This window comes from Epinephelus lanceolatus, chromosome 3, assembly GCF_041903045.1.
Source record: "Epinephelus lanceolatus isolate andai-2023 chromosome 3, ASM4190304v1, whole genome shotgun sequence".
Taxonomy (NCBI): Eukaryota; Metazoa; Chordata; class Actinopteri; order Perciformes; family Serranidae; genus Epinephelus; species Epinephelus lanceolatus.
The window spans coordinates 18,568,228-18,638,863 of record NC_135736.1 but is presented as its reverse complement, the minus strand read 5'-3'; the positions used below and the strand labels follow the sequence as shown (position 1 = coordinate 18,638,863).

The 70,636-nt window shown below is 40.6% G+C and overlaps 6 protein-coding genes across 9 annotated transcripts in view; 5 read left to right on the top strand and 1 right to left on the bottom strand.

The window, feature by feature from the left end:
* Positions 1-13,997, bottom strand: part of tecrb (trans-2,3-enoyl-CoA reductase b) — a 16,781-nt gene extending 2,784 nt beyond the window's left edge. Inside the window, exons 1-8 of one of the 2 annotated variants that reach the window (XM_033624217.2) lie at positions 13,913-13,997; positions 10,124-10,174; positions 3,083-3,134; positions 2,894-2,938; positions 2,681-2,784; positions 2,230-2,345; positions 319-424; positions 71-143 (exon numbers count right to left, since the gene is read on the bottom strand). In XM_033624217.2, the coding sequence (XP_033480108.2) occupies positions 71-143; positions 319-424; positions 2,230-2,345; positions 2,681-2,784; positions 2,894-2,938; positions 3,083-3,134; positions 10,124-10,174; positions 13,913-13,927 (562 nt within the window). In that variant the 5' untranslated portion in view covers positions 13,928-13,997. Of the gene's footprint in view, positions 1-70; positions 144-318; positions 425-2,229; positions 2,346-2,680; positions 2,785-2,893; positions 2,939-3,082; positions 3,135-10,123; positions 10,402-13,912 lie in introns of those variants that run through there. The other variant, XM_033624216.2, reaches the window with a different exon arrangement.
* Positions 13,998-17,905: 3,908 nt separating this feature from the next.
* dnajb1b (DnaJ heat shock protein family (Hsp40) member B1b) lies at positions 17,906-21,968 on the top strand. The gene is made up of 3 exons (XM_033622922.2): positions 17,906-18,296; positions 20,436-21,031; positions 21,147-21,968. Exons 1-3 carry the CDS (start codon positions 18,077-18,079, stop codon positions 21,378-21,380), a joined length of 1,050 nt encoding a protein of 349 aa, XP_033478813.1. The 5' UTR covers positions 17,906-18,076; the 3' UTR covers positions 21,381-21,968.
* Positions 21,969-26,092: 4,124 nt separating this feature from the next.
* LOC144462448 (uncharacterized) lies at positions 26,093-31,486 on the top strand. Of its 2 annotated transcripts, none has more exons than XM_078166068.1 (5): positions 26,093-26,815; positions 27,781-27,966; positions 30,583-30,678; positions 30,809-30,828; positions 30,935-31,486. In XM_078166068.1, exons 1-5 carry the CDS (start codon positions 26,776-26,778, stop codon positions 31,085-31,087), a joined length of 495 nt encoding a protein of 164 aa, XP_078022194.1. In that variant the 5' UTR covers positions 26,093-26,775; the 3' UTR covers positions 31,088-31,486. The 2 variants fall into 2 exon arrangements, with proteins under 2 accessions (XP_078022194.1, XP_078022195.1); XM_078166069.1 differs by having other exon boundaries at positions 26,094-26,815; positions 30,812-30,828.
* A 4,008-nt stretch (positions 31,487-35,494) lies between these two features.
* LOC144462447 (CMRF35-like molecule 8) lies at positions 35,495-40,387 on the top strand. 2 transcript variants are annotated; one of them, XM_078166067.1, is made up of 6 exons: positions 35,495-35,720; positions 35,808-36,128; positions 38,124-38,288; positions 38,370-38,411; positions 38,516-38,655; positions 39,460-40,387. In XM_078166067.1, the coding sequence occupies exons 1-6, from the start codon at positions 35,684-35,686 to the stop codon at positions 39,871-39,873; spliced, it is 1,119 nt and encodes a 372-aa protein (XP_078022193.1). In that variant the 5' UTR covers positions 35,495-35,683; the 3' UTR covers positions 39,874-40,387. The 2 variants fall into 2 exon arrangements, with proteins under 2 accessions (XP_078022193.1, XP_078022192.1); XM_078166066.1 differs by having other exon boundaries at positions 35,805-36,128.
* A 4,669-nt stretch (positions 40,388-45,056) lies between these two features.
* On the top strand, positions 45,057-54,411 carry LOC117254702 (uncharacterized). Its single transcript, XM_078166592.1, has 11 exons — positions 45,057-45,210; positions 45,327-45,668; positions 45,984-46,013; positions 46,119-46,157; positions 46,276-46,403; positions 47,732-48,052; positions 48,673-48,760; positions 50,026-50,337; positions 50,586-50,630; positions 50,727-50,834; positions 53,694-54,411. Exons 1-11 carry the CDS (start codon positions 45,144-45,146, stop codon positions 54,002-54,004), a joined length of 1,791 nt encoding a protein of 596 aa, XP_078022718.1. The 5' UTR covers positions 45,057-45,143; the 3' UTR covers positions 54,005-54,411.
* An 862-nt stretch (positions 54,412-55,273) lies between these two features.
* Positions 55,274-68,542, top strand: LOC144462446 (uncharacterized). Its single transcript, XM_078166065.1, has 9 exons — positions 55,274-55,482; positions 56,171-56,272; positions 56,379-56,438; positions 59,200-59,334; positions 59,485-61,754; positions 65,656-65,727; positions 65,884-65,976; positions 66,247-66,305; positions 66,388-68,542. The coding sequence occupies exons 1-5, from the start codon at positions 55,437-55,439 to the stop codon at positions 59,694-59,696; spliced, it is 555 nt and encodes a 184-aa protein (XP_078022191.1). The 5' UTR covers positions 55,274-55,436; the 3' UTR covers positions 59,697-61,754; positions 65,656-65,727; positions 65,884-65,976; positions 66,247-66,305; positions 66,388-68,542.
* Positions 68,543-70,636: the final 2,094 nt, after the last annotated feature.

Below are 70,636 nucleotides of genomic sequence, written 5' to 3'. Positions count from 1 at the left end.
AATGATGAAAGCAGTTACAATTACACACTTGTGTATGTGAGTGTGGAGTGTACGCTGCGTGCATACTTACTGGGTGGTGTGTACAGCGGATGGTTGATATAATAAGCCATCCATGCTGCAAAGCCCCAGTAGTAGGTACAGTTCTGAAATGGAGAACATAAGAGAACATTGTTCTATGTGGTAAGAGATACACCTTTTCTATCACAAACTGAACAGTTATTTATCCACCTTTTACTCCATAAGACTCTACATCACACCTTCGCACATATTAATGTAAAGCGGGATATGACAGAGTTTAAGTGGGAGAAAGCGTCGCACCTTGAAGATGTTGCGTAACGGCATTGTTCCATGAGAGAAGCGATGCACAAATAGCGTCTCCAGCAGCCTCTTCACGAAGTGGAAAGAGTGACACATACAGGCGAGACTGAAAAAAGCAGACGCTTGTGTTAGCTCTGCTACAGTTATTAAAAAGATGCAGGTACATTGCATCTCCTCCAAATGACAACACTGCCAGTCTATTCATCTCATCTAAAAGCTCTGTCCAGGCAGGTATTTGACACATACATTGATACAGAAAGAACATGGGTTAAAGGAATAGTTTGGGTAAGGCGAAAATGTTTATTTACTTTCTTGCTTTGAGTTAGACAAGTCGACAATACCTTTCTTGGGTCTGTACAGGAAACATGCAGGTACAGCCAGCAGCAGAGTAGCCTAGGGTCCTCTTCACACAGAAAGCGTAGAAGCAGCTGGAGGCAGCTTTTTGTAATTGTTTTAAATGAGAATGAAGCTTTTTGCTTGCAGTTTTTGTGTTGCGAAGCCCCTCGTTTTTCTGCGCTCCAGGCACCTGGCGTTTTTGCTGGAGGAGTGCTCTGAACTCAAGTTTAAAAAACTTCAAGTCAGAGCAGAAAATCATCTTTTTTACCATTGTCCAATCAGATGTTTTGAGAGGCGGGCCTTCTGTGGTGGTCACAACAAGTTCACAGTTGGAAAATAATGGAGCAGAAACTGGTGGTAGCGGTTGCTGGATACCCAGAGCTATACGGCCCGATGATAGACAGCAGGTTGTCAAACTGTCCCGTCATCCTAAAATATGTGTGGAAACGGCCATCATCGAGGAGAAGCTCCTGGACCAACTGGTGGTACTCTCCATGATCCACCCTCTTTTTTAGGGTCTCATGTACCCACACAGATCTCCGTTTCCTGTGCCCAACAAACTATTTACTGACAGCCTCTCACCTTCAACCAGAGCTACAGCAAGTACCCTCTGCCTCAACATTTTAGGAACTAGATACTAATTACTGTGAAATTAATAAAATTAATTAATTCAAGGTCGATCAATAACATAGAAAGGTTAGGATAAGGAAGTGATGGCGTGGTTGCCTGGCAACAAAAAAACCTGCAGCAAGCATTTTTTTTTTTTTTTACTAGCCGCATTCAATTTAAAAAAAAGGCAGTGTGCTGCGCGTCTTGAAACCTGCACAACGCTTTCTGTGTGATCCACCCCTCGCTCCTCCATAGTTCCACCCTCTTGTCCAAATATGGTCACTTCAGGTTCCAAAAAATTCAAAATGGCAACAGCAAAAAAAAAAACAAAAAAAACACCTGACTCGAGGCTTCAAAACAGGGGCCTACAAAACAACTGGTGATGTAACAGCTGCTGCGTTATTTATTTTTATACAGTCTATGCTTTGAATCCAAGTGTCTGAAGCACTGCAAATAAAATCCCACAAGTTAATTATGAAATGTTTTTTCCACAGTGTCTAATTTTATATTGGCTTACAGCTGCATTTAGTTTAAATTAGTTTGCATGTGTTGATGAATGAATGCCTTTCCTTAATAAATTGGTCTGGTCTGGATGAATAGTAGCTGAAGCCTTGCTAATATTTTAACGGCTGTTGATTGGTGACAGGGAATGGTAACTAGATCGATCGGTGGGGAATCCACTGGGTTTTTACAGACAACAAGTTCAGAAGTGAGAGTGAATTTGGCTTTCCTTGTATTGAACAGCGGTGATATGGTTGACCAGAAGTGCTTTAAGAACTCAGCAGGAGAAAACATGCCATTCAGGAGCCTGGCTGATTGCTAAGTAGCTGGAGCTCCATGTTTAACCTACAGACACAAGAGTGGTATCCATCTTCTCATCTAACTCAAGGCAAGAAAGCCCTCTTTGGGACAAGACGCCTCTACTGAACTCTATAAAGTCGGTGAAGGCACGTTGGAGACACTCACTGTACGACCCAGTGTTTACTGGTGGTAAAGTCATATTTGGGTGCGTAGATGAAGGGAACTCTGAAGTAGAACATCAGATAGATGACCAGAGGACCTGTGTACTCAGTCAGAAAGACCTGAAAAAAGAAAGTAGTAGGACAGGATAAGACAGAGCCCTGGAGACTCGGTTAAACTGTAGCCATAGTGTCATATTACTGATATATTAGTTTGTTGCTGTGTTAGAAGACAAAGATATCATCTCCCCTCTCCTTGTTCTTCTTTCTCTCCTCAGTCTGCCTCTTTTGGCAGAGCCAGTAACCCCCCAACACACACACACACACACACACACTCCCTTTGTACCCAGTGGGAAATCTCAATATAGCTCCACTTGATCCCACTTGCAGTCTGATATATATGTGGGTTTGTCAGGACAGTTGGACCTGACTGCGACAGCACAATGTGTTGTACTCACTGTGACCCAGCTGATCTGCGCTCCCAGGTCTCTGAAGTAAAAGGTTGCCGTGGTCCCCACAGGGAGATGCTGCAGAACGTCCTCATCCTTCAGAGACTTTCCCTCTGAAACACACAGGTTTGCTTAATGAGTTGTACAGTACATTATGAGTGGATCAGAGAAGTAGTACTACATGTACTATAAGTATACTGATAGACGATCATGCTGACTTACTGGGGTCGAGGCGAATGGACTGTCTGGCTGGGTACCACTGAGGATCTAAAACAGATAGATAAATATGTCACGGACATCTTAAGACAGGACATGACGTGAGTATTTTTATGTATGTGCAGCTTAAATATTTGCTTGACGTTAAACCAGATTTATGAGGCTTCAGTCAGCCTGCAAAGAGATGGCACTCACGGCTCTTGTGGAACATAGACTTGATCTCTCCGATGGTGGCATTTGGCTCGACCTACAAATAAGACCACAATAAATAAGTGGGGGGCACACACAAAGGGACAGCTAATAACCCATGTTTTCCATTCACGATAGCGATTAGTGGTAAATTTAGCTCTGGCTGTGCCTACACACCCTGTGGACGTGGTTTATTTAACAGCTGGTATTAGGGTTTCAAAGAGCCAAGGCACACACGCGCACACACACACACACACACACACACACACACACACACACAAATACAAAACCACAGCCAAAGTACACGACCTTGTGCCAGGCTGCCAGCAACAGCCTGGCTAGCCCAAATATAAACACAATGACCACAAAACAGAAACATGAAGAGCACACAGTGGCAAATGTGGACACACAGTTGTTACAGGTGGGATGACAGAGCAGTGATCCCACTGATCTGAGGCGGAGTCAGGTAACTTAAAGCCATCACCACATTCCCAAAATCTGATCAAATGGCTTTATCTGTTTGAGTTGAGGCAGCTCATACTGTACATACCTCCATCAAACCCTTCTAATATGGACTATCAAAACCGCAGTTTAAAAACATGAGGATGTCTACCTTTGATTGATTCATCTGAGATGTAAATCTGAGCCCTGAGACCTGGCCTGTAGACTGACAGTGGTGATCTCTGTCAGTCTACAGGCAGCAGCATGTTCTTCTACATGCTAACAACAGCCATTTATGTTGATTGTGACATGATCTATGTGGAATACTGCATTTTCATAAAATAGGCACATTTATTGAGGTGGAAAAGAGCCCGTTCTGTGTTCTTCCGGAAGGCTGGAACAACTCCCACTGTGAGATAAAATGTCTTTTAGTTTACCTCCTGAAGGATTCAGCTCTGTGACTCACTCAGTGACTATGATAAGGTCTCGGGCTGCATATATAAGGGGAGCCTACTGACCTTATATGTGCGTCAGCCATGATGTGACTGATTCACATTAAAGAAGTATTTTACCACTGGAAAGATGGTCTTTTCATAAAACCAGGTTGCTTGCTCAAGAGGTAGAAAATCTACAACTACCAGAATGCACTACTCCCGCATGGGACCAATAAATGTTCCTGCTGTTGGGCCACGTAATTCAAGTTTGTGTCTTTTGACACAGGAGGCAATATGGTGACCAGTTGGTAACGAACAATCTCAAATCACAGTTACAGTAAGCTGTTTCTGAAAACATTTTAGATGAGAAATAGGCAATGCAGTATCAAAATCATAGTTCATATTTGATCGGAGCTGCTTGGATTTACCTTTTGATCTGAATTTGGTCTGAATCTAAGAGAGACAAATGTAGATATTGGAACAGGTATGGGTGCATCCCTAAATAGGTCCAGTTACTGAGGTACTCTGCCTGGAAAAATGTAGTTTAACAAGAACCTGAGTTATCAAATCTATGCGTCATTCGGTGGCATGGTGCTGCAGTGGTTAGCATTGTCGCCTCACAGCAAGACAGTTCCCAGTTCGAACTTAAGTGGGGGGTTCGAACCCCGGGGTAAGGGAGTTTTCTGCGTGGGTTTTCTCCGGGTACTCCAGCTTCCTCCCACAGTCCAAAGACATAAAGGTTAGGTTAACTGGTGACTCTAAATTATCCGTAGGTGTGAATGTGAGCGTGAATGGACGTCTGTCTCTATGTGTCAGCCCTGTGATGGTCTGGCGACCTGTCCAGGGTGTAACCCGTCTCTTGCCCAATGCCAGCATGTCAGCTGTGATAGGTTATAAACAGATGTCTGCATATGAACACAGACAAATTAGAAAAAACTCTCCAAAAAGCTAAGTCATTGTCAGATGATAGCCGACAGGTTCCAAGACTGCATTTCGGCTACGGCCACTTCTTTCCACCTCTTTTACTCTCCACATGTACTGTTTAACTGCAGGCAACCAAACCCGCTCAAACACGATTGGTCAATACTACACAGGCTGGAAATAGACTACAAACTGACTACAAACAATAGCTAGACTACTTTCGATAACAAAACCTTGTCCTGTTGCTTACAGATTCTGCATACATGCGCAGATACAACATCTATTTATAGAGATTAGACACTGCCTGTCTCTATGCTTTCACTGTCTGTTTGAAATTAGTTTTAGTATTGTGCTGTTTCACCTGTTATGTTTGTATTAATGTCACTAAAGCATGTTGGACTTCCCTAACCTGTATGAAATGTGCCCAATAAATAAAGACTGACTAATCAGTTTCTAAAGCATTGATGTTCTGATTTGTGAATGTCTTTAACCAACTTTTGAAGCAACCACTGACATCCTTTCATTTCAGAAGGTTACAAAAATAAACTTACAGAGACTTAAACATGCTCGAGAGAGGTAATTATCATTTTATCCTTAATTATATTGTAAGTGACAGAGTGTCATATAAGTTTCACGGTCCCTGCGATTTATTAAACTGAAATAAATGGAAACAAAAAAAATGAGACAATTCCCCGATTAGTATTAAAATAAACTCTGCTATACTATCTGCACATTACATAATTATAGCATCTCAGGCATCCGCATCAAATTTCTCTCCGGCCTCTGACTTTTATGACTTTGGCGACAGGTTTCTCAAAACATTTTAACAGTAAGCCTATATACCTCCGATGGCCTGGACCAGGAAAGCTAATATGCTTTCGTGAAATGTATACCTATATGCAATAGAGCTGCGACAGCTGATTAGTCGGTTGACAGAAAATAATCGCCACTTATTGTGACATTCAATTAATCATTAAAGTAATTTTTCTTCCAAAAATGGCAAAAGAGGCTGGTGTTTTCCTGCTTTTCTCCGTTTTAAACAATTAAATGAAATGTCGTTGGGTTTTGAACTGACAAAGCAAGACACTTAAAGACATCACCTTGGTTTCTAAGGAACTGTGATGGACATTTTTCACCATTTCTTGACATTTCGTAGACCAAACAATTAACTGATTATTCTAGAAAATAATCATTAGTTGCATCCCCAATATTTAATCACATTATCTAAGCAAAGATGTGACAAAATAAAACAAATATTGCTTCTAATACTGCACTGTATGAATGTTCAGCAAATTCAAATCTAAAACCTGCAATTGCAAATCAAACTTTGAACTGTTGAACTTGTTAGAGAGCATTGAGTTTGACAGTACTTACAATCAAAGGCCTGGATGTATAATTAATTACTGAGGCCAGTGCTGTTCAGTATAAATAGTATGCTAGATTATCTTAGCACTGGTGTTCAAACCTTTTCCTTTCCATGGGGTTTCCTGGAACTTAAAGAATATAAGGAACAGTCCCTCAGAGATCGTGTGACACATCTGAGGCAGGCTGAGGAGGTGTCTGCTGCTGTAATAGACTTGGCTTCTGTTCATGTCGTCTAGAGGGCCATTTTAAGCAGGATGACATCATCGAGAGACCACCTCTCTGTGACCCCTTCCGATCCTTCTACAGGCTTCATTCAGTGTTAAGATCTCGGAGTCTGTCCCGGTAACCCCGACCCAGACACGATACAGTACTTGAGTTTTATTTCTAACTCAGTCTGTTAGTTTAGCTGTTAGACAACTTTAAGACACCATTCCCCCAAAGGGCCCTCTGTCCAGATCCAGATCTATATCTGTCAAACCTGTGACACGTCCTCTCCAAAATGTGTTAAGATTGCGCACACTATCACCATGGAAACTCTGCTAAGCTGACAACAGGGTATAATCCAACAAGGATAGCACTTTATAGTTGGTGGTCTTGAGGAGCAGCCGCTGATAAGCCGAGTCTGGCCTGACTGACAGACTAACACCACTGTAAACTTGGCTAATGCGGCTCTATACACCAACAGGCCTCACACCAACAATACACTAAACCCTCCTAATGCAGCCGCACTGACTTTCAGACCTGTCAATAACAAATGAAAGCTGTCTAACACAACAATAACAGAGCACAGGCCAAGTACAAATTGCTGGAAATATACCTGATAAAACAATGAGCTCCAAAGTCCTTTCAAAATAAAAGGTGGCTAATACAACAGTGATACTCTAAAAGCCAGACTGTAAACACAGCTGGAGTCCATCAGTCAGTATCACACTGTCCTTTTCAGACTGTACTGCAAAACTAATTGTATTACATCTTGTAACTTGTTGTAATAGGGCTGGGCGATATGAAGAAAATCAAATATTGCAATATTTTTAACCAAATACCTCAATATCGGTATTGATTTTTGATAAATAAATTATCATCAGTTATGTGGATGTAATGACTAAATGGGCAAAATTAAAATCGTAGCAGAGCGGGAAGGTCACTAAATTATGTCACTTTAATGTAATGCAGCCTTAAAACCAGGAAAGACAACACTGATATCACAATATCCAAAATTTGAGACAATATGTAGTCCCATATCGTGATATGATACGATACAATAGAATAGCTGACAATATATCTGCTTTTGTCCTGACCCTGTACCCAACTGAGGTTGAGTCTTTGTTCAAAATCCCAAATCTGCTCATGCTGTGAGGAGGAACTCCACAAAAAGCAGTTATAACTTTTTCATAGGAACCCCCCTTTCTGTTGTTTCCATACCTAAAGAACTATGAACAATTGTAGTTCTTAGATCACCGTTTTAAGGGGCTTTTAGCTCCTATTTCAGAGTAGTACTCTCCCAGCACAAGCGGAACCTTGAATGTCTATGGTGTACGGTGATTGGTCAAACAAAGCCAATGCAGCACCGGCAACCACCATTTTTAAAAAGCTGTTAACCATGTAAACAGACAATACAAAACACCTCGTATGGAAGAAATGGAAGAAAACCCAGACAAATTGATCGACAGTGAATTCCAGGCTTTACTGAGCATATATGCGACACCTATATTTTCTCTAAACTTTTTCCTTGCCTCGGGTCAACAGCTTTTCTTGCCGTTTTGGACAATTCTGTAAACACTCTCCTCTGTGATCCAATTGAGAGCTGTTTTCTAGCTGTGTTGCTGGCAACTGGCTAACAACGTAGAGAGGTTGATATTCTGGGACTCATACCTATTCTGCACCACACCTTGTTCATGATTAATGGACTTGTATTTATATAGCGCCTTTCTAGTCTTACGACCACTTAAAGCCCTTCACACTACATGTCACATTCACCCATTCACACACACATTCATACACTGATGGATGAGGCCATACAAGGTGCCACCTGCTCATCAGATGAGCATTAAGGCGCGTTCACACACTGATGGCAGAGCCACTGGAAGCAATTTGAGGTTCAGTATGTTGCCCAAGGACATTTCACATGCGGACTTGAGGAGCCAGGGATTAGGGCTGGGTATCATTTAAAAATTCAATATACCATTTCCAATACCAGTACACTTTAAAGTGATACTGATACTAATAGAGTACTTCAATTTGATACCCATAATGTGAATGGCATGGCATGTAGTACAGCCAAACTTTCCAACATTTTGGTGGCATCTCAGCACGCTGAACTCCAGCAAATGTAACACACCTGACTTCATTACACCACAGACTGTATGTGTTGTAGCTGCTACTGCAGGAGTGTGACCTTGGTGCTGCAGACAGCTGTAAGAGTCTGCCCAGCCGCAAACACACAGTGATGAGGCAAACTATTAGCATTACACGGCTAACATTACCGGTTATTAACAGGTTTAATGACAGAGCTTAGCCATTTCTTTGTCAGTGTAATACTGTTCAGACTGTTTAACGGCTTAGTGTTGGATGCTGCGTTAACTCATGCTAACCAGGCAGAGGGTGAACTGACCGTCAGTGCGGAGGCAGCAACAGAAAGTTTGCTGATCTGGCGGGTAGTCAGGATGCTCCAGGATCAGACCCATGGTGCAAAAAGAATTACATGCAGGTATCGTTTGACTGGAGACATATGATACTACTTCATACTGCTTTATTTTGGTCAATACATTAAAAAGGTATCAATTACCAAAACCCAGCCCTAATGGTGATCTAACCACTGATCTCCTGATTACTGTACGACCCTCTCTACCTCCTCAGCTTCCGTTCAACCATCTGAATTGAAACAGTTGGTGAAGTTAGTCAACCAACTTCTGAAGGCCATAATGAAAAAAGGAATCTTGCACAAAGTGATGTGTGTTGCATTTTATGCATGAATTGTGCTTTATAAATAAAGTTTATCATTATTATGGTTATTATTATCATGTATCTTCAACCTTTTATTATTTCACGTAGAGGAGTGAGGTTCCTTGGGACATTTTCTGAAGTGAAAAGTGCACCATAAGTTTGTTTTTAAATTGTATACAATATTTCCTGCATTACTTCAAAATGTATATCATAAATATCATGGATGATACAAAACCACTAATGATAAAGAGTATCTTGAACATTATGTCAGACTTTTCTCTCCAGGAGATGTTTAGGGTGTAGTCACTGCTCAAACACATGTGCAGTTTTGAGGCCATAGGTTGTGGTGGTGTAATATCTTATGTAAGGTGTACTGTACCTAGCATAATATCTGCCTATACAACCGACCACAGTTGACGACAGAGTTAAATAAGCAGCTCTCCAATAGAGTCCCAACAAAAAGTCGTCTTTGTAAAATTCCAAAAGGTTGGATGTGTGTGAGGGCTCCTGTAGCAGCTGTACAGTCGTTTGTATTGTTGTGTTTACCCCCTGTAGGTGTGCATGCCGGACGCCCCTTCCTTACACAGATATCTGGTCACAGCAGTGTTGTGTCGCATGCATAAAACAGGCTCCAGTGTGTGCGTCTCATTTTCACACCCACTGTCTGACAGCAAGGGCTACAGCAGCTCGACAATGTTCTAGAAAACGTCTGACTCACTCATACACACAGACTTATTGCTGTGATAGAGAACCAGACATACTGCACCTGTTGCATTTAGTAAACATACAGACACTCAACACAGGCACACAGATGATTGAATGTGTCCATACGTTATACGAAAAGATGTTTTGCAGACTTCAGTACTTCAGAAAAAAAACAGTACTTAAATTGAAATTAAGATGAAAACTGTTAAAAATATGAAGAAAAGAAATGCGTTCTCACCTTGTCCAGGAAGCAGAGCTTGTCCTTGGTCTTGGCATCCAGTATCTCCACCTCAAAGAAAACAACAGCCTTTTTAGCTTTTTTAGCAGGTTTACGTTTGACCGGTGCTGGGACCGGCAACGGGGCAAGCACCGCCCCGTTAACCGGCTTTTTAGTGCTGGTGGCCTCTAGTGCTAGGGCATCCATGTCCACAGTCCTCCTCCTGCGCTCGGTTTATTCCCTACTTCCCCTCACTCTTCCTCTCGGTTTTCTTGTCACTCCTCACCTCTCAACTGTCTATCTGAGATATACGCCAAACCATAGAGGAGAGGGGCGGCACTCAGCTGTGGAAATAAATCTCCACAGCTCCTCTACCCCTCCTTCCTCTTCCTCACTGTCATTCTCTCGCGCTCCCTCCCTCTCTGCCCCTCGCTCATTCCTTCACTTCTGGTGCGTTGCTTTATTTAACTGCCAGTCGACCCCTGGAGCGTGGACATACGCCACATGTGTGTGCACAGTTGCATACACAAGAATGCCCAGTATCACCGAGGCAAACTGTCTGCCGTAGATCATCTGTATATATCTCACAAAGGAAACTTCTACAGCACAGAGTAATGCCTATATTTCAGCACTGCAGTGGTTTTGAAACATAATTCCCTCCTAAAAAAGGATACCTGATGACCTTTGACACCTCTCAACCCCCTGCTAAGTGGGAAGATGGAGGAGAGGTATTATGCCAAACAGCAACCCCCCTTTCCAAGTCTGTCCCCCTCCCTTTCTCTCCCCAGCTAAATATAAACATCTACTGCTAACTGCATGACCAGCAGTCCTCTCCCTAAAGACCCCCACCAGTCTGCGCCTATATGATGATGTCATCACTACTGTCCATATCCATCTACAGCAATGATATACTGTACATCACATTTGATCAGAAACCCAAAACCACAACTTTTACAGCGTGTGGTACCTTTAAACCAAACCGAGCAGCATGATCGCTGATTTGCTCACATGGGGAGTCGCCTTTTCCTGCCACCAAGGGGTGATAATAATCCAGACTGTGAGGGCTTAGTCGGGGCATTCCCTTGGTGGAGCCCCCACTCTCTAATGACGAGCAGTCAGATACAGTTTCAATAATGAATGAAAGACATAAAGTCACAAGTGGCAACATGAATGTTTATGCCAGACATGTATCTTTAAAACAGTCACCCTCGCATCCATCAACTTTGCTCCAACATCAGATTTAGACAGTGGCCTGGACCATGTCTATCTAATGTACCTGCCACAAATTTGTTTGTTTTTTTGAGTAAACACACTGCGCATCAGTTACATAGTATCATCTGAGACTAATAGTGAAACAGGGCTCTCTGGTGATTTAGTTTTATGGCCTCAGATGTTGACAAATTTTGCGTATTGCTTTATTTTGTTTGTTTCACGTGGCACATATTTGATTTTTTTTTTATCTCATTCACACAAGGCAACATACCTTTCTGAAACTTTTACATGTTTTTTAAATGAATGAACTGAGCCGCTTAATAACTGTACAAATGCAACATTCACGCCTGCTCAAATCAAGCAGGACACATGATACTGTAGTTGAGACTTCAGGGAAATAACCCCATCTCTACTCTGTGCCAGGCATACCCACTGCCGCTGTACCTCCCACATCTCATCTATATAAAGCTTCTCTCTGGCAGTGACAGTCTGTCCTGGTGAGGGTGAAGCAGGACACAATTTAATTGAGATGGTGGACTTAAGCTGTTCTTTGCAGGTTTTGCCTGTAATTCCTGTCCCAAGGTAAGACACTTTTTTTTATCTTAAGGGATGGCCTGTTTAGACAGATGAGCAGACAATCTGGAAATGCTCCTTACGTGTTTTTGTACACACTTCCACATACCGATTAGCAAGACAGATCACTGAGAAAATGTTGCAGCTCTCTGGTGCTACCTGGTGACTAATGGCAATCTATCTAATGACTAAAACTGAAACATTTACAGTTGGATTTATGTCCCAGGATACTGTTAACACTGCAACTAAAAAAAAATAAGTACAAAGTAGGCTACTTCTGTTTAGCTTATATATTGCGCAATTTACAAAAAGGAAAACTATTACAGTTGAATCCATAAACTTGAGCTCTTAAATTTTAACTTTATTTGATGAAATCATTGAGGAATACACAGAAAAAATGAACTCATGGAGCATGTGCCTGCACTGGTGAGAACATTTAACTTTTAATATGTGTACTGGTTATGGTGTCAGTCAAACTCCACACCCTGCAATGACCACATTTTTGTGACTTCAAGTAAGCAAACCTGCTGTAGCTGTTGCTGTAACAATGCCTATTTACTAGCTAATCATACAGTTTCATTGGCCACTTGCACAAAAACCTCTGCACACACATGGTTGCACACTGGTGTAACACCATATTCTGTGACCTGTCGGACCCTCTGACCGGAGCAGCATACCTTAGGTGTATTGTAACTGCAAAACTTTGTACCTTGTGTCATATTTTGATAACTGCTAATCAAAATTGTGACTTCATAGTATTTTATAGTCACAAATTTTGATTGTTGTAAAGAATGGTGGCTAGTGGTGTCGGTTTGTCTGGAGAGCCACATTTGCCAAAACGTGGTCACCCTGTCAGTTTTTCTTCCACACTTGACCTTCACAGAGTCTTAGGAGCCACATAAGTGTAATACTGCATACACTAGTTACAATGTGGGTTCACACATATTTGTGGTACTCACATGCAGCCAAGGTCATGGCAGACAGTGATAACTGAAGATACCTGCTGTAGCTATTGCTGTAACAAAGTGTATTTACTGGCTTATCTTTCAGTTTCAAAGGCCATGACCAGGAAAAGGTGAGGCAGGCTAATCGATTAGGGGTTGCGAGAGTGTCCTATTACTGACACATTGTCCAGTGCAAATGAACTCTGACACCAGTGCAGCCATGAGAGATGTCATAAAGAAAAAAATCTTTTATGATTTAAGTGTTGTTTTGCTTCTCGCAGGTTGCAACATCTGTCAACAGAAAGAAGGGGAACCGGAGCAGCCACTGGTTGTTTCTGTCAGACTTCTTTAAAGCCTGTCTGATGGGTTTTGCCCATGAAACTCTTATTTGTTAACATTTAGAGAAGCTTTCAGTGATTGCAGGAGCACAGTGGTTTAGTGGCAGAGGAAACCTTTCACATTAATGATGAAGAGTCACGCCTGGATGTTTCTGGAACAGTTAGCCTAAACCTAAACATTAGTTCTCTGTTTTTGTTTTCTAAGTAGGTTTCTGTCATCAGTTTAGGGTCTGACTGATGCTATGTTAAATCATATATCACATCCTGGGCACTTGAGTTAATTCAGCAGGGCTCACGCACTTGACTGTTCACCTGCAGTATTGGGCAACAACAAGATAAGAAGCGCCATGAGCCATACCAGCCAGAGATGGCGATAATGACAAGCATTATCCCGCACAGAGGGCTCTGTGTTTAGCTAACAGAGGCGTCCAGCGTCTACCAACAACCTAACAAATACACAACACGAGTACAATTCGTCGTAACTGAGGGTGCAGCTCGTATTTCCGGTACGATATTAGCCGATACAACCGTTAATTTCCGTGCACGAGGAGCCACAAATCTCCGGTCATAGCAACCTGACCATGACAGGCAGCGTTGCTCTCGTGTTTAAAGCTCTAAATTTGACTGTTCCGGAGTTTACCTCTACAGGAATCACAAGGACATTCCTAATTGATTTAATAAATTATATTCTGGCTCCACAAAGCGCCCCATTCACGGTTTAGAGTTTCATAGACACTACTTACCTCGTAGTGCTTCATCTTAGCAGTTTGCACCCCCTTCCTTAATATCCCGGATGAGTGACAGGGCCGCTTCCAATCAGCGGAGTAATGTATGACTGGTGAGGTCACGGTGGGCGGGCACTACGGCCCTGCCGCAGCCAATCAGAACCGGCGGCATTCAGGCAATCACTTCCACACCAGTAAAGCTACTGGTTTTCACTGGTCCTCGCTATCAGCGGCGAAGCCAATTAGATTTAAGCAAACGGGGAGGTCGCGGCTACGCTAATATAATTGGATTTATACATAAAGTTGAGTGCTCTCTGTGTAGCAGCCCTGACCGTCTGTGTGCAGGCTTATCTACTGATCCAACTGGTGACGACAGACTGTGCACCACCTCTCATGCTGTATAGGAAATACTTTATGGCTTTTCCCAACTTTATTTCCAGGCTAATTTGTTTTGGCAGCCCCTTTTTCTATATTATGCTATTACATCATTCATTTTTGCCCACAACTGCACATTGTGTAATCTCTTTAATTGCATTTCTTTGTACACTGTGTTTTCCATGTGCATAAACTGTCCTGTATGAATAAAGTTTTCCATTTGCCTGGTATGTTGTCAGTTTATAATCTTAAACCAAAGGCAACAGTCATTCTGAGGGAAACTGTCAGGGTATGAATTGCTTATAGTCAGGTGCATTTACCCAAAATAATGTTATTGCAAAAAACACTATGATGACAAAATGAGAACACATGAATGTGAAATATACCAACACATTTTAAGGGTAAACATAAAATAAGTTCTGTAGCCTAGATAAGCCTGACCTGCAGGCCTTGTATCTCCAAAGGCACCATAATTATGTTACCTAATACACTCAGTACATACACAGGGTTACATGTGTGTGTTGACACTTCTACTTTGGATGACCTTTGAATTGAATTATGGCTTTTCTAAAAGAATATTGTTCTGAGCTCCACCTTTAAAAATCCTAGTTTGGGTGGGTCTGTGGTTAAAACCTGCAGTGATCTTAAAATTTAGCCTGCCAAGGCCAAGGCACTCTCACCCTGAAAAACAGGTTTTGCTGCAATTGACAAAGGCAAATATCTCACACAAGTGGCATGTAGTCACCATTTTAACAGATAACTTTGACTTTTTACTGCAATCTACTGGTTATTTTTACCAGAAGTGTTGTGAAATGAAAAATGGGACGACTGAGGAGAGCCCGCTGAGGTTCTTTTCTTGAGTAAATGTGTATGACCATGTTTGTGAGTGTGTATTACAGCACTTTTATGAGGCAAATGTTGTGTGACTGATTCAGTCCTGTATTTGCACTATTTTTGATGTTATATGCTCCAACAAATCACTTACAGACACTGGTGTCTAAGAGCTAGAGCTTACTAAATCTTGTGAATCAAATCTGAAATGCTGCCTTCAGGTACTACTCGTACACTTGAGCAGTTTCACTGAACATGAATCAAACTTAATGGGAATCTTGTCCATAACATCTGGCAGTGGCACAGCATTGTGCCCTACATGTCCCTGCTGTGCACCACACCACCAGCGAGTACGCAGGGGATTTAGTAATCTTGAATCTGAGCCCCACCCAAGCATAACAAAAGCTGCTGCCAGAAATCTATTTGCAGTTTCATTTTGGTGTGGTTGGGTTCAGTGAGGGGAGTCTGTTGTCTTTTTTTTTCTTTTTTTTAGTATTTCTAGGCTATTGTTTATTTTTGGCTTATTCATTGTTTATGACATAATCTGGGACCGCTTATTATGGTCCATAGGGGCATGTAAATTTAAGCATTCAATTGTTGATTGTTTACTTGAGTAGTTCCACGTTTACAAGGCTGTGCCACATTTCAGAGAGAATTATCATACTTTTTATTCTTTTACTTATTTAAGTGATCAGATGGATACTCTTTACTTTACAGATTTAGATTTTACTTAAAACATATGATCAGTTTATAAAATACAAAACATTTTTACAGATTGAAACAGTAGTCTCCAGCCTTTTTTGCTTGTGAATCCTTACAGTAAAACAGTATCTAGTTGGGGTAGAAAGTTGTTAGCAGTTTCACCACAGAGGGATTTTAACTCTAAGTGTCTTACAAGGTTAAACTGCAAAACTGAAAAAAAAAATCTCCAACAGTGGGCTTATCACACATCGGTGCATCAGTATTAACAATCTAATAATATCCTATATAATAGTAACATGTCATTCACAGGGGCAAAATAAATACCTTTATTTACTACTTCAGGTAGTTACAGTTTGCTGATAATACTCTTACTACAGTAACATTTTGAATGAAGGACTTGAATGGAGTATTTTCACACTACAAGATAGGCTACTTTTACATAAGTAAAAAATCTTCAGAGGTTTAAGAGAGTGGAATGTAATTCCAATTCATACCAGAGAACTAAACACTTATAGATCTCTCAGTAACCAATAAAAACTATGGATGATTCATACATACGCACGTAAGCACTAAACTCTTTTCTGCTGCTGATTATAATATGTCCTGCTGGTGTTGCAATTCTGTTCTATTTCGAAATATGGCACTACTGCCTCTAACTGAAAAAATGTTATGTCCTTTTATATTATATTGGTTTTGCCTCAAGTTTTAGCACTGAATCACAGATTTCATGATCATTACATTCTTGTTACTAAAAAAATCCTGTTAAAGTAATTTATTGTTGATGTATTCAAAACTTTTATATTGTATGCACTTTTTTCTTTTTCTTTTTTTGTGTCTTTTTAGGGTGGGATGTAACAGTAGCCTTGTGTAACGTCTTGGCCAAGGGACTACGGATGAAATATAGCCTTTTTGGCTAATTCTGGCATTTTTATACCATGTGTATATATATATATGAATTTACACTGTCCCTTCTTAAATAAACTAAACTAAACTAAATCTGAATGCGTCTTCCCAGTGATGGAATATAACACAGCCTACGTTCACTAAAGTAATGTACTTAAATACACATCTGTGGGACTTAGAACCGTGTCAGAGGAAAATATAGTACTTCCCCCCCCACTTAATTTACCTGACAGTTTTAATAACTAGTTACTTTGCTAATTCAGATGTTTGCACACAAAACATATGAAGAGTTTATAAAGTCTGGTTTGTAATAAATTAAACTACACAAAAAGTACATCAGTAGCGCATATCCAAAAAACGTTTAAGGCAGGTACTAGGGCTATGAAAGATAGAAATAAAAACATGAAGAAAGGTCACTCAAGTGCAGTTTATTAGCACATCCACCAGTGATGTTTTGAGCAAATGCTTTCACACCTCCTGAATCCAGTCACACACACATTCAGACACACACACACACACACACACACACACACACACATCACATTAGCCACAACTGGACTGGACTGTGGAATGGGCAATTTTCATTTAATTTCAATTTGATTTTTAATTTCTGTTTATACACTTAGTTAAAAAAAATTGTGTCAATTTTATCATGTTGTTGTTGATGAGGGGAAGTGTGGTTGTTTTTATAAGCTGCTGGACAGTTGGATTTTCTTTCACGAATGAAAAAAGTTCTTTCTATTCTATTATATTTACACCAGTCTAAAAAGAGGATTAGCTTTTTTTATTTATAAATCAAACCACCAAACAATCAGCAGTCAATTAGTTGAATGACAAAACGTTTTCATCAATGTCTCATGTTTCCAGCTTCTCAAATGTGAGAATTTTTCTGCAGTGAGTACTGTAACTTTAGATACTTCCATTCAGGACTTGTATGTATTCACCTTTTATCAGTATTTTTACAGTTTGGTAACAGTACTTTTATTACTACTGAATAATCTGAGTACACATGGCCCCACTGTTTTTTTTTCCCATCAATATTTATAGCTATACCACAGACTGTATACGAGCCACACTGAGGTTTGGGAGACTGATAAGGCATGGCATGTTACTGTACAAGAATAGCCGAATTTCCGACAGCCCCTGAAGGCGGCACACAGTGACGTAGAGGCGGGCGTGTCTTGGCCAAACCGTCACAGTTGAGACTGTTCGAGCTGTTTATGGAAAACTCTGGAAGTTTCCACGCAGTTTATAAAGAAAATACACGGGGCACAGCGCACTATGCTGGGACAAGAGTACTGACTTCAGGACGTGCTCTGTAAGTGCTCCAACAGCCGGCTCCGGACTGCTGTAATATAAACAAGCCACTGGATGGTCAAAATGGGTAAAGACTACTACGACATTTTGGGAATTAAGAAAGGAGCGTCGGAGGACGATATAAAGAAAGCTTATCGTAAGCAGGCTCTGCGCTTTCACCCCGACAAAAACAAGTCCGCGGGAGCCGAGGAGAAGTTCAAGGAGATTGCTGAAGCTTATGACGTTTTGAGCGACCCAAAGAAAAAGGACATATACGACCGTTATGGTGAAGAAGGTAAGGTGTACTTGTGAATCATTTAACAGTGTCACTAGTGGCATGTCTCTGACAGTGGAGCTAGCTAACAGTAGGGTTAAGTTATACCGTGTTGAAAGTTCAACCAAACTAAAGCCACGTTGAAAAGGTTATGATATTTGCCATGCATGGGACAGACGGATAATGTTATTGCGAGTGTCATGGCGCTCCTCCCAGCAGCAGCTCCCCTCTGCCCTGTCCTGTCCTTCAGCTAAGGCGTGTGTCTGAGCCAGCAGAGAGGCGAGGCTGTGCAGACAGGAAAGCTCTTACTGCATGTTTGTACAAGAAGTCAGTGACAAAGTAAAACTGGAAATATGTAACCGTGAGTTCAGGACAGGAAGTGGAAGGAGGGGGCGGGGATTAGCGTCCCTGTGCTGTTGGATGTTTGAATGGTGGTGTCACTGTTGATTGTGGCGCATGGAAACCTGAGAGGTGGGTCAGCGTTACACAAATGTACTTTATCCTTATTGTTTGGTAACCATGGTAACTATAGGAAGGACTAAGAGTTGTAACTGTAAGAAATATTAACTTGTTAAAGTATTAGCAATGTATCCTAAAGTACTCTTTGAGATTCTAACGCAACACTGGGGATGAGACGTCTCCCCAATATGGCGTCTGATGTGTTACCATGGCAACAACATATTTGGATCAACAGTCACAAGTTTGCATTGATTAATGTTTTGTCCCCACCACTGAATAATGATATCTGTTTACATCATAACACTGATAACCATTGAAGTTTAACTTCACCCCCACATCTGCATAATTTTGAGAAAGTGCACAAGAGCAATGAGAGGTGGGGCGGGGTGGATGTGTGATGCAGGAGCTGATGGATAAGTCCTAACTAGTCAATCCTACACCAGCACTGGCCTTGCCAGGTTCAGGCCTGATTTAAAACAATAGAAGGCATGTTGAGGCACTTTCAAGGAGAAATGCCGAATTTATAAAGTTGGTAAGAAATGTCAGTGTTAAAACCAGCATAGTACACTCTATTTATTTAGTTTAGAGCTAAAAAAATATGTATAAAGGTGCAGCAGCTCTTTAAAAATAGTTACATGAAAACTCTATAACATCCAGTGCAAGTCATGTCAATCCAGTGGAATCAGAGCCTTATACAAGGGCGTGTCTTTTCTATATATTCCTCCTGGTTATTTCTCAGCTAAGAACACTTCCATATAAGGAGGCTGACAAGTAATATCAGCAAACACACAGCTTCGCAACCACCACAACAGTTGGTGCCATAGCATTTGGAAGGTTCGTGCCACATTTTTTATGGTGGTGTCTGTACACAGTGAAGTTGAAGGTTTCAAGGCCTGCTTATCATACTTAAAAGAGAGGGTTTTGCTGTAGTCATAGACTATAAAAGAAGTGGAAATAGCTCATGGGTCTAGAAAGTGAAGCCATTAGCCCTCACTCAGAGATCACATTATAGGGCTGCTACAAAGTCCCTTTTTTATGCAGCCTTTGCATTTTTACACAGCATGAAACAACAGCGTTATCATGCCCCTCCAGGGTGTGATTTTAGATAGCATGCAATCAGAGGCATGACGGGTGTGATGTAACACAACACGTCGGCCTCTAGTGTGAAATATAGCCATTAACAGTGCTTTCTAAACAATAACAATGGCATTACCGTCACAATCACAATGATTTACTGTCCCTGTTATATGGCGGCAGATCTTGTCCTCTGTTTGGAGGGTAAGGAGCTCCCAGACCTCATTGTTTTCCCAGTTTGCAGCCGTTTCAACCGCTGTTCTTATTTGAGTTAGCTGCTAACTGCTATCAGCTACTTTTTAAATTTCCTGTGGTGGGTCGCACACATAACATGTCTTCAAAATGGCACCCCTATGTCACCCATGATCTCAGTGCTCAGTGCTGTTGCTTTACCTGTTTACAGTGCTGTTGCTACCTCATTCACACTGCGAAAGAAACCTGATCATATGTATGCCTAACAAGAGAAATTTGAGGAAAAGATTCCTTCCTTGTGATGTTAATGTCAATGAGATAATACAATTATAACATTACAGAGTCCATAGTAAGTGTTGCATGACTTTGGTTATCATTTGTGCATTCAGTTCTTTTTAATGATAATATGATTAACTGATTGTTTCTCTCACTCAGGTCTGAAAGGCGGAGGCATCCCAGGTGGTGGTGGTGGTCCTGGCAACTTCAGCTACAGCTTCCAGGGTGACCCGCATGTCATTTTCGCAGAGTTCTTTGGTGGACGCAATCCCTTTGAACAGTTCTTCGGTGGCCGCAATGGAGGCATGGATGAGGACATGGACACTGAGGACCCTTTTGCCCGCTTTGGGATGGGGGGCGGTGGAATCGGGGGGTTTCCTCGCTCCTTCAGCTCCGGCATGGGAGGAATGGGCCCTCACACTAGTGTTGTAAAGAAGCACCAGGACCCTCCTGTGGTTCATGACCTCCAGGTGACCTTGGAGGAAGTTCTGTCGGGTTGCACAAAGAGAATGAAGATCTCTCGTAAAAGGCTGAACCCCGATGGGCGATCAGTAAGGGTAGAGGATAAAATCCTGGAGGTGCAGATAAAGAAGGGCTGGAAAGAGGGCACGAAAATCACGTTTCCCAAAGAGGGCGACGAGACTCCCACGGTTATTCCAGCTGATGTGGTTTTTGTGTTAAAGGACAAGCCACACCCAGTATTCAAACGTGATGGCTCGGACATCGTTTACACAGCAAAGATTTCACTCAGAGATGTAAGTTAAAATGACATACTCTTATTGTTCTTAAAAATTGTAAAGTGTTGGAAGACAGCTTCAAATGTTCCTATTGGTGCCTATTCATGATTGTTTTCCCCTTCTGTCCCATCAGGCCTTGTGTGGCTGCACAGTCAACGCACCCACACTGGACGGCAGAACGGTGACTGTGTCAACAACAGATATCGTGCAGCCAGGGATGAAACGACGCATTAGTGGCGAGGGGCTGCCCTATCCCAAACGCCCTGATCGTCGAGGGGACCTATTAGTGGAGTATGAGGTCAAGTTCCCAGAACGGCTCAGCCAGAGTGCCCGGGACACCATCGCTCAGGTCCTGCCGCGATCTTAAACAAGACCAAGGGATGTCCAGGATTTCATAATAAGGACACTAAGCTGCCAACTAATTTCATGTCAGTCATCACATGGACATTTCATGTGGTGTTACAAATCACATCAGACAATGAAGCACAGACTTGTGAGACAGCTGCGTGCACACTGTCAACCATAGTGTAAAAACCACCTTGGGAAAGTGCTTGTTCTGAATGACTGCAGCATTTCACGGGGTTGAATGTAAATATGACCAATATTGTTTGGTGTTTGATTTACTGAATAAGATTATATTTTGATGAAAAAAAGTAGATTATATAAAATATATGTACTATTTTCTGCAGGACCTGTTTTGTTGGAATTAAAGGTTCTCTCTGAGAGATTTTTTTTTTTGTATTACATTGCAACATGAAGATTGAATTGTTTACACAGTTAAGATGGAACACTTATAAAGTGTATACTGATGGAGAAAGAGATTCATGGACCGCTCACGCAGTGAAAAATAGCAACTTTACATTCAAGTGAAAAGTTGTGGGGGAACTGATGTAACACAAGCATCGTTATGAAAAGAACAATAAAGAAATGAAAACTGCCTGGTGCTGTAAACGTTTACCAGAGTGGCCTTATGATTCTTCACTAACGTTGTTTGACTTCCCCAGCAGCTACTGCTAAAACCCGGGAGTCAATGAGGCTTTAAATGCTACATTTGTAGGATGTCTTCTCCAGAGGGGCCAACAGAGACAGAGCAGCCACTTCCAAGCACAGGGTTATAACTCATGATGTCTGCAGGGACTGATGACATGCACTGAGGTTGACTGAATCATAGCTAAACATATCTGACCAATGACAAGGTCTAATCACCGAAGTCTCTTCTGTTGCTGACCTCAATTCCCTTCCCTATGCCTTTTCTTATTTTTCTATCTACCTTTGCTCTTTCCTACTTCCCTATCCATCTAACCCTTTGGCTCCCACTCAGACCCCCAGATGGCACTATTACCCCCACTTAAGTCTTAAGTATGTGCATCAGGGATTGTAACATCCATGCTCTCTAGAACATGCCTTAAAGGAATAGTCCAACATTTTTGGAAATACTCTTGTTAACATTCATTAGAGCCTAACTTCAACAAGGGCTTGAACAAGCTAATACACAATACTGCCAATACTGTTTTTTTGTGAACTTAAGATATGACTAGCTGAAATGTAAAATCAGTAGAAGTGGAAGAAGAATTCAGATCTTCTACTTGAGTAAAAGTAGCAGTGCCACAGTGTAAAAATACTTTTACAAGTTAAAGTCCTGTTTTCAAAATGTTATTTTAAGTAAAAGTGCAAATCTATTGGCATCAAAATACACTTTTAACTACCAAATGTGAAAGTTCTCATTATGCAGAATGGGCCATTTCATATTTATGTGTTATTAGATCTTAATTTTTTTAATTATTAATATTTTATTAAACTTACTGCTTTTTTCCCCTGACATACAGTGTCCCCAATTGTTAATAAATCAAATATATGTGCATACACAAGAGGAAACAAAATACAATTACTACATAAAATAATAATATAAAAAAACTTAAGTAATTCTTAAGGCACGAAAAAAATTACATGAATATGCACCACAATCTTCTCTGATCTACAAGCAGCTGATGGACTCTCAGACACTCAAAAAATGTATGATTCAATTCAAGTTTCGTTCACACCAGCAATGTGCTCCAAATATAGCTTCTCCACTTAGCCACATACTACATCCTGTCCTGTCCTTAGAACTGAAAGAGATTTGCTCATGTGATCCAACTTTTGTCAGCTCTGTGAACCATTCCTTGAAAGAGGGCTCACCTGGTTTCCACCGGTTTCTCATTATAATTTGCTTTCCCACTATTATACTGGTCTGAATGAAGTCCCTGGCTCCACAGTGAGATGTCATTTGTGGGCCACTGAGAACATACAGCCTCGGGCAGAACTCGAAGTTAGTCTGCTTAATGTTTTTAATATGTTCACAAACCTTTATCCAATAGTTCTGAATCATGGTACATTCCCAGAGTAGGTGAAGAAGCGTCCCTTCAGAACTGCAGCACTTCCAACAGTCAGCATTGTTCCTGAGCTTAAGCTTGAACAGTCTGGAGAGGGTCCAATAAAAACAATGAAGTGTCTCAAATTGTGGATTATGATTATTGATGTATTTATGTGTTAATCATTTTTATTGATTAAGGCTTTCTTGTTGGCTATGCAAATTTCTATTATTGATTGAAAAAAACACAACTAAACTACAATGAGTAACTAGTAAGCTTTAAAATGAATATAGTGGAGTTAAAGTATGCAGTAGCATGAAATGGAGATAGTAGCCCACTAATTAAAGTAGTGCCTCAGAACTGTACGTACAGTACTTGAGTAAATGCACCAAGTGACAACCCATCACCAAAAATTGTTCTTTCAGTGTACTCCACTGCTTAATGTAAGTTCCATACCATGGTGACACCCTGCACTGAAATTAATGGGAGTATTCACAGTGAAATCTAGACACACCCTGTCAGGAAACAGGAAGAACATCTGACTTTTGTATTTAATGGGAAAGGTTACAATCAGCATTCACAACCAGGATAAAAGACTCTGCAGTAATCATCAGTATTTATCGGCTCCAGCTTCAAGTTTGATTGGCAGTAATGGAAGTAGCCCCTTTGCCAGAGCAATGCAATGACAGGACCTCCCCAGAAGTGTAACTACACGTCGCGGGGGCGCAGACCTCCTGTCTATTTTTGCAAGCTGAAACGATTTCCCTCAGTGGAAATGAAGCTTTTTTTTACTTTAATTTCACAAATAAGAAACAATAAACTGTGAAGTCTTGTGTGTGATTTATCCTGGCTTCATATGAGCAGAGGAAATCTCCGCTCGTCGCTAGGCTAATTCTTACAATGTAATATGCCACAGGCTTGTGCTAATAATGTTAGCACGTCGTATTTGTTTGGAAAATGTGTTTAGTATGAGACAGTTGTTTTGTCAGTGAACCTTGTAAGTTGTAATGGAGCCAAATTGTAAAAACTGTAATGTTGCCTTTGTTAAATGTTGCTGTTGTCCCAGGCTTCATATGAGTGGAGGAAAAGTCCACTAAGCACTAGGCTAATTTATACAATGGAAAATGCTATAGGCTTGTGCTAAAAACATTAGCATATTGTATTTGTGGGGAAAATGTGTCCTGAGACCCAGAGGAAATTTTTTTTTGATATTCATGTATTTTTTGGATACTTTAAGTCCTTGGGTTAAAGGAAACATTTTACAGCAAAAAAAAATTAAGTTAATTTTTTTTTTTTTTTTTTAATCGTCTGCCCTTTGTAGTGGACATCGGGTCTTGTTTGATCACAAGTGTAACACTAAATTGTAATGATAATGCATTCATTTTTTGTGGATTTTTGTCTACATTTCTTTACATTTTGTGAACATTACAACAGTTTGATGAAGGAAACACATCTAAACACTAAAAAAAATTTAAGGAACGTCTCTCAATAGAGCTTTTTGATTAAACCACATTCTGTGTATAAATGAATGATGTGTATGATAAACCCGAAGCTGGATTGTTAGGTCACATCACACATAACTGGGACCCTCGTCTTTGCTGTCCAGTGCATCCGGATCCTTGGATATCCAAGACATGCCATGCATATATATACCAAAGAAGGTTTTTAGCTCCTCTGGAGTGGTTTTCAGGCTGCCTCCAGTGATAAGCATTTCCCGCTGGTTTGTGTGCGCTGACGTTTTTTCAAAAACCCGGTTATCTATGTACTGTTTGGAGTAATCAGAGGGCCTCCAGTCTTAATGGCTGTGGCAAGCGTTGTTGTGCAAAGTGTTCTTCTCCACAACATTGTTGAAACTTGAATGATAAACAAAGGAGAGGTATAATTTAATGAACTTTTAGCATTTTACATTACATTTATGTATACATTTTTAACAACACAAATCAAAAGGCACAGTAGTTTGCCAAGTTAAGCTTTTAACTGTGTGTGTGTGTGTGTGTGTGTGTGTGTCACTTCAAGAACTATGGCTCTCATTTCCCTTTCCACACAGTAATACAAATAAAATTCAGCCCTAGCATACACATTGCTTCTTATCCATAATGGATGGTGGGTGGTGTCACTTGGTCCCTGCTCAGGCTCCTCAAAAGCTGACACGTCGTCATCTGAACTTTCACCTTGCTCTACTGTCTGGCCCTCTTCCACATCATCTCCTGACAGCTCTAAGTCTGACTCTCCTCCCACAATTCTTAGCAAAATCCTTTCTCCCTCACTCTGCTTCCTTCTGCTTCCTGGAGTATGGAAATTGGTTAAAAACAGGGGGTAGTAAGTCCTGCTGTCCACTACAAAGGACACTGAATAAAAGTTGTGTTTTGAAAGGGTTAAAATGACTGTACATTTCTAAAGTCTTACTAAATTGAAGTTAAGAGTCTCATATTGAAGGAACAATTTGATTATTACCAACAGACACATAATATCAGCGAAAAAATGATCTTTTGCCCCTTTTGGTGCCATAAATTGAGGAAGCTGTGATGCCTGCCATCTTGGAGAGAATGTCCTTCTGTATTTTTTTGCCACACCCCCACAAGTGGGGCCTCACTAGAAAGCCCAGGATGTCCTCTTGACAGTACAGTGGGATTCAAGTAGATAGCATAAATGGTGCTTGACTTAGAGATCTCAGACTCATGTCCCACACAGAGGACAAAAATGCATTGCCGGGTCTCACTGCAGTCAAGCAGAGCATCCAAAGCAAATGTTCATATTGCTTTAAAAAAAAAAAAGAAATTCAAAAATGCAATCCCCTGTTGTCACCTAATAACTTACAGTCCCTAAGGAGTGAATGCTGTGTCTTACGATAGGGCTCACCACATGTCAAAAGTCAAGCTAAGCCTAAAGACTAGCCTGAGTGGAGCAATACATTTCCACAGTAACTTCGAGACAGCTTCAACCTGTTGTACAAACAAACAAAAAAAAGCCTGATAGCTGAAGTTGCCCCGAGGCTGCCCTCTGAAAACCATGACAGAGTCAGCAGACGGCTTGTTGAGTTTGATGCCCCCCAGCTCTTTGTACTGTAAGTGAACTACACCACAGAGCCAGCTGCAAGAGCCCGAACAATAAATGTTAACACTGAAGAGTTTACACTGTGTCACAGTCATGAGCTGGGCTCCTCAAATAAAAGGGGGCTGGAGAAGTACCGCACTACTCTACGGTCTCTGTGTTTAAAATGTAGCTGAAGAGGCACAGTAAAACAAAAACACATAGCTGCACAATCACATTTTTGTAGCTTTACTGGATCTGTATGGCCCCCTGATCTATGGCAAAGACGCATATGACTAATTTGAAGCAGACTGATGCATTTCTTAAGACACTGCTGGACTACATTTGTCTTTTAACTTGTGTTTTTAACCTGGATGAAGAATGAGGACTCTGCATGTCCTCATGTTTTGCTGCTTCTCAGGTGAGTTGGATAATTTGTAAAATTTGCATTCTGAATTTATTATAAACCTAAACAATGCTTAATGAGTTATTGATAAAAACATTTGTAAAAGTGTAAATGTATTGATGAGCTGCACTGACAATATTTGGTATGGTGTCTTCTGAGGTGACAGTCAGTCTAACTAATCCATTACAGTCACTCTGAAGTTGTGGTTGTGGTCTCCAACAATTCCTTAAACATCTAAAATACTTTGCTCTTTGTCTCTTTTGGATATGTGGTTATCTCAATTGCTATTTTTAGATTATAACTATTGTTAAGCTCTGACAGAATATCACAATCAGCCATAGTATCCGAACGTGAGCTACAGGTAGCCTACAGGTGGAAAACTGTCTGACTTGGGGCGTCGGTGGCTTAGTGGTAGAGCAGGCGCCCCATATACAAGGCTGTTTCCGCAGAGGCCCGGGTTCGCATCCAGCCCGTGGCCCTTTGCTGCATGTCATCCCCCCTCTCTCTCTCCCCCTTTCACACTTACCTGTCCTGTCCAATAAAGGCAAAATGCCCTAAAAAAAAAGAAAAAGAAAACTGTCTGACTTGACTACAGCTTTCTGTCACCGCCCCCCGCTGCTGCCATCTTATTGCATCTAATTTTCAGACAAGGCACAATTAATCTCTAACCAGCCTAAAATCATTCTGAATGTCATTTGTTGCACCTTCAACATTCAGAGTTTTATGTGAAGCAAAGCCCAAAGTGTCAAAGTGTTGTCTGAACTGTGTGATTGTTAAACTGACAAAACAAACTCTGCCTTGTAAGTAAAATTGATTCTGTCAGCCCAAAGAAAACCACATTTTCATGTAGCTGACAGTCTGGATTTGCTTTGCGTAGAAAGTCTGAAATAATTACATGCACTGTATGTCTTGTGATACAAAAACGTCACATGAACATGCAATATTCCCCACCAGTCACCCTCCATCCTGTTCTCTCAAAGCTCCCACTGTTCTTCTTGGAGCTCCTCCCTCCACCACCACCACCACCATCACCACCACACTGCAGACCGAAGCAGATACTCTGCCCCAAGGCAGCTTTGCATTCACCACTGAACGGTCAGCAGCAGACTCGACCCTGCCTGTGACAGAGGGCAGGAAAAAAGAGGCAGAAGCAACCAGCCTCAAAGGTATTTCACTGTCAGTAGCCACTGTCCTGTAGCAAGCTTCAGAACAGCAAAGACAATTTATTATTACTTCACTTGGATGTTTGACTTCACTGTGCAGAGACTGTTTTCACAATCATCTTGTGAAGGTGCAAAGTGTCTCAGTGCTCGCTTAAATCTGGAGAACTAGTCTGGAAGCCAAATATGGTCCAATATGCAACAAGTGTGATGTGGAAACATGAGGCGTCCAGGTCACGTACACTAAGGCCAGTGTCCACCAAACAGAATAAGAATATATTCCTCCTTCATTGCTGTTGTTGCTCAGCATTCGTACCTTTAAGATGTGACAGTTGGTCTTTGTGTCTTCGTCCCACCCCTCCTCCATTGGGACTCTACGGCTAGGTAAAAAGTGACTGTGACAGGCGCAGCATTTTACCCAAAGTTGAACAGTTTTCAGCTCCCTGCAACCAGGAAAAAACATGCCTAGCACACAGCACTTAGGGGACAACAGACGTTCAGCACTTCATCATGCTGCTGGCATTTGTAGCATACATTCCTATTGCAATTTTTTTTTAAAAATACTTTGGCCTAAGGGGAAAAAAAGCTTTGGTGAACACAGCCCCTTAGCATGGATTTTTCAATGAGGAAACATGTTGTGTCCAGTTAAGTTTCCGAAATAAAACATATTTTCATATTCACCCTGGATCTTTTAAATGAAGGAGGAAGAGTAGATGGTCTTTTAACTTATTTTAAGTTAAGTGAACTATTTCATAAAAATAATCATATCAGACACGTTATCCAAATCAGAAGACCTGTATGTCTCTTAAAACATGTCAGGAGGGGATCTTTAACTTTTTCTCACACTAAGTAAAGATAAATGTATATTTAAGGGCTAGGCTTTTGAAAAAATAAAAAAATAAAATAATTTAACAAGTTTGTAACCATGTATTCACGTCAATATCTGGCATAATTATTGTGTCCTAGGCCACTAAAGACCCTATAGGCCACATGGTGCCAGAGTTATTGGCCTGTCCTTAAGAGTTTGTTAGTTTAGTTTTAGTTTTTATGTTGTTATTTATTTATTTTTTTATAGTGTATGCTTTTCATTTCCTCTGGACTATTTACTATTTCCTATGACAAATTTCCCTATGTGGACAATAAAGAATATTGTATTGTACCGTATTGTATCGCATCGTCATATCGTATCATATCGTATCACATCGCGTCATATCGTATCACATCGTGTCATATCGTATCATATCATATCACATCGTATCACATTGTATCACATCGCATCATATCGTTTCATATCGTATCACATCGCGTCATATCGTATCATATCGTATCACGTCGTATCACATTGCGTCACATCACGTCATATTGTATCACATCATATCACATCGCACCATATCGTATCACATCGTGTCACATCGCGTCATATCATATCACATCGCATCATATTGTATCACATCGCATCATATCGTATCATATTGTATCACATCGCGTCATATCGTATCACATTGCATCATATTGTATCACATCGCGTCATATCGTATCGCATCGCGTCATATCATATCACATCGTATCATATTGTATCAAATCGCGTCATATTGTATCATATCGTATCACATCGTGTCATATCGTATCACATCATATCACATGGCGTCACATCATGTCATATCGTATCACATCATATCACATCGCATCATACCGTATCATATCTGACCATATCGCGTCACATCGCATTATATTGTATCATGTCGTATTACATCGCGTCATATCGTATCATATCGTATCACATCACGTCATATTGTATCACATCGTATCATATCGTATCACATCACCTCATATCGTATCATATCGTATCACATCACGTCATATCGTATCATATCGTATCACATCATATCACATTGCGTCACATCGCGTCATATTGTATCACATCGCGTCATATCGTATCATATCATATCATATCACGTCATATCACATCGCGTCATATCGTATTATAATGCCATCATCCAGCCAAGTGCTGGTTGTTGTTAGATCTTAAATCAATCTGTAAAATTTGTTCAAGGCCAAACAGAAAATTCATATGTAATCATGACAGATTTTGCCGACAGGAGGTAACTAGTATACTACTTTATCGAGTAGTATGCACCGCATCACACTAGAATGGATTAAATAGTCGTTTACTATTGTATCTTGCTGCTACCAATAAGTGAAGTTGTGAAAATAAACATAACATTGTTAAATGTGTAAAAGATGTTGATAATGTAATGTCATGAAAATATGCTTTACTTCCATATGTAGATGAGGGAGATTTTCCACAGAGAGCAGTGTCAGTGAAGAGTGGCTAGACATGTGGGCTTTTTAGAGTGAAAGGCAAAACCTTTTTTTTTTTTTTTGTCCCACAACTGGAACAAAAGTGTGTTGCTGTTTTGCTCTTACCCCTAACTCACGATGAATGTTCACACTTACAGAAGGACTATGTATCAGAATGATTTATTTATGTTAAGTTGAAAATCAGCTGAAAATGAATTTAAACAGTTGTGAATATATGTGAAGGACTGTTCTGTCATTTTGTTTGGAGGACCTGTTCTGTTTTCACCAGAACAACGGTACATCTGCCTCTGTTGTTTGCAGACACCACAGTGGTCATTATTGTCTCAGTGAGCCTCGCCCTTCTGGTTTGTGCCTTTATACCTCTTATATTCTTCACACACTGCCGGAGTAATGTGGGTGAGGTGAAACATACACACACACACACACACATACATGCACACACACACACTACTGTCACTCCACAGTGACATCTGAAGCCAAAACAGAGTATTTACATGTGTTTTAATGAATCTTCTGTTTGTTTCAGAAGGCCACAACAAGGGTGAGGTGAGGGACCATTTTGCCATTTACCAATTTAATTTTGATTTCTGGAGTGTTTAAGTTTACCGCTCAGATAAAATCACCTTTAATGATCATTCTCATTTCTTTACAGTCTGATTACTGTGAGGAAAATGCAGATGGTGCGTCTCAAGGTGCCGTGAGGCTGCAATCTTTAAACCCACATGTTGATGCGGAGTCCAGTGGTCATGATGCCTCCCAGTATGCTGCCATCTACAAGGCACTGGATCCCAAAACTCTGGAATGAGCAGGGTTTATTCCTTCTCCGAGCTGACAGCTAATCTCACCACTTTCTGTATTTTAGAATCAAATAGAGGACACATGTTTGAATATATATCTCTGCATGTTCTACGTTCATTTTTGTAAAATTGTAAGTTGATTCTCCGTTTCTTACAGTGATAATCATCAGTGACAGCGACACTCTTACTGCCCTGCTCATCTTCCTGGATAGAAATGAGGTTATTAAGATTTTAATATATTGAATAAGCCTCAGTTAGACACATCTGGTGCTGCCTGATGAAAATGAATAAGGTATTTGCAGTAGATTTACAGGATGACAGATATGGAAGATTTAAAATGCCAAAATTAGAAACAAAGAAAATACAGTGAAATGCAATACACGTTGTAATGTGTGTTTCCTTTTTATGCAAGCATTTGATGTATCATAATTAAATAAAAAACACATTAAATGACATTAATTTAGCCTTTTTTCTTTGATAAGTGAATTAATTATGCGCTATGTTAAAATGAAATAAAAACAGAAAACAAATTAAAGAGGTGTGTTCATCAGACAGACACCACTGATGGTTTTGTGGAGAGTAGCCTATATGTCTGTTGTTGACACAGTTTGGGATGATGAGCTTCATAAGATTTAAAGTAGTGTTGCAGTAAAACCTGCAGAGGGTGCTATGTGTGGTGATTCAGCATGTCAACTCTTCCACTCTCTCACAACCACCTGTGACAGCTCCATGACGTCAGGAAACTTTTAACATGTGGTTTAAAGATGACATTTAAAAACTCAAATGACTTGTTGTCACTTGTTTTATATCTGCTTTCTGCTCTCGTTGCTGTATCGTCCTCATGGTGTTATATGTGTTTCTGTTGTTGCTTAAGTGTGATTAAGATTATTAATTAGGCCTACATGCAGCTCATTTTGGAATTGGACCTATTATGAAGCAGTTAAAAGCAACAAAAAAAAATGGAATTAATTAGTGATGAAAATATCTTTTCGTCATTGGATCCACAGGAGTTTGTGTTTATGAAATCTATTTTTATGTTTAAATGAAGGCACAAAGTTGATCACATCTCTGTTTTCATGCACATGCACAGGTCTGCTGATTTGTGTTTATTGCTTACTCTGACTCTGAGTCACTAACTTTCCAGGGAGGTTACAAGAAGGCTGGAGAGAAGGAAAGCAAATGCACAGTCATTCGATAATTGCATTTCCAACCTACTACTTCAACACCTCCGCCCACCAGTGGAGCGCACATCCAGAGAGCTTTACTCTCAGCTTTTATATCCAGCCTACTGACTGAGGTCCTTTAAGGTGCCTCCACGTCTGTCACCTGTCACTTTTTGCCTTTCACACCTACATGTAGTGCATCTAAAGGCCCACTCAGTGAGCCACCTACACATACTTTGAGAAAACTGATGTTAGCACTAAATAGTGTTTGAGAAGTTTGTGTTATCTTTTTGTTGACATTCGGATCAAGATTATAATCAAGTGCTTATAATTGCTTTCAGGTGTCTTTGAATTGACGACTTGTTTTTATAGTAAAAAGAATATTTATTAACATGTGCACATAAGAATGGAAAATGTGAAAGTCTTTGGCGATTAGACGCCATAGAGATGGTATGGTTTAAGGAGGGTGATGAATCCATAGTAATATAGGGAGCTCCCCGGGGTCTAGACTCTGGTGGTGGTAGAGGTGGTGAAGATGAGATTAGAGGAAGATGGAGAAGTGCTGATGATCTGGATGAGTAGAGGAATGAGCCTTTGTTGAGCTTGTCCTGGACTCTGGATACGATGGCTGGAGGTGGAAGGGGTGGAGGAGGGTGCAACAGTTCTGCCTAAAATGATGGCTGACATCAGCAGAGGAGAGAGCAGATTTAAAATTTTGCAGTGGCATCCTGACTGGCTGATAGAAATTGTGGCAAAGTTTGATTGGAACTGGGAGTGAGAGATTTGTGAATGGATGAGCACAAAGAAAGTCTTCATGATCGATATTACGCTGAGCTTCATGTGTAAGGCGACAGCCAGCAGCCCGTTAGCTTAGCATTAAGACTGGAAACTACCACCACCTCTGAAATTCACCAAGTAATACAGTTTATATTGTTTTGGAATCTGTTGAAAACCAAAGTATAAACACCAGATAACAACAGTTCTAGTCATGCTAGCTATTTTCCCATGTTTACAGTTTATGCTACGCTAAGCTAACCAGCTGCTGACCGTAGCTTCATATTTAATAGACAGACATGAGACAGTATGGACCTTCTTGTCTCACTCAACAGGATATTTCTGTAGTTAAAAAATATAATTTACCATAGGCCTATGTATGTTTGTCACCAATTTTATCCGTGCTTAACCTGAACTAACTGATTTTTTTGGCCTCCAGGGGCAACACTGAACACAACACTGACATATCGGCATCTTTTGAGTTTATATGTTAGTCAGCACATCCTTATTCACAGTTATGGAACAACATAATCATTAATTTCGAGTAGTGTGCTTTTAGCTCTGCTTTTGGTCTGTACCAATTCCAGAGGAGGGAAGATATTGGCTAAATGCTCCCCTGTGTTCACCAGCTGCTTGCTAACTTTGTTTTTGTGCCATTTGGTGCTGAGCAAGTAGTGTACATATGAAGCTCTACTGAACATTCAGTCAGGAAGACAATATTTTTCATGCTCAGGCTGTACGTTTTCTTTCACATCCTGTCAGTCACTCCTTGCACACATATTTACTCACTTTCTCTAGGTGTCATTGTCTGGATAGGTCAACTGAGTCATCAGCTGTTTTTGAGCTGATTAACATAAAAGCACAGAGACACACCTTCTCTGTCAGCATATCATCTTACCCCTCCTCTTTTTAAATATGGTTCTTTCTCTGCCGTAGTTCTTTCTTTCCCCATCACCACCTAGTCTTTACAGATTCATCAGCCTCATATGCCTCAGCAGTCAACAGCCTCAGAGTCATCAGCCACCACCTCCACCAGTGTCTGGACTCCATGGGGGGATTTATCCTGCTGCCGCTCAGATGTCCCTCGATCACAAAATATCTCCCTCTGGTGTCTGGCACAAATCATCCGTTACTCTGTACACTCATATTCTGTATTAAAATATTATCCTTACTTCATTCTTCTGTCTCTCCTGATTGAAATAGTTTTTAGAGCCTTCTGTTTTCAGCCTGCTGCAGCTGAAAATGAGGCTGTGAGAACTGTGGGTTGGACAGCCAACTACTGAGCTGAAAGTCACTATAAAGTTCTGTAAAGCTGAGGGGAGCAGCAGATTCTGGAGAAATTTTTTAAAAACAAGTGTGTCTACATTACTGTAACTTTTCAGTACGAGCTGGCCTATTTGAACTGCCTGTATTGGTATTGACGTGCTAAATTTTAATTATTGATCAGCATATCAGTAGTGAAGAAAAGCAGTAGTAGCAGTACTAGTAGTGTATTTTGGTTCACTACTGTAGGATACTCATATATTGAATGTATTGAATTTCAGTTTTTACTTTGCTTGAGCAATGCATAGGGGTACACTACAACCCAGGCGAAATTTGGCCAATCACAGTGAGAGCACCTGAGCTGTTGAGAGCTGTTAAGGGTCCTAACAGTCCAGGGGAATGAGTGCCTTTTAATATTAAACAGTGTTTGCCTGTGGTTGGATGAAGACTGACATGTGCTGTGTCCAATTCACAGGCAAAGCGCTGATTGCCGTTTTTTTATATTATGTTTTATATTACTCATTGCACATTATTTTATCTGTATTTTAGTAAACTTAACTTATTAATGTGTGCTTTAAGTTTTTGTGCTGCAGTTGGTGTTGGCCTCCTACATTTACCTGTTGAGTTGTGGTGATATAAGGTTTGATGTGTCACTTGTAGAAGTTCGGGTGTTTTTCCTGTTGAAAAAGGGGTTTGTTTTGTGTGTAGTTTTGGTTATCCATATATAGTATACTTCTAGTGCCTACAGATTGGTGCATCACACCCTCCCGCAGCAAGACACCTAATCAAGGTCTTTTTTATTTTCTACTTTTCAAATATAAAGAAGCAGGCAACTTGAGCACAGAACAATTAATCAAATCTCTGTATACCTTCTACAAAATAAATAATGGCTGCCAGGTGATATTAAATTTTCTGATCAAACCCCCAAGACACTCCTTTTTACTGCTGTTAGGGCTCCTGAGTTTAATAAAAGCCTGCTATGTCATTTTGACCCACACTGACTGATGACTTTGTTATTGAAGTTCACCTGTAGCTGAAAGGTGAACTTGGGTGTTACACATACAGTGATACAAGAAACTGACAGGACTGAAACTAAGTGTGGGCATGCATCACAGACACAGGTCCTCTCCCTTCTGCTTCGTCCTTCATGTTTCTGTTCTCTTGGGTTGTATCTGCAGTCCTCGCCTTCCGCTCTCAGTTAAAACCACAGGAAGAAGGTAGAGAGGTGGGAGCTTACCTCAATGTCATTTCATCTGCGTGAACGGAGTTGTGCATGTACAGTGGTAAAGTATGATAAAACATTTAACCACTGTTTAGGTTTTTAGACAGACGGATGTTCAGTCACTGTACAAGGCCTGCAGGGAGAATACAAAATACTACACAACTGGCACTTCACTGATCAGAATGAAGATCGTCTCTATCTTCTACTGTCTTCTATATGGTAAGTGTGTTGATGAAATACATCCATTAATTTACCTCAACAGCTCAAAGATGCTTTAACTCTTGTAACGTGATTTAATTTTAGCAGTTGCCGGGATCAAGGGAGCAGAGATCAACGTGGAGGGATTCGAGGGGGGAGAAGTCTCGTTCCGGTGTTCACACAAACTTGCATGGAAAAACAATAAATACTTCTGCAACGATCCGTGTAAAAGCAATGGAGATATACTGGTTACTGTACAATCTGGTGGAAGAGCAGGGTCAGAGAGGATAACCCTGGTGGACTCTGGGGACGGGGCCTCTACTGTGACCTTCAGTCAACTCCAGCTGTCAGACACAGGGAGATATTTGTGTGGAGTGGAGAGGCCTGGTTTTGATACATTCACTTCAGTACAACTTACCGTTAAGGAAGGTATGTGCATGATTTGATCACTCTCACCCTGAATAAGATGTATCATGAATACACATTTCCCCATCAGGAGTGGGATGTAACTATTCAGGTGCTGTTAAGTACAGTTTTGAGGTACTTGTACTCTTCGTATGTATCCTACTTCATACATTAGCTCCTTACATTTCAGAGGGAAATATTGTACTTTTTACTCCACATTTATCTGACAGCTTGTGTCACTTTACGCATTAATATTTTCCACACAAAATATTGTCTACGTTTATAAAATACAATGCATTTTGTATAATAAGTGGTTCCCAGTGGTTTTGGCTTGTGACACCTAAGAAAAAAAGCAGTGTTTGGTTGGGGCCCTTTGTCACTGTTTTATAAATCCATAACTTTTACCATAGAGCGATTTCCCCTTTAAACTGCTCAGACAACTTGAATTAAATAACAGTTTGAGGCTCAATGATGCAAAACTCCTTATACACTGCTCCAAAAAAATGAATAAATAAATAAGGGAACACTGAAATCACACATCAGATCTTGTTGAACAAATTATTCAAGTTGAAAATCTTTGAAAATCTTTACTGATGTACATGTAATTTGTTGAGAGCAAAATGGCATAACAATGGTCAGTGGAAACCAAAATCATCGACCCACTGAGGGCTGGATTTAAAAAACTGGAATCACAGTCTGATCCAACTTGTGTGAATTTTATCACAGCAACTCATAATGTGACTCAGAAGTGTGTATGGCCCCCTCGTGCCTGTATGCACTCCTGACAACATCTGGGCGTGGAGGTCTGTGTGACCCTCCAAGGACATGTCTCCCCAGACCATCACTGACCCATCGCCAACCCGGTCATGCTGTGATGTTACAGGCAGCGTAATGTTCACCACAGCGTCTCCAGACTCTTTCATGCCTGTCACATGTACTCGGTGTGACCCTGCTCTCACCTGCGAAGAGAACGGGGTGCCAGTGGTGGACCAACCAATTCTGGTGTTCTCTGGCATATCCAGCTGCCTGGTGCTGGGCTGTAAGCACAGGTCTTACTAAAGGATGTCGAGCCCTAATGCCACTCTCACAGAGTCTGTTTCTGACAGTCTGTTTCTGACTCGGTGTTATAAAGTGACCATTAAGTGTTACCTTAATATTTTTGAGCAGTGTATATTTAAAACAAAAACAAACAAAAAAATCCCAATAAAAAACAAAAATTTGTAAGTAGTCATCTAATAAACCTCAGATTCATCTTGTGATCCCCTAGGTTGGGAATAGGGCTGGGTATTGTTTACGATACCATTACCAATACCAATCCCCCTGAAGTGACTTCATTCGATACCTTACTTTCTTTATGTCATTCAGTGTCCATCATGTGAATGGTAGCATTCAAATGCAAAACTGCAAAAAATGCCAACAGACACCACAGGCGTGTGGTATAGCCATATTTTCGAATGCTTTAGTGACATCTTGGCATGTCGAACTGCCAAATCCTTCAAAGAGACAGCACTTGACTTCCTGAGGGTTGTGGCTGCTGTGTAGTGAGTAAATTACACATCATATTAAATTCAAGAAAGCTTGCAGGGATTGGCTGCAAGCAAAACCACACAAAGACTCTTTTTTTTGCTAGTTCTTGGTACAAAAAGGATTGAATGCAGGTATTGTTTGACTACAGAAGTCTCAGTACTACTTGGTGCTGGGATATTTTGATCAGTTCCTTAAATGTATTGAATATCAATACCCAGTAGGTCAGTTTTCAACAGGGAGGACAGCGAGGATGGCATTGTCCCCTCTCGTCCCCCTTCAAGTCGCCTAATGCTGATACCCAGCCCTAGCTGGGAACCACTGGACCCAACTAACTAACTGTAGCCTATATAAAGTATTGAAAAGTAGCTCCAACTCAACTCAGATTTTACTGTAGAATGAGTACTTGACATTTGCTACTTTATGTACATTCAGCTGATACTACGTCTGTTGTTTTGGTACTTAAGTAAATGGATTGAAATACTTCTTCCACAGCTGTCCCCCATCCAGTTGTTACAGATACAGTTGTTGCAAACGAGACAACGACTGTCATACCTACACTTGAACCTGAACTGCTCACATGGACCTATCAGAATATTTCCAACTCAACACAATTAACAGCTGGAATAGACACCAGTAGGCCTGCAAACCATTCAGCAGGTGGGAGGAAATATTAAATTTGCATCAGATATAAATCATAGACAGAAAAACCTACAATAATATTCTATTTGAACTTTACAGCCTCAAACAGCACTAATGGAGGAGCACAGAACATCAGCAGAGGTGAGTTTGCCGTGTTGTGTGCAGTTGGTGCATGAATATCAGCTGGTGACTCACATTTGTGGATATGTAAAAATTGTTGAGCCATCTCTTTTGTGTTTGGTCAGGGATTGTGCTGTACGCTACAGTTGGGGTTGTTGCCATACTGACTATTGTGATGCTGGCAGTTATCGTGTGGAAACGCAGCGTAAAATCAAAACCTCAACCACAAGTGTGCTCCAACAGCATCGGTGCAGATGAAGAAGAGGTATGAGACACAAACTGGAGCTCAGTTTACAACACAACAACTGTCTTCCTAGAGAAATATGACGATTGTTTTGACAGCGAATTGAATAAATGTGACGATGATAAAGTTTCCTTTCCTGGTTTCAGAGGTCAGTGTATGAAGAGGGGTTTCCCAAAAGTGCTATTCTTCCTTTTTTTTTTTTTTAATCTGTGGAGTTTTTGCATGACGATGTTTCAAAACCCAAAGCTAAACAGTCCTGCCAGTGATACAGGAGTGTTGCATTAAAGGAATAGTTTGAAATTTTAGGAACTATACTTACTTGTAGTCTTGCTAAGAGTTAGTTGAGCAGATAGATACCAATTTCATGTTTATATGATGAATATAAAGCTACAGTCAGGAGATGGCTAGCTTAGCGACAGGAAGGCTTCAGAAAGTCACTGCTCCTAAGCGAGAAATAAGCATACTGTCATAAAATATTTTGTTTGTACACTCTGTGTTTTTTAGGGATTAAATTGTGAACCTTTTTTCAAGCATTTTTGAGGTGCTGGTGGTGGATTTCATAACTTTTAGGCTTTGTTCTGACTGCCAGCCCAAATCCCTTTTGTCATATCCAGATTTTATTCGGACTGATTTCAGAAAGTCTTGACAGCAAGAAAAAAGCACATGAAACAAGCATTTTTGCAATTTGGATGCAAACCACATTTGAAGACATAACAGTGGTGTCTATCTTCTCTTGTCAAGAAAGCCAAAAACAGTATTCTGCAAAATGTCAAACATATATATGCTTAATATATGCTTATTTTTTCATCTGCCACTTTTCAACAGGATGACTGCGAGTACGATGACATTGGCGGGGAGGTTCTATCGATAAAAAAAATATCTGAGAAGCTCTCTTGTACTCACCACCCAAAGCAGGATCCACCAACATCTGCAACCACAGCAAACGAAAGTAGCACACCCCATCATATCTATGAAAACATCTGCTGCTCCAAAGGCACTGCACATTCAAGATGTTCAGCTGCAAACAACAGAGACAAGCGTGACACCAGCTCTAAGATCTACATCAACCCTTTGCCTCCTTCATCTGAAAGATCTGTTGAAGGTTGTCTTAAACCTACAGCAACTACAAGCAGCTGTACAAGCAAGGCATCAGCTTTTCACTGCAAATCTCGCAGTGATTCCACAGAAGTGAGGCCCACATCACTTTGGTTTGGTTTGGATTTATCAGGAACAGTGTGAGTTACTGTCAAAGGTGTGACTGGACATCAACAGAGAACTGAGCTGCACCTTCTCCAGTCATAACCAACAATCATATTTCACTTTAAACTACATTTCTGTCCTTTACAAATATGCTGAGGGACATAGACAGCTCCTGTCTTTGCACTGATTGGATTCATTGTGTGTCTGTGTAGCTACAGAGAGACAAACTTAACAAATGAATACAGTCTCCTAGCTTCACTGAGTTACTTTACATACTATGAAGATATGTTTTGCTTCACTTGATCATACTTGATTTGAAGGAAAGGTAGAGGCGATGACCGTCCAAAGTCAGATAGATCAATGTAATAAAATCTGATACTACAGTCCTGTATTATACTGCATTTGTGAGAGGCTTAAAATGTTAACTATTTGCTTCAACTGCTGTTGTTGAGAGAGCTGAGTCTAAGGATTTTAACTGAAATGTCACTGTGTTTTTGCATGGCCTTTGTGCACAGTATACATAAAATAAACCTCTATGACTTAACCTTAACAATTTATGCTTGTAAGCTTCACAGGAGTGGTACATGTTACACTGCCATTACACACACAGCACCTGATAAAGGCAGAGAGGCAGGGTTTGAGGTTTAAAGGCTCTTAGTCAAACTGTGTAACATAATGTAAAACAACGCATTCTCACTCCGACCTCATCACATATCGCCTTTTGGTCTGTTACATGCATTGTCTTCTTTCAAAATATACTTCCATTTTTACAGGAAATTTATTGTTTCCATACAGTCTCTTTCAAAATAAATGCACTACGTTAGTACAACAATGTAAATTGATGTTTTTTTTCCTCCAACAACTAACGTACCTGGTTGGGTTTAGGCAAGAAAAGCAAGTGGTTAGGTTTAGGACAAAAGAATAGGGTTCAACTTTAGAATCTCACGGGACGCGAACATTGCTCTCCTGAGTCAAGGTTGGTGTTTGTTGGACTCATCCACCACCACTCAGGCCTGTCCTACTTGGACTTTTGCCACCTTAGCTTTCATTCTTGTCCCACCGTGTTTCCCCCTGACGCTGCCAAGCGCTGTTAAACTATAAAGGTTACCGGTCGTGTATAATGCAGATGTAAAAGAATGTCTTTTTTCGTCAGTGTACGCAGAGCACGTTCTCACCCCAAAGTCGATGTAATCCAGCTCTTGGGCAGTGACTTGCGGCGTCAGAAACCAACGAAAAAAGGCATTCTTTGATGTCGGCATAATATGAGGCTGGTTGCCACTATAGTTTTACGGCACCTGCCGGCTTCTGGGGGAAACGTGACGAGATAAGGTTGAAAGTTAAGGCAGCGAGGATGGGTCCAGCAAATATCAACTTTCACCCAGGAGAGCAGTGCTTGCATCCCGTAAGATTCTAAAGCCAAACCCTGTTCCTTTTTCCTAAACCTAACCACTTCCTTTTGTTGCTTAAACCCAACCATGTGCGTTTGTTGTTGAAGGGAAAAAAAAGTCAATTCACACTGTTGTACCGACGTAGTGAGTTTATTTTGAAAGAGACTGTATGTAAACATTAAATTTCCTGTGAAAATGGAAGTGTATTTTGAAAGAAGACAATGCATGTAACAGGCAGAACTTGACACGGTGTCCCAGAATGTCAACAACCAACACACCCAGGGTACCTTGCAAGTTGTATGTGGACGTGGAAAGTCCATGCCAAAATGTCAATATGTGACGAGGTCGGAGTGAGACCTGGTTGTGTAAAACCTTAACTTTATGCCTTTTAGGCCGATTTTTAATCATTGTCACAGACTTAACATTAAAAATACATTCAGATACTGAAGGGTGCAGAGAAAAGCAACATCTTCAAACAAAATATCTCCTCATTTTTCAGCTTTCTTTTTCACTTAAACTAACAAGCCACTTTAACAACAGTTAGTCTTTAATGACATTTAAATACGTGATTTGGAGGTGTAACCATGTGAATTCCACCCGGGGTGAGAGACTGCAGAGGAAGCCGTTACCGCCACTCTGCTAAGCTAGGCTAATTACAAATGTATGTTTTTTCTTTAAGGTTAGATTTAACTACTGCCTTATTTGTGAATTTCACAAACTCAGTTACAACTGCAGTGACACTGAAGCATTTTTCAGTTACAGGGAATGGGTAACTTAGCTTTAGCTAAGCCTATCCCACCTGCTAGCCTTAACTAGCCACGGTGCTGCCGCTGCTTTTGAGTTTTACCTCCGTTTTATGTTTCTTGCAAAATTTAAAATAGTATTAAAGATGTATTTTTATGTGGTAAAACAAATATCTGGTGTCTCCTTTCTTTCTTCTTTTTTTAAGATACATATAATGTTTTGGCTCTGTGGGCCACCATAGTGTACAAGTGTTCCTTTGATTGTCTCCACCCTGTGTGTGTGTGTGTGTGTGTGTGTGTGTGTGTGCTGTTAGCTTCTAGCAGTCCGGACCACTCCGCTGAAGGAAGGATGGCGAGGCGTTTGGGTGCTGTTCACCAACAATGGCTTTATTGCAGTCTTCACCGCAAAACAACAAACATGGCTTCTCATGAGGTCACACAGTAGCCCTGAGCTTATATGGACACTTAATTCTGCTGACTATCATCAGTCTTTGCCACCTGCCGTCTTCACCATGACACCCCAAGAGAAGTGTTTCCCTCCACACACCAAAGCACATGTCACACACTCGGAGGTTAGCCACAAGGGAAAAAGGGTGAGCTGGTAACACTGTCTATGTGTGTGTGTGTGTGTGTGTGTGTGTGTGTGAGAGAGAGAGAGAGAGAGAGAGAGAGAGAGAGAGAGAGAGAGAGAGAGAGATTGATCATTGATGATTTTATTTAAGGCCAGGCTAGGTGACGGGTAAAGGTTATGATTTGGTTGCGTCTCCAGCGTATGAACGTTAGTCAATGCAGTGTCCTCCAGGGATCAAACAATTGTGCTCATGCGTGTGGCTGTTTGTGGCTGATTGTGTCAGGATGCAAATGCATATTTGAATGTGTGTTTGCAGTTAGAGAAAGCGTGTGAGAATGAAGAGGGAGCTTTGACCCTCAGTAAGTCAGTGGCACTAACAAGATTAGTTTGTAGGGGAGACTGGGGTAAGTTGAGCATAGGGGCAAGTTGAGCCACCCCTTATTGCTAGGAAACTGTAAATAAAATTGAGCATGTGACCATATATTTAGGAGGAAGGCATCATTTCATGGAGTCTGTGAAGGTAAGAACCACATGAGTTAAGTGGTTAGAGATTTATGTCCAAAAAAGCATTTTTCACTCATGAAAGTGAATTTAGTCTATCATAAGTTTCATGGGGATTGTGTTTAGACCAAAATATATATTTTTTCATATGTTTTATACATCAATTGTGGTATCTGTTAGCTACAAAATGAGGTAGTACAGCTAGCATTAAAGTGCACCATTTTAGCTGTGGGGGCTAATAAAGTCAATATGGTAGCTATGGGGTAAGTTGAGCAATTTGAACAGGGGTAAGTTGAGCCACCGGCTCACAGAGTTGGTGGCACAGCAAGGAAGTCCCAGCAGTTTGTATTCCCCTGCAACCTGGACAGGTGGAATATTGAGTAAAGGGGCAGGTGGGATATGGATGGAAGGAAGGAAGGGGGTGGATGGAACGAGAGTAAGATGGAGGGAGGAGTTTAGAGAGAGTTTTGGTTCAGAATGCTCAAATGTGTTAATAAACGAGTTCAAATTATTATTATACCTTCATTTCCACAATTGGCCCTCCTGTTAGCAAGGACACCAAACTAGGATTCACGTTTACGGATTTGGTTCAGTGTTTTCTTTCCAAAAACACAGCTGTTAAGGTTCTCTTGCTAAGCGCACTTTAAGGCATTCTCAGACCTATGTTAAAATGTTTTGAAGTTGTTATATGCAATAATAATTTAAAAAAAGATTGGTACCTGTTGAATTGTGTATTATAAATAAAAATACACATGGATTTGAAGAAGCGTCTTATTTGATTCAGTACAGACGTATAACTGTGGAATATCTTAACGCAGGGAGGGAGGGAGAGAGGGGGAAGAGAGATGGTGAGGTGGGGGGAAGGGGGGGTAGGAGGGAGGGCGGGGGGAGGGAAGGAGGGAGATGGCTCAACTTACCCCAGACACGGTGTAAGTTGTGCCACAAGACCACTTTTTTTGGACATGCTATATTATCAAAACAGTTATGTTTACACTCATTCTGTTTGTTTGTAGGGATGCACAACATCCTGAAATATATGCACATATATTAGTTAGCAACAAAACTATAATATCCCTAATGTAGTGATCCTGAATATGAAAAGTAGCTCATCTTACCTTGAACTACACATATCTGCACTTTTGGGCTAACACCTCCATATGAAGTATATGTCAAAGGTTCTTCTGACTTTGGTGACTCCTACTGGTCATGTTAATGAAGACACTGTTGCAGACAGCACTGAATATTGATACTCTGTTTTTAACTCTACCGACTCCTGATGGAAATATCTGGCTGCTAAATGCTCCGTCATGTCACCAACTGTCTGCTGTTTAGTGCTCGGTTGTGAAAGTACAGTTGGTTTATTAAAGAAAATCTGGAACAGCTTCCTGCTGCAGCTGGAAAAAACTCTGATGAGAGCCGTCAGAGTAATTGAAAATAGTATAGTTGTGGGCTATAAAACCAAAACTGTCAGTTAAAATACACTAAGACGCTCCATAGAGCTGTAAACTGCAGAGTGAGGTGGATTTATTACTATGATCAAAACCATTCACCTCATTCAAAGTAATTTGATCAGTTCTTTATATAAGAATGTTCATGTGTGAAGATTGAAATGTTAATAAATCAGTTATTGATGTGTTATAGATCAGTAATAAGGACATTGGGGTAGCACACTGTGAAAAATCTCTTTGGCTGCTGTTGAACCTGGTCACACCTACTTATTAGGAAGTGGTACAGTAACAGACAGCAACACTGGTGTCAAGCACAAGTACAGTCTGTGATGACCCAGGTGGGTTACAGAAGAGGATGGGATTGATTGTCTTAAAGGGAGGGATCAAATTTAACCTGCATTATGATTTCCAGATGTGTTATATAAAAATTAGTTTATGAAGACCGAGAAAGGTCACTTTATTGAGCCACTGTGATTTCACTTTCATAGGTTTGAGGTTATGTGTGTACTGGTTTGTAAGCGAAAGAGGAAGGGGTTTAAAAACATGGACCTGAAAGCATCAGATTGAACACACCTACACAGTCTTCAGTCCAGGTTGCTGCCTCATTGTGCAGCTGGGGAAGAATCAGAGTGTGTGGACTGAAGGTAAACTGTGAGTGATGGGATCGACCTGGATCTCATGGAGAACAACTACAACTGTCCTCATTACTCTACTACAAATCCAAGGTGGGCAGCTGGCTATGCTTTCAGATTTTTTAAGCTGATGTTATTCTCTTGAGATAAGCAGTTTATTACTTGATAAAATGAAGGAACAACTAACACAGTTTTTTTCTGACTGACAGCCCTGATCAGTGTCAAAATCAAAGCTGTTACAGGGGTGGAAGGCCAGAGATTTGACTTCAGATGTGACTATGAAAAAAGCTGGCAGAAAAACGCCAAGTATTTCTGCTATGACAGTGATGACAGTGATGACAACATGTCCTTCACCCAACTGATACGGACAGAAAAACATGACCAGTGGCAGAGAACTGGACGTTTCTCTCTGTACGACAACACCACTGCAGCCTTCTTCATCGTCAGGGTGGACAAACTCACCTCAGAGGACAGCGGGACCTACAGGTGTGGGGTGGACATTAGCCTCCGGCCTGACGATATCAGATTCATACAGCTGAATGTTTCCCGAGGTACAGTGTGTCACACAGCACAGAATCACTATGTTCATATATGGTCTTCATGCCTTGCAGCTATACATCTGTACAGTTTCTGTCCACCTGCTGGTTTCGATCTAAAAATGTTGCTATTACTGTAAATAAGAACTAAGTAGAGTTACTTTTCCCACACCTGTTCCTCTTTTCTGAACCACTTACTTCTGTGGAAATGCTAGGACAAAGTGTAAAAGTATATATATTTATATATGATCTTCAGGTACATTTATTTATTACAATGCACATTTAAGTTTTTGTAAACTAATTGTTTTATTTGCTGCCCTTCAACAACAGCAAATCCTCTAGAAAATTTCACACATCAAAGTAAGTAAGATTTGTGAAACTACACAATACATCAGTTAATTCTGTGCGTATTTATTTCTATACAAATACTTTTTTAATGTGCTTTTTTTTATTTGTGCTTTCCAGTAACTGGATCACCCATCTTTCCAAAGGAAACAGTGGACAGTGAGTTGTATAAATATAAATATGCATATACCTATGTATTCATAGTGTTCAGTGTGTCTGTGTGTGTGTGTGTGTCTGTGCGTGAATCCTGATCTTCAGTTGTCGTTCTCTCCTGCAGAGCTCCACCTGCCGCTGTTCATGACCGCAGTGATGTGTATGGCAGCGATGCTGTTTATCTGCCTGTTTACACTTTGTCTTCTGCTGGCTATTAAACAACGGAGACCCGGCCCACGCCAGAGTAGAGAGGTTTGTGCAAACTTTTAGCCACACTAGGAGCATTGCTTTCAGAATGGCAACACTGGTCGGTCCACCACTTTTGTCCAAAAGGAAATTTCTCAGTAACAAGTGGATGGATGGGCAGAAATTTTGGTCCAACGTCATGTTCCCATTGGGATGAAATGTACTAGGTTTGATGACCCTCTAATTTTTCTATTGTCCAATAATTGAGCATAGTATTAGTTTAGTCAGGACACAATATCAAGCTCAGCTCACATCCCAGCTACATCATCTGATCTCAAATAGCCAATCAACTGATGAAGCGGTTGATTGATGGAAGGGAGTCAGCTGATAGACCACACGATTCCTTTCTATGCAACCAGTTGGCGAATCTCATTCAGGGCGCCCTATTTAAACTGCTCTGGCCTGTCTACTGTTGCTGCTTCCTCTGCAAGCTGCTTCACAACCTGCCTCCACCCCAGCTCCTCCTTTTCATGCTGTGTCTGACTTATCAGAGTCATTTCTGTTTGTCACTGATGCTGCTCTCTTCTGTTCCTGGGGGTCTTTGCTGCTGCTCTCCCAGCCTTAGGCTTTCCATGTAGGCACATGGAAAAGCAGAGCGGTGTGCTCTCCCTGCCTTATGTCTTTCCACGTAGGCGCGTGGAAGAGGCTTTCTGCGTAGGCCCGAGGAAAGGCAGAGGGGCTCCAGAATGGAGCCATACCACCAAATATAATACTGGAAAATATATATAATGGAAATAAAGTTTTCTTTGACTGAAGTATTCCTGACTGAACTTTGGTTAAAGACTAAACACCTGCAATGCTAATGACATTCCCATCAGCCTCAGCTGTACTTTCCGTTAAGGGCTAACTGGAGGATGTTGAGCTGGATTTGTAGTTGATGCAATGGGCTAAATCAAAGTTTCCACATCCGCATGTCCACGTAATTGTCGTCAACCACCCATGTCCACGACGGTCCTCACAGGACCCCTGTGGGATGTCCGCATGAAGCCCACTTTTTTGTGACTGCATGGAACAAGCATGCTGACCGTGCATGCTGCAATCTCTTGTTCCACAGTCCAGTCCAGTTCAAAACACTGCAGTAAAGCCAGCTGCAGCGTTCACTCCAGACACAGAGGTACTTATGCTGTAGGACTGTAAAATCTTTGGCCTGGACTAGTGTAGACATACTGCAAAATAAACTGATTAAACAGTTTCATACTGCTGAACAAAGACACTATGCAGTAGTAGGTGGTTTTGAATACAGTCTGTCTTGTTTACTTACTGAAAATACCACACTGAATAACGTAGTAGCAGGAAGCAGTTCACTCTCAGCAGGTTTCTTTTCATACCCACAGATGTCATCTGACTACGAGACAATGATGCCTGGTGTGAGAACTGAACCTGAATTACGCTGTAGCTGTTCGTCTGTAGACTGCGCTGATCTTTCAGCTTTACCACCACCACCTGCTGACCTCTGGTCCCACTTTCCGCCTAAGAATCGGGAGTCCACCGTCACTCTCGGCCTTGGTGAATATGTTGATGTGGATGTACCAAAGCAAATCTGCCAGTACCAGCACCTGGATCTCAGCCAGTTTGAGGAGCACGTCTATCACAGCCTTCATGGAAACAACGATCCTAAAGATGGACCTGTGGGAGTGAAAGAGCTGATTGACTATTGATGGATGGATAATTCCAGGTTAATTACAACCTACAGAAAGTCTGTAACTTTACAGCTAACCTTTGTTTTCTTGTTGCCATGTTCCCAGATCTCACCTATTAACCTGATGAGATATGTGTTATGTGATATGAGGCAACACTAAGTCCCAGGTTGTAATGAATAGTGAATTTAAGCCAAGCTCATTCAAAAGTTAGTGATTAAGGATCTTAAGTCAAGTTGCTATAGTGTTAATTGTTGCTGTGTTTGGTTTTCACAGTCTGAGGAGGACTCTCTTGAGTTGACAAAATCCGCAAAGAAGAGCTGACTGCATGTGTTACCAACTGTCTCACGTTGCTTTCTGATATATTTCATTAAAATAAACCAAGTGATATTATCTGAGGGTGTCCTTGTGTCAGTTACTGAATGGCCTTATTGATCTCTTAACATTCACGATGAGACAGACAGAAGATGGGAGGGATGTTTTGGTGTGCTTCACATATGGTCAAAGTGGTCTGGTAGAGAGATTTAGAGAGAGGAAGCTGGCTAAAATTAGGAAGTGCAACAACAAAGAGGAACCTATCACACAAGCAGAGTTATCATTCATGTAGAGTCTATTGCATAGACCTGAGACAAGGGTGAGATAAGAAAAGGCAAAGGAAAGTAACAGACGAATCAAGTCTGAGCAACATGAAGATGATTTTCATAATTTCGGTCTTTCTTGTGGGAGGTATGTTTATGGAGATTCATTCTTTTGTCAAGTTGTCTCTGCCTCTTTGTTAATGTTTGGTGTTTTTGTGGCTGTGAGCTTTCTCAGGTGGAAGTTTGTGCTTTTTAAAATCACTTTTAAAATACTTTGAGTGAATGGGGAAGACTTGTTTGAGATTTGTCAGTAAGAATTGTTTGTTGTAAAAGGGGAAGGACAATTTCATCTCAAATTAAAAAAAACTGCACCGCTGTTATTCAAATGAGGGTTAACTTTACCGATGACGGCTGTCAAAACAGTCTGTAAGCGTCTACAATAACACTGAATGACATGTTGGAGTTGTGATAGAAGTGGGGAGTGCACCAGTGTTGCAACCTGGCAAAAATAGGAGTCCAACATTACTGTCTTTAAGAGGTAGCACGAATTCGGTATCTTGTGAAACTAGACAACATAATCCATTGGTACCAATCATGTCGGCAAAGCTTATCATGCAGGGAGCTAAATCATACTCCAAATTTAGGCTTAGTTTTGGTGAGGGAACAACTGGCATGCCTAATTTCAAAGGGGTCCCTTGAACTCTAACCTAAGTTAGAGGTTGGGGGGGATCTACAGGTACCCAGGAGTCTTCCTTAAACTTGAGAGGGCTTGTTCTTGGTAAATGTGTTGTTCCTTACAATGAAAGGAGGCTTACTCCTTCAAATTAAAGCTCAAAATTAAAGGAAAATGGGACATTTAGTCTATTTGAATAACACATAACACATTCAAACAAGACTGTTGTGGACTTCAAAATGCTGCCTGTACCAGTATTGGTCTATGCACATCAGATAATTAGTACTAAGTGTAAAATACGAAACCAGAGTGCGTCAGTATGCAGTTCCTTAACTCAAGTATTGACGCAGTTATCAACTTGTGTATAAATTTCAACAGCATGATTGAATTGGGGAAATTCAATAGAATTACAGGGGGCACCCCTGGAGTGCACCTTCAGAGCAGTTTTTCGGAAATGATTACCAGGGTTTAGAAAAATACAAAATGTACAACACAAAAATTTGTTTTCTCCTATATCTGTTTATCCGTATAGTTTTACCTCTTTAGGCCTCTAAAAATGATTCAGATGAAACAATCAAAACAGAATAAACTGCCTACAACTAAAGTTTGGAAACCATTGCTTTAAAGAACAGGATAGGTCTATTTGGTTGGTATTATACAGTGTCACTGCTAAGGTTCAACAGCTGTTTGCAAACTGACTGAATGTCTGACCTCTGTTGCTGTCTGTGTGTTTTGTGCAGGTTTATGGGAGACTGAAGCTGAGTCAGTAACAGGAGTGCTGGGACGAGAGGTCACAATGACATGCTCTCACTCTTACGCATCTTCCAACGTCAAATATTTCTGCAAGGGAGTGTGTGGATATGAAGACATCCTAATAAGTAGCAGAAAAAATAAGAAAGATTCTAATGGGAGATACAGTATTAATGATAGTGGAAACACATTTTATGTGACCATCTCTAGGCTGACGGAGGAAGACGCAGGAACTTACTGGTGTGGAATAGAGAGAGCTGGTGTTGACACATACAATGAAGTAGTCCTCATAATCAAAAAGGGTGAGTTAATTCAGTGTTGTGTGTCAGTAGCTTTTATGGCGTTACTATTTATCATCACTTAAAGAATAAAGACCTTTGCTCAATTTCCTTTTCACTAGAAAATGGCCATTATTTCACAACACAGTCTGTCTCACACTGATCTTCTCCTTTTTGCAACAGGGGGAAAAAAAGACACTGAAACAGCAGATAAAATGTGGCTGAGGGCCAGAGAACAAAATCGACATAATTCTTTGTTTTTTTTCTCTCAGAAAACCCTGACGATGCCTTGGCTCAATCAAATGCTTCATCCTCTAGTAAGCACCTGTCTGGTTGTGTGTTGATTTGTACGTGTGTGAGATAAATCCTCAGTGGTATATCGTCACTGAGACGTGATGTTGTCTCTTTTTCAGAGATACTGGTGTACGTTGGAGCAAGTCTCGGGGTGATTGCGCTGGCACTTGCAATTGTCCTTCTGATGTTCTTCAGACATCGAAAGAGAGACACCAGTGCATCTTCAGGTATAATGCCAACAGACTCATTTCATAGTAGTTTCAGAATATGATGGCAGGGTAAAAGACACATGGTAGAAAACATATTTTCCTGAACAACTATCCCAAGCCACCTTGAGATGTACACCATAGAAACATCCTCGAGATGATCGAGCAAGTCGCCACCTTGGAAATAAAAGGTTGTACCTGGATTCTGAGCAGTCTTTAGATATTGAGCTTCATAGTTTTTGCATTCCAAATAGCAAAAATGTTATCTGGAACAATGCTTCTTCATACATGAAAATGACAGATACTCTAAAGTTATTTTATATAGACCCTCTTAGGGCCGACGTCACAGTGATTTCAGTTTGTTAGCTGGAGGCAAAACACGACTCGCCACCACACGGCTGGAGGCTACATAGGAGTCTTAAAATATTGAACACAAACACTTAAATTTCATCACATACCAACTGCCACTGCCCGTCAACAAAAACACAGTCAACTATGGCTAGGGATGAATAACGTTATGTGTATTAAGGGTTATCATGTCCACCTCATCAGAAATTGGCGAGGTATTAAGAGGAATATTGGATTTCTCCTGTCCTCCTTTGTAAGTTGGCATAGTAATCAACCACAACGCCAGCCATCCCCCCTTCAGCAAACCTTTCAAATCACTGAGTGAGAGCATAAGGGTTGGCCAGTCTGGGCCCGCTAGTCAGTGTTTTTACCTCCGCCAAGGAGGTTATGTTTTTCTTATTCAAGTAACACTCGCAGTCCCAGAGAATGAGTGACCTGACATGGTGCGTTTATAAATTCAGTCTGACGCTCTACACTAAAATGAGAACCGTTTTAGTCGAAGAAATAAATTGTTAAATTTCTATATAAAGTAACGGACGGTTAAGTTAATCACACATTCACTTCACTGGCGCTCTGCTGCCCTGTCACCAAGAGAGCGCTCTGCCATTCGGAGAGTGCGGTGATCTGGATAACCGAACAATACGTTCTGACAGTGATCTGAATTTACGTACGGTCCAGTTTGTGCCATAGTCGCAGATGGAGCTTTATAATCCTTTGAACTCACTTCCTGCTTGTTCTCTCTTGGAAAACATGAAAAGAAGCTATAATTTTCAATGAATACAAATAGTTTACTTATTATTTGTTTAAAAACATAAAATTAGTGTAACACTAGTGTCTACATGTATGAGTAAATTTTTATGTAATGCTTTCTGTGACATTTCTACAATAATTTTTTTGTTTGTTTCAGGACAAATCTCATCGTTCTTATACAGAAAAGCATTGTAGGTCAGGTAAAAGTCAGTGCACCCTGTCAGGTGTAGAGGTCAGTTTTAGGTAGGAATATAATTGGTTTTTAAACACATTATTCCAGGAACAATTAGTTTAAGTTTTCTTTTGGTTAGAAAGCAAGCAGCTACTGTGATATATCTAACCAGGACTATACTGCAGTGTTTTTTTGCGAGGGGGTCAGAAAGAAGAGGCTACCGCTGGCGATATGGCTGACATATCAATCAGAGAAAAGGCAATGCTGAGGTTGCATACAAAATGGGCCCAAAAAGTAAGGTGTAGGGAGATTGAGGCAGGTTGTTGTCTGATGACACATTTACAGGCTACACTATCTTGTTGTCAGAACCTCAGAGAGCACTGCAGCACTCAGTCCTTGTCTCTGTTGTTATCTTGGTCTTCACTGTAATGCATAAAGCTGGTGGTTTGCGGGTTAAGTCGAGTTCAGTTGGTTGATTACCACATATTCTTGTGGGTTGGGTGGTGCAGATTAGGTGGCTGCGGGTTAAAAAAACGTGACCAATGTATCACTACTGGAAAAGTTTTACAAATATGTACCTTGATGGATTAAAAATTCATAAAATAAAAAGTCATAACTGAACTTGTTTGCAGTTTGTCCTTTCAAGAGTTTTACAAATGTCCCTTTCATAATGGCGGTCTCCAGGGGAAATGCTCTTTGGACCCAAGGGGATTATTTTTGTTGCAACAACGTGAGTGGCCACTGGGACAAACTGGCAACACAGCTGAGTGGTGGTGCTGTAGCTAGCTCTCTTATTACATCAATGCAACCACCCAGCATCTTTTGTAATACCTAACCAGTTAGCAACCAAATAGCTACCACATAGCAACCACCGCTTCCTACAACCTGTAGTAACTGCTCTTACACACTGAAAACCACAGCAGACTGGCCACTGCATTGGAAAAAAAACACGTAATACCTCAGCAACAATTTAGCAACCATCTACGACACCAACAATAGTCTAGAAAATTTGAAGGTACATCATGCCTTGTGAAATGGGGGCATTTGCACTGTATGCACACAGTCCAGAAACAGGCCAGATGACAATATCCAGGTATGTTAGTGGAGGCAGTGCATCAGGGTCTGTGATCCAGCCCTGGGCTGCCAAGTCAAATGGATTCAATGTTGTTAATTGTGATTAGTAGGTCCGAAAACTGTTGCCTGACCACCGTGGCACACGCAGTCCTCATAAGATGGCGCCCCCATCCAGTCATTGAACACAGCATGACCTGAACCTCACGTTCTCTATTAGTACTGCCTCAACATGTATTAACACTTTTAAAGTATAAAGTGGTAGCTAATATGTAAATGAGCAGCAAGCAACAAGACAGCAACACCATTTTCCATATTGTATTTTTTTGTTTTAGTCTGTTTTGCAAACATGTCTGTCCTTCCTCTTTGCTCTTCTTGGCAGCAATTTACTGTTTGTTTGGGGTTTTTTTTTGGCTATGCTAAATGTAGCATTGTGGCACCGGAAAGAAAAAAAATATTTCAGGAAGTGAAAGTAAAAAGTGTGGTTTTCATTTCACAGCAATCTAAAACTTGTCACTGTATCATCACTCTCTATTCAGGAAAGGACCATGATGTGGCCTATGCAACAGTAACTATTCAGAAACAGAATGGACAGAACATCACTACTTCCTCTTTAACAGCCAATAAGGATCAAGACACAGACAGCAGGACTAACGGCTCATCGACCACTCAGCACCAAGATACCAGCAATATTTACTCCAATGTGGCTGTTTCATCCGAGCCTCAGATCCAACCCGAGGGCCTCTTCTACTCCACTGTTAGCTTCAACAAACACATAGACTGCAGCACTGTCACACCTCACACTGAAGCACCCACATACTCCGCTATCAAAATACAAAGCAACAGATGAATCAACTGTGCATGACAATGCCTGAGCTCAGTGCTGATCATCCTCAGTGCAGTATCTTCCTCTGCTTTAAGAATTTGAGTTATGCTTGCAAATACCCACCACTATAATAATATTTTGCACATATTTATTTTTTACATGTATGCAGGACAGACATTATCAGTAACACCAACACATTCTCACTCTGACCTTGTCACATACTGTATTGATGTGCTTGGTCATGGACTTTCCACATCCACACACAACGTGAAAGGTACCCTGGGTGCGTTGGTTGTTGACGTTCTGGGACACTGTGTCAAGTTCTGCCTGTTATATGCATTGTCGTTTTTCAAATACACTTCCATTTTCACAGGAAATTTAACTTTCTCATACAGTCTCTTTCAAAATAAACGCACTACGTTGGTACAACACTGTGATTGAATTTTTTTTCCTTCACCAACCAAAAAAGCACGCAGTTCGGTTTAGGTAAAAAGAACAGGGTTTGGCTTTAGACTCTTACGGGATGCTGACAGCACTCTCCTGGGTCAAGGCCAGTGTTTGTTGGACCCATCGACCACTTAACTTTTATTCTTGTCCTGCCACATTTCACCCTGACGCCGCCAAGCGCTATTAAACTGTAACTGTGACCACAGTTCTTGCCAATGTTAGCTTTTTTCGTCAGTGTGCGCAAGTCACTGCCCAAGCACGGGGATTCAACGACTTTGGAGTCTTGGGTGAAGGTTGGTGTTTGTTAGACACATCCACCACTCCTCCCACCTGCCCCACTTGGACATTCACTGCCTTAGCTTTCGTCCTTGTCCTGCCTTCCTCCCACAGTCCAAAGACATGCAGGTTAACTGGTGACTCTCACCCAATGTCAGCTGGGATAGGCTCCAGCCCCTCCGCGACCCTCAAGGGAATAAGTGGTTATGAAAATGGATGAATATTGTTCAGTAAGTATATTGTCATTCGCATGTTTATGAAGTTTTAATAATTAAGATTAAAAGCAATAAACAAAGTCAGGACAAATTGTGGTCATTTTTTGTTTTGGCTGTACTGCTAAGCTGGTCAAATGGCACTTACGCCCCTCTGCTTCTCACACTCATTATACTGCATATAGAGTGAGTATGAGTGTCTGTGGTTGTCAGGATTTAGTGGAGAAGTGAAACATGTTCACACCAACAACTCAGAATATTCACAAACACACACACACACACACACACACACAGCTTTACTTAGAAAGAAACTGAGAATGTGATGTGAGCAAAAAAAGAGGCTTCGTTAGATAAGCATGACACACCTCACACTGTTCAACACTTCCTGATTCATTGTGGGGCTCCAGTGGTGCCTTAGATTGAATTTCGACTTAGTGAAGTGGTCTGAGAGTCTGAGAGTTGGTGACGGGCAGAGAAGTTAGACCCCAAGGGGAAAAAAGGTGGGAGAGAATTTAACAAAGATGGCAATGAGGAAAATGCTTCTTCTAACCGCCTGGCTGTTCCCAGGTGAGTGCCGATAACAACACATTCCAGCTGCAGGTTTAAAATAATCTACCTACAGGGTTGATATCTTTTATTAAACGGCTGAGAATATTTGAATTTTTTGTGCCAGTTTAGATACAAAAAATGTCAGTGAAGACATCCAGTAAAAGGGTCACCTCATTTCAAAGACAAAGCAAAGTCTTTCTGCACATTTGATCTTTACAATAAATACATTAATTAATCAATAAATAATAATCTCCTGTGTTTATTTTTGTGTTGAAGCAGTCAGATGCCAACAATCAAAGATAATTCTATCAGCCCGGGAGGGAGGGCTGGTTAACATCCTCTGCTCATATGACTCTGGGTATGAAAAATATCCTAAGTATTTCTCGAAAGGCATTTATGCTAAAAGAAGGACCGTCTTTAAAATCACTGGTAATGCAAAGAGAAGCCACAAGAAAGGAAATATTACTCCTGTGATGATACCAAAAAAGGATCCTGAATGTCACCATCTATAAACTGGCCCTGAATGATGCCGGGACATACTGGTGTGAAATAGATGCATACTTTTATGATCCTAAAACAGAAATCGAGCTCAAAGTCAACAAAGGTATGTCAAAGTTAATTATTTTCTTTCCATCTTGAGCTATGTTTCCTATTACTGCACTTGTGTTCATTCTTCCTCCCTGAACCTATAGTCTTTTTCTGACAGCTCCTGCGCCTCCTAAACCTCCACTGGTCACATCAAATCCTCCTGAGTCAACTACAGCTCAAGCCATCACCAGGAACCAGCGACAATCAGACACAACTACAGGTTACTTACACTGTATGTATTACACTGTGTTCAGGAATGTACTCTATAGACATTTTCATAAACTATTTATGAAGATATTATTAACATATTATCTTCTTTTACCTAGTGACAGAGAGGGCCAGTAGTACAACACTGTGGCCCACACCACCTGCAGGTGTGCACACAGGTAACACCTCCCACACAACAATTTATTCAGTTTTCTATATTTCAAGCCACCTCGACTACTGTAATGCACTTTCTACTGGCCTCCCATAAAACACCACTGAGAGACTTCAGCCCATTCAAAACTCTGCAGCTTGGCTGTTAACCAGAACCAAGAGGAGAGAGCACATCAGGCCAGTCTCAGCTGCTCTGCACTGGCTTCCTGTTACATTTAGAATTGATAAAAGGTCCACCTCCTTCTATACAAAGCCCTACATGGGCTGGGACAGAGCTACATTAAACGTACCGGTTCACTTTAGCCTTAACTAGGACCCTACCATACCAGAGTGACGACACTTCCATTGACTCCTGTGGTATGCTGAAGTTAAGCCTCACGCACCCTCTAGTGGGGCACGAGCGCATTACCTGTCCGACCAGAAACCTATTCACTTACAGTATGTGTGACGCGCACGTGCTTGTCAGTTGATGAAAACGGCCTTTTTTTTACTTTTAGGTGTCTTGGTCATATTAATGCTTATAATTTGTTTATTTCAAAATGTAGACAGTAACTTTATGGTAGACAACTGTTGTTGTTTTTTTTTTTATGTGTAAACGGGTCACCGATGCTCCTATTACGGTAGATTATGGTAGATTATGCTTTTAGGTTTGCTTGACTTTGGAAATGCACAAGAATTCCTGGTCGGCAGCAATGCAGCAATACTGAAGTTCAGTCAGTTCTTGGTCGGATATGCAACGCACTATCCTGCCACTAGAGGGCACGTGATCAACTTTCCGCTTGACCAATGTGTCTCTGGTATAGAGTGTGCCAGGGCTGATGTCAAAACCCGGAAGTTTAGCATCGCACTGGTTCCCGGAAGAGAAAGTGAATGTGATTTTTGCATTGCGTTTTGGATTATGTCAGAAAAAGTTTTTGTTACTTACAGGTTTTGTTCAGCAAGATAATCTTCACATATGAACACCTTTCATACCGCATTTGAAGCTTAAATGCGATTGCCAGAAGTAAAACGCTAACGTTAGGCTTTAACGGACTACATGACTACTCCACGGTCGCATGACTCTTGATGTCACCACCACTAAGCTTTCAACTGATTTCGGCCGCTTTATTTTAAAAACATTGTATAATGGGGAAATCGGACTGTTTAAGCTAAATAAGAAGCTGTAATGGCGGACTGCCAGCACTCTCGCCTGTTCGGGGGTGATGACATTTAATGTACCCGACAGGGTTTGTAGGTTTGTAGTCGTATTGAGCAACTTGTTAGCAACCGCCTTTTTTATGACACGTAAAAGCTTCAAAATTCACAAGTAGGGTATTTACTGACGTGTTTTATGTCGTAGAACAAAACCTGAAACTCGCTTAAACTTTTGTTAACTACAGACCTTATTTGAGGCATTTTACCAAAATCCCATTCAAAAACGTATTGACTTTTAGACGAGAGAACCGGAAGTGCTAAAAGCGCTAACGGAGTTCCGGGTTTACTGGTACACTCTATTGTAGGGTCCTAGCCTTAACTAGCTCTGACTTCCCTGATACAGATCTGAAACGCTTTCCTTTTACACTTTTACTCTCTCTTTACGCTTCATGCTGCTGCAGCTCTTTCAAAATCTTACTTGATTTCATGATTTATAGTTTTGCAAATCTTTGATTTTATAAATCAGGTAATCCATGTTTTAAACTGTTTTAAATGTCCTTTTATATCAAATTGTCTTGAAGTCCATTATGTCTTTTCTAATGTTTAGCACTCACTGCTTATACTGACCTTAAAGAACTTTGTGCTGCATTTCTTTAACGAACTATGTAGTAACTATGTGGTCTTGCATGACTATGATTATTTTACAGATTATCCAACAAGCCAACTTTGAAAAGGACAAAAAAATCTAATGTTCTACCAAAAAAGTCTCAGTGGCTTGGTGGTTGAGCGGGCGCCCCATGTGCAGGGCTGTTGCCACAGCGGCCCGGGTTCGAGTCCGGCCTGTGGCCCTTTGCTGCGTGTTGCTCCCTCTCTCTCTCCCCCTTCTGCACCTCACCTTTTAAACACAGGAAATTCAAGACCTTTACACAAGTTTTCATAAAAGTTTTGCATGAGGCATGGGCCTTCAGGGGGGTCCACGTGCCCCAGTTTTTTTTTTTTTTTTTTCAAAAAATTTAAATATATCTCAAAATAAAGATAAACACAAATCGAGCATATAAATAACAAAGACAAATCGGCTTATTCCTACAGAAACAAACAAACAAACAAAAAACCCCAACCCATTTAATTTACAGCACATGGCATTGATGATGGGCAAACTGTTACCCCTGAATCCTTGTCAAATAAATCTATGATGTATAAAAATACAGTCAATGATTATTATTTTAAAGTTTGTATTGTATGCAACATATAAAGGTCTGTTCATACATGGCATTTTCGGCCGTCCTACACGTTACTGTAGGCCCAGTTTAATATGCAGTCCCTGCTCCGTCTCTCTTAAAGCTAGCATAGTGGCTAAGGTCATGCTGTAATGTCACCTGTTTCCTTTTTAGAGGTTTGTATCTGCTAAGGTTTAAAAAGGAAAAGCTTATGTCAATTTGTTATTCAAGGCCAAATGTGTTTTCCAAGCTTATATTTGTACTGAACTGATAAATTAAAGAGCATTTTGGGTTTCTTTTTCTTTTTCTTTAAGATTTACATTTTTGTCAAGTAAAAGTAAACAGGCTAACAGATAGGAGATGTATATTTTGTTTTGAGCATGTCTTGTGCTTAATGTGATACTACTCTTCACTTTAGCGTTATCACCACTGGCAGGAAAGGAGCTGTACTTGGTTGTGGCTGCTGCTGCTGCTGCTGCTGCTGTGTTGCTGCTGGGTCTGGTGGTGTTTTTGTACTTCAGACTGAGGAAACACAGACATGATACAGCAGGAGGTGAGTGACCTCAATCACACTTCTTTGTCTCTGCAACATAATTATTTACCAAACAATTTTCCAATTGCCAATCAGGGGAACTGGACTCACATTATTCTATAATAACAATTTATCCTGGTTAGGATCTAATGCTTGGTTTTGTATTACAAGATGCTCCTGCAACGGTAATCAGTCAGCGAGTGGATAACGTGTTCAGCATCAGCAGCCCCTCCACTGAGGCTGGAGACCAGCGCATCACGGAGGACGTCCATCTGATCTACTCCACAGTCCGCTTCAACACAGAGGCAGCCGCTCAGCCCAGGAGACAGATAACATCAGCTGCTGGACCCTCTGAGGTGTATGCCGCTATCATGCACCCATGAACATAGTCCCTGCTGGTGTTACTGTTGATTTATTTGTGTTTAATAGCTTGTCAATCATTCAACCCTGCAGTTTGATAAACATGGTCACAGTATGATTCTATCACCTGTTTTCACCTGTGCCCCCAGAAATTTTTCATAAGGGTGGCCACTAAGGGTGGCACACCAAAACCAAATGCCGTAACTGAATTTCACCAGTTCTATCATGTTGTTGAAGTATACGGTAAAACTTAAATTGACAGCCTATTCCCAATTAGACAGCCAATCTCTATCACTAGCCTGCTGTAGCTACATTTTGACAAAGGCCTGTCTCAATTAGAAGCCTGGTCTATGGGCTGTCAAACATTTCATTTTTATAGGAGTTGGATTTATAAAATAGGATTGTTGACTACCCACTTGAGCTAATGTTAATTAACTGCTTAGATGGCTGCATAAATATAAATGTTCAAACTTTTGTCAATATGGTGATGCTACATATTGTTAGCTCACTTCATTTTACTGAAACCATGAGCACCAGAGAAGACTGGAATTTATTCAGATTTACTAGCATGATGAAAAAACAAGTGGTGACTTCCTTCATCTAAAGCTGTCATAAAGTCCACAAAAGTGTTTGTCATAAAAATTAATCCAAGTTATGAATATTGTTTTAACAGAATAAAGTGGTGTTGTGTTGGTATGGCGGGTGCCTTTCTCCTCAGGTGCCGTGAAAAAAGTGTCATAACATAGCTTATAATTATTGCATTATATCTATAATTGGTTTGATTATGATTTGGTTTAGTTCGTTTCGGTTCAGATCAGTTCAGTTCAGTTCTAGTTTAGTTTAGTTTAGTTTGGTTTAGTTTGTTTTGGTTTTGTTCAGTTTAGTTTAGTTTAGTATAGTTTAGTTTCATTCAGTTCAGATTTAGTTTAGTTTAGTTTAGATTGGTTTGGTATAGTTTGTTTTGGTTCATTTCAGTTCAGGTTTAGTTTAGTTTAGTTTAGATTGGCTTGGTTTAGTTCATTTCGGTTCAGTTCAGGTTTAGTTTAGTTTAGTTTAGTTTAGTTTGGTTTGGTTCGGTTTAGTTCAGTTTAGTTTAGTTTATTTGCACATACATGTATAGAAAATAAAAGTAAGCAAAAAATAGCTTATTAAATAACAATCGTACATAAAAAGAAAAAGATAAAAGTGAAGATTGCAGAAGAACTAAGAAGTAATACAAAATTATTAGAGATGCACAATTTACAAAAACAAACAAACAAAAACGAATTACAAATGAATCAATGAAGTGTGAAGGGTCTTTGGAAATTAAAGTTCTTTTCAGATGTTTTTCAAATGACGATAATGTAGATTGTAGAGAGTAATTGGTCCTCTGTATTTCAATAAATATTCATTAAGATGTTGATGTTTGTTTATTTTACTGTAAATGAAGGTGAAAGCAGAAAGGAGGCTCTCTATTAAAGAACATTTTGGAAATATTATTTCAAGAAATATCTCAGTGGATTTTGCTTTCTTCCAGGTACATGCAATACAGGGACCATATGTTCACACAGCTTTTACTTACCATAAAGTGAGTTTTGAATATTCCACTGCACTGCTGCCCCTCCCTCTGGAAAGAGTACATGTTACTGTGACATGCAGATCACTAGAATACCTGCGGTCTGGATATAAATAGCTGGTATTATAATTATTTTGATCCAAAGATAAGAGGAACATTGTTAGCATTGTTCTTTGGAGCACAGCTGCACCTGGGTTTTACATCTAAACAGATGAGGAGATCATGAGATGCAGCAGGTAAATAATGAATCTGAATATGGGTTAACACTTTCACTCTCCATCTCTCCATCTCTCTCCTCCCTTCCTCGCTCTGTTTCACTCTCTCTCTCCACATAAAAAAAACTACATCCTCATTTTGAGATGCAAATGTTTCTAGTTCTGTGTTAGAAAGGTGTGCAGAGAGACAGGAGATGTGACAGCAGTGCACTGATATCATGACGAATGACGGTTGAGAAATTTAGCTGAATATTTGATAAAGTGTGATTTAGAAAAAGCTGAGGACTGAGGGGACGATCACTAAATCAGAGGTAATCACATTTTTCTGTTTGTTTGTTTTTTGAGGAGTGTGAAAAAAAAATATTTCGGCCAGTTTGGTTGATGGTGTTATGATGAATAGGTTTTTTTCTTACATTTTTTAAAAAATTTTTTCTATTGTGAGTTTACCGTCTGTGAGAGGATACAAAGGAGGAAATGTTCACATGAACTGTAAGTACAATGACGATGTAAAGCATCATGCAAAATATTTTTGTAGAGACGTGCTCGCTTGATGGATGTTAAAATAAAATAATGGCTGGAAAATCCTACACCTAAGGTTATGAAAATATAGTAGAGTACGATTTTGAGATACTTATATTTTACTTGAGGATACTAGAGGATTTTGTAAATTTTATTTTGTGCTAATTTATACTTCATCAACAACAGTGCAGTAATGTACTTTTTACTCCATACTTAGGCAAAGTTACATGAATTTACAAGACATTCAGCCATCTTATAAGATAAAACTAGTAGTTAAAATTATCTTTATTGTAACAAACTGTGACAGTTTTATAATACTTATTACTGAAATTATATTTTCTCCATCAGCTATGAGTGATGGTGGTGTTACACTGTACATACACACTATTTTCTTCAGCACAAAAAAAAAAAACATAAAAAAATTCACACATTAGTGAGTTTATAATTTTCCCTTTGTTCCTCTGGATGGTTTGAGTTGGGTGGGGCTCAGTGAGAGAAAATGAATGCCATGTCCTGTCAGGATTTAGAGCACTGTTCAGTTACTGTCAATCAAATCTGATAAAACCACATCCATACTGTGCTCATAAAGCAGAATAAAGTTCTTTTTATTCAAGCGATTGAGTCGCACAACTACATTTTTTCTTTCCAAACTCATTACATGTTGTAAAAATGATGTAGTGGGGGATTTTTTTGAGTGTAGTGACCTTCATGTCACAACAATGGTGGGGCTGTTGCGGCTGTCACAAATTTGCATCACTGCCGGTGTGAATTGTTTGATGTAGATGAGTATTTTGCATTTTCGTGTCATTTATTTCACATGCCCCAGTGCATATAGGCCTTAACTAAAGTTCTGTGTGTTAAATTCTTAATAAGTCAAGTAAATATCTTTTTTTTAATTTAATTGTTGCTCATTTATGTTATAGACAAATACTTCAAATGGGAAGAAGGAGTGTTCAGGGGCTTTCATTTAATAGAATAATTAAATGATAATGACATAACCACATGATATGATCATGTAACCTTCACGGGCAGCTGTGTTTCTGCATAATTAGTAATAATAATAATAATAATAATAATAATAATAATAAAGTACTTTTCCTTTCATACTGTTTTTCTTTTAAAACTTTACACATTATGTATTTCACCAAATTAAGACTTTGAATGCATGGCCTTTATTTGTAATGGGATATATTAAAGGGATAGTTCAGAATTTTATGGCTTTATGAGGTACATATTCATAGACAGTGGTGGACAAACTACACAACTCTATTAGTCAAAGTATAGATACTCCTGGTATATATTCCTCCAATACAAGTCAAAGTTACTGTAATGGAATACTTGCTTTTGGAAAAAAAAAAACGTAAGTCATTTGACCAAACATATCACAACAACTGTATTTACTACAAGCACAGACAACTATGACAGACAGTTATTTTAAGTACTAGTATTACTGTAAATGTTGTGGCATAGTACACATTTTATTTTTATTTTAATGCACATTTTTATTTCTGTTTTATTTTATTACTTAATATTTACATACTTCTATTTGATGCTCTTATTCCTACTTCTTATTATTCTCTATTATTCACATCGGAGTGACTGTAACGAATCATAATTTACCCTTTTGGATCAATACAGTATTTCTGATTCTGATTTGTTTAAAATAATTAAGCAAATGATTACATCCCTCGACATGCTTTCTCAGGTGATTGTGCGTTTGAGTTTGTGCGCGGTAAAAAGAGAAAACATTTCAAACTTAAGACATGGACTTGACGTTTGGCCATGGGTAACCTGATGGGGAATCTTCATCTCCATCTGCTGCTGTAGCCATAGTAACACCGCATAACCAAATACATCAGCCTGTTGATAACCTCACCCCTCTACCTGTCTCTATACTAATGAGCTGCTCAATATATAATAACCCAAACACCACTGTGGGCTAAGTAACCCCCCTCACGGCAACGGTACTCCCTGATGGCAGTGGCCCCCCGAGCAGAAAAATCCACCATGCCACACCACAAAAGCTTCTCAGGAATGGCCTGAGGAACATGACAAAAATCTCAAGGTGTCAACCTGGCCTCCAAGTTCCCCAGATCCAAATCTGATCGAGCATCCATGGGTCATTGTGGTACCTCAGAGATACCCCCAGTCCATGGTGGAGCCTTCCTGGATCGGTCTTGTCTCTGACATGTCAAGGTATGCAGGGGCGAAAATCCTATTTCATAGTTGGGGGGGACAATAAGCAGTAAAATTTTAGAGAATAATTCCAGGGGGGGACAAGGGAAAAAAGTTGTAGCCTCTCTTTTAAACAGTATCTTTTACCGCAATTTGACACTTTAATCTTCTCTTTATCTCTCCAACAGGCAGAGTGAATGTCTATACTTATGAGAAATGGCTTAACAACTAAACATTTCCTGCACTTAAACTGGTAAACTGGTTTATAAACAGTGTGCTGTGAGATCTGCCACTGTGCACCTCACAACCGTGCGTAATAGTCGCGCGTAATGACCGATCCTCGTCGGTTAGACTGCACGTCTTTCATGTTTGTCTCACTGACAGGTGGAGAGCCTACAGACAGGTACTCATAGCTACGAGCCGCTCCACCACTGACTGCTCTTGTCCTGTCCTCTCCCTCTGAGTTAAACTGTGTCTGTGTGAGTGTACATCTTACCCCACGATGCGCGATGTGGGCAGCCAGGTCCAGCCACACGCTGCAACTGCTGCCAAGTACTAAGGCTGCTAGCCCCGCCCGTTGGCAAGAGTGTGGGATACCACTACTAGGAATGGGAGGGGGGGACTAAATCTTTTAAGATTTAAATAGCACATTATTGCGTGATTATAATGAGCACTGCTTACATTGTGCTTTCAATAAATACTACTGCACTGTTCAAAATTATTAATTGTGTCTCAAATTATTCTAGGGGGGGACAGCTTTACTGGAGGGGGGGTCATGTCCCCCCTGTCCCCCCCGGGATTTCCGCTCCTGAAGGTATGGACACATGACCACTGGAGGGTGTTCTGTGCTGTCTGGCTGCTGGCTTTGGATCATTTGAGAGCTGTCAGTTGTGAGGTGGGGTACCAGCACTTCCCAAGATGCTCAATCAGATTGGTGTGTGTGGGAGATTTGGAGGCCAGGTCGACACCTTGAGCTTTCATTCCTCAGGCCATTCCTGAGCAGCTTTTGTGGTGTGGCATGGTGCATTTTTCTGCGGGGTGGGGGGGGGGGGGAGGTGGGGGGGGGGGTGGGGGGGGGGTGGGGGGGGGGTGTCACTGCCTTCAGGAAGGACCGTCACTGTGAGGGGGGGTTACTTAGCCCACAGCAGTGTTTGGGTGGGTGGAGGGCACCAACAGTCTCCCAGCAGAACATTGCATTGTGACAAAATCATCAATGTTACTCACTTCACCCACCACTGGTTTTAATGTTTTGGCTGATTAGTGTATTTTAGGTAACTTCCAATATTTCGAATTAGTTTGCATGCAGGACTTAATTCACCACTGAGTATTTTGGAACAAACATAATGAGAGGAAGTACTGTAGTGATAGTGATGGAGTACAGAACCTGGAGTGGGAACAAAGAAGGGTGAAAATAGAGATGAGAGATATGTGTGTGTGTGTGTGTGTGTGTTTTGTATGCAGTAATTTAGCTTATGCCTTGTCATTCCCCTAACCTTGTGGCTTTTTACACTCGCACAGCTGACAGAAAAACCAAAAGAGAAGACTACATGTGAGGCGACAAGGAAGACCATAAGAAAGACATGGAGCTAGGTGGTCACTTTGATTACTGCTGCAGCTGTACATGCCTCACTAAATATGCACAAACACTGAAACGACTTCTCCTTTATGAATGAATCCTGACAACAGTGAAACTCTGCTGATAGCATGTTTTCTTTAACAGCTCCAACTTTTTGCTCTTGGTTGCAGAAGTGATTGTCCCTTTGGTAGTGTGTGGTGCACTGATTCTGATAGTTGTGTTTGTACTTGTACTATGCAGACACAGACTGTCCAGGACACTAGGTAAGGGATATACAAACACACATACACATACTTTTTTTTTATGAATTTGTAGTTTTATAAACATTCTTCTTGTCTTGAATTCTCCTTTTTCTGGCAGGAAGTCATGTCAGTATATTACGAAACAGATCATGTGATGCTGATTGACTGAATTAAGGAGGCAAAGATGTATGACGAGCGTAACTTCCACCTGATTTTGACTGCGACGACTTTGAATGCAGACAGCTAAAAACATCTGGCTGATTTTATCTATTCAAATGTTCCTTTTCTCAGGGTGCTGCACTGCAGGGGGAGCATCAGAGCAGAGGACAAACGCTCAGCATTACACAGAGGTGTGTGTGTTTCTGTGTTTATGAGTTTGCATATGAGTACAACAGCAGCATGAATCACACTGCTCCCCTTTTTCCTCTGCAGAGAAATCATGGAGAGCCCCACTACGAGGAAATACAGATGCAGAACCAGCAGGTGAGCGCAGGAGGCGTACTGCCGTCCGTTTATGCCAACGTCAACCCTCCTGCAGACCAGCTCCACTATGCCAGCGTCAGTTTCCAGAAAGACTCTGTCTTGACAGACAGGAATGCAATCTCTGACATGAATAAAACTGTCTCCTCGGCCTGTGACTACTCTATCACTAGGTCTCAGGGTGCCACCTATCCTGCAGCAGCTGAGCAGACGCTCTATTCTACAGTCACAAAGCCTGGGGAAGCATGAGATAGACACCTGCTGATGCTAGCTGTATGGTCTTTAAGGGAACCTGTTGTGATGGATTTGTATCTGTCCTGTGTACATACTGTCCATACACCTGGACTATAGAAAAGTAATTTTAGCAGCATTTTTGAGTGATGAACCCTATAATTTGGCACAATGTAGAGTTTACCAGTTAGCTAGTTAGCATCTATCATGGCTGTATAGCTAATAATGTCACATATAAAGACTAATATTAAAGGGAATGTGCGCTGATTAAGATGATTAAAATCTTGCTTGAGAATACTGCTGCCTCTGGCTCGGGTCAGTCACATTCAAATCTTTGGCAGATACTCTCATTATTTGTCTAACTGAGACTGCTGAAGCTTCAGATTAACCTCTGAATACATGTAACTGGCGGACTCTAGTGTTGACTGCTGTGTGTTGATATGAAGAGGCCCAGACTGTGGATATCTTTGGAGGCGATCTCCGTTTACTCCTGACAGCAAGTGGCAGAAACAAAATCCTCCGTCAAACACAACCATACAAACTCAAGACACAAATTAAGTGACACAAGATTACGTTAGCATAAAATTAATTTATAAACATCTTAACAGTGCTAAAACATGGAAATTACTATGAGAACGACGTCACTTACCTCTCCCACTGAGCTCAACAGCAAAAGGGGAGAGGTAAGGCGGAAGACACCCCTTTATAGGTGGGGTACCCGCAAAGGTGACGTAGGGGGACAGAAACTGAGTACCAAACATTCCACATATTGACTATAGAGGCCAAGCGCGTCAGGTAATAACAACTGAAACAAATTTTGTGGAAATGTAATACTTAATATTACAAATGTACATTTGACTTTGTCACACATATCACTGCTGTATAACTGACCCTGCTACATAAATTTTTGCACAAAGTGAGTGCTGCTGATTTTGTCTCCCATCACTTACACTGAAAGTGCCTTTCATACCCAACTTAAAGGCCAGTGACTATGAGCAGAGGTGGGACCGGGTCAATGTTTTGTAAGTCACAAGTAAGTCTCGAGTCTTTGCGCTCAAGTTCCAAGTCAAGTTTTAAGTCAGCATTAACGAGTCCCAAGTAAACGTTTAGTTTCGAACCCTTAACAAGTCTGCGCTCTTCACCGATTGTAATGCCCTTTTAACATCAGAGCAATATTACCTTACATTTACAAAAATCATGAAAGCTTCTGTACTTATTTATCAAAAAAGGTTTGTCGGGCTGAGGGAAGATGATAGCTGCTGGAGATGCAACAGAGAAAGTGGAACATGCTTTAGTGCATGACTTCTGGTCAGCTATTGTCAAATGTAATGATAGTGTATTTTAAACAGAGGGTCCGGCCTTATGTATACTGGGCGTCTTACTGATGGAGGCTAACCTGTCCTCAAAAGTATGTTCTTGGGTGAAATTAGCCCTCATCACCAGAACAGGATAGCGCTGAGACACTGGAAGTCAAAAAAGAAAATCAGCTTCAAAGAATGGAGCAATGAAGTGGTGAGGGTAGCTTCTCATGAGCAGATTACTCACAAAGTTAATAGTAGTTCAAAGGTTTTCAGAAATATTTGGGGTCCATACCTGGAGATGGTCGGTAAAGATGATTAATGCGTCAGCTGATATCTGTTGGTCTTGTCCTTGCTCTCTGTGCAGTATATAATTGTTTATGCGAAGTGGATGAACATGAGACACAATGTGATGTAGTATGTTGTATGACAGCCTGTGTTACACACTGCCAAGAAAAATGTGCATGCCCTTTTCTTTTATCCTTATTCTTCTTTCTTTTAATTTTTGAATATTGTTTGTACATTTGTAATGTACCTGTTCAAATGCTGAAAAAGTAGCCCTAATAAAAAGTTTAATCATAAAAAAAGTTTTCGCATCTCCATTTTTAATCTGCATGTTTGGCATACAGCAGTTCATTTTTTGCTGACCACAGTGTAGATTTGTGTGTGAATGAAACCATTTTTGGAAACATTTTTCTCCAATTGGCACTTAATAACAAAAGTCAGCTCTTCATGGTTCTCTCGTGGTTCAAACAGAGTAGATCTGGGGAATTAAGTATCAACTTGCTGGGAATGAAACTGATTTGATCTCAAGAAGCCTACTTTCACGTCAAAAGGCTCAAGTCCAAGTAAAGTCACAAATCATTGGTGTTGGAGTCCAAGTCAAGTTGCAAGTCTTATTGGATTTTTTCAAGTCGAGTCTAAAGTCATCAAATTTGTGACTCAAGTCTGACTTGAATCCAGTCTGACAACTAGTTACTGCATGCTCACAGGAACGACATCAGCCCAATCACCTAAACAACTCTTGGCATTGTTCATTTCTGCAGACACTAAAAAAATCAGAAGCCCGCACTGAAGGCTAGTTTCAGTGGGTGTGTGTTAGGTTAGGGTTCCTTCAGACAGTCACATAAGAAAAGGCTTGCTAATTAACTACCAAAGACAGTTTAAGACAGAAGCCAGAGAGATTTGCTCCTTGTCCTGAATTACCAGCCAACCGTAAACTACAAGTCCCATTCTACAACAGGAGGAGCGCTCCTCCTATTAGCCGCGGTCTAGTGCTGACTCCAAATGTAAGAGCTGTGGTCGTCAGGAGGCCCATTTGTGAAAAGACCTGCTGTCAGTCAGGGCAACACATGTCATAAACTCACTGTCTTGCCATCGATCCAATCCATCTTGCCAAACCACTTCCACAGCAGAGGCACAGAAAACACAGACCCAGCAGGAAGACAGAGGAGCATGCTCTGAGCCCCTGTGCCACACAGAGCACACGCAGTGGGAGTAAAGCAGGATTTATACCTGTGCGTCAGCACTATGCAGAGCCTACGCCATAGCCTATGCACATGGTCTACGTCGTTGTGAGCATTTATAATTGTATGGTGGTGTGAAGTGCTATTAAGTTGAGTTGATTCAAAAACATTAAACATGGCTTAATTGAGACAATTTCAAACAAAAGTACACAAATCAGCTTCACTATAACTAACGATAACTATAACTTTCTAAGAACCTTTCGGGTTTCCGACCTCACCTGCACATTTCTCTGCATCTTCCTCTCCACCAAGAGAGATATGTACATGTTAAATTTATATGTGCAAATAAATAAATTAAATCAAATCATAAATCATAACAGAATTCACAGACAAAGCATTTGTCTTTATCTGGACACATTTTCCCCACAAATACAACATGCTAATGTTTTTAGCACAAGCCTATGGCATTTTACATTGTATAAAATAGCCAAGCAGCTTGCAGACTCTTCCTCTACATTTATCAAAGGTAACGTTACAAAATTCGGCTCCATTTCAACTCACAAGGGTTACTGATAAAATAGCTGTCTTATAGGCCTACTAAACACATTTTCCAAACAAATATAACATGTTAATGCTATTAGCACAAGCCTATGGCATTTTACATTGCATAAATTAGTCTAGCGAATAGCTGAGATTTCCTCTTCTCATATGAAGCCAGGATAAATCACACACAAGGCTTGAAATGTTATTTTAGTGGAGGCTTTGTTGTCTTCACAATTTATTGTTTCTTATCTGTGAAAATGAAAATGAAAGTAAATGAAAGCTTTGTTTCCACTGAGGGAAATGGTTTCAGCGTACAGAAATAGACAGAAGAGTCCACTGCCACAACGCATAGTAACATTTCTGGGGAGGTGCACGTCAAGCTACGGCATAGCATATAGCATAGGCTCTATGTCAACGCAGAACCTCTGCTGTAGGTATGGCGTCAATTCAAAGCAGAGGTATAGATCCCACTTAAATTGTGATTAGAGGGGCCACAACTATCAGGGAGCCCCATCCCCTCATCCCCCTCATACAGCTCTGGATGAAATCCTAATGTTGTCCAGGGTTAATTAGAGGTACATGTAAATACACTGTTAGTGCTGTGTGAGAAAACTGGCTTGCATTTCATATAAACACTTAGGATAACTATTTAAAAGTCTATAT

Coding starts and splice junctions, on each gene's coding strand:
- LOC144462446 (XM_078166065.1), top strand. CDS start 55,437: ATGGCAATGAGGAAAATGCTTCTTCTAACCGCCTGGCTGTTCCCAG. Junction 55,483..56,170: donor AACCGCCTGGCTGTTCCCAG/GTGAGTGCCGAT, acceptor TTTTTCTGACAG/CTCCTGCGCCTCCTAAACCT. Junction 59,335..59,484: donor CAGACATGATACAGCAGGAG/GTGAGTGACCTC, acceptor TTGTATTACAAG/ATGCTCCTGCAACGGTAATC.
- LOC144462447 (XM_078166066.1), top strand. CDS start 35,684: ATGAAGATCGTCTCTATCTTCTACTGTCTTCTATATG. Junction 38,412..38,515: donor AGCACAGAACATCAGCAGAG/GTGAGTTTGCCG, acceptor GTGTTTGGTCAG/GGATTGTGCTGTACGCTACA. Junction 38,656..39,459: donor TCGGTGCAGATGAAGAAGAG/GTATGAGACACA, acceptor ACTTTTCAACAG/GATGACTGCGAGTACGATGA.
- LOC117254702 (XM_078166592.1), top strand. CDS start 45,144: ATGGGATCGACCTGGATCTCATGGAGAACAACTACAACTGTCCTCATT. Junction 46,404..47,731: donor GCCCACGCCAGAGTAGAGAG/GTTTGTGCAAAC, acceptor TCATACCCACAG/ATGTCATCTGACTACGAGAC. Junction 50,338..50,585: donor AGTCCTCATAATCAAAAAGG/GTGAGTTAATTC, acceptor TTTTTCTCTCAG/AAAACCCTGACGATGCCTTG.
- dnajb1b (XM_033622922.2), top strand. CDS start 18,077: ATGGTCAAAATGGGTAAAGACTACTACGACATTTTGGGAATTAAGAAA. Junction 18,297..20,435: donor CGACCGTTATGGTGAAGAAG/GTAAGGTGTACT, acceptor TCTCTCACTCAG/GTCTGAAAGGCGGAGGCATC. Junction 21,032..21,146: donor CAAAGATTTCACTCAGAGAT/GTAAGTTAAAAT, acceptor CTGTCCCATCAG/GCCTTGTGTGGCTGCACAGT.
- LOC144462448 (XM_078166068.1), top strand. CDS start 26,776: ATGAGGACTCTGCATGTCCTCATGTTTTGCTGCTTCTCAG. Junction 27,967..30,582: donor AGAAGCAACCAGCCTCAAAG/GTATTTCACTGT, acceptor TGTTGTTTGCAG/ACACCACAGTGGTCATTATT. Junction 30,829..30,934: donor AAGGCCACAACAAGGGTGAG/GTGAGGGACCAT, acceptor ATTTCTTTACAG/TCTGATTACTGTGAGGAAAA.